The following is a 72089-nucleotide window of genomic DNA, read 5'->3' as shown; positions in this document are numbered from 1 at the left end:
TAAGCTTAGAGATCTTAGGCTATTTAAAGGGGAAAATGACTCAAAGAGTGAAAAAGAGTACTCCTAAGTAAAGTAGATCTTTACTTGGGCAAGTGAAATGGAAAAATGATGAATTTAAGAGATATCAAGCAGATCTTGACCTCTTTGGGGAAGTTAGTGAATGATTTGGGGAATAGGAATAAGGGGGAGTTAGACATGCCTCGCTTGAGCTGCTCCAAATGGATTTTTGCCTTGCAATTGTGATTTGAATAGATTTAACTCTTGAAAACACAGAAATGATCACAATCATTGATTCTTCAACCTCAAAACTACCTACCCAGCCTACTTACCTAGCATTTTCTTATCTTTTTGGTTTGGGTGCACTTGAACTAGCAAACCCAGCTTTCAACTTTTCTTTTGGCTATCCTCCTATCTAAATCTGCCCTTATAGCTTCCAGGGGCTTAGATTAAGCTGTTGAGCACCCTTGTTTCTCTACCTAACTAAAATATGCCAAGATTAAACAGCTTGGATAGATATTCATTCTCTATCTTCTAAAACAAGCAATTTAAACCTAGGGAAGTCAATATTGAGCTGTTTGGCTTTCCCTTAACTATAAAACTCTTCAAAAAATGGTATGGTTCTTCAAAAATGGAACTTCTTTGAAATATGGAACCTTTCAGCATGAAAAGATGACATATTTGGCATGTAAAAAAGTCAATCATGAAATATGAAACCTATTGCAATAGGAGGTTAACAGCTCCAATCTCAAAGGTTGACTCTCTTGCAACAACCTATGTATGTACTACCCTATTTTCCTCTTGTAAATTTATTTCCCCTACCTCAAATGTATGCTTTTCTTCCTTATCATGCAATGTTTCTCATCGGGTTCTGTCGAAGCCTTGAGCATCCCTATACCCTTCCCTATTTTCCTTAGGTCACCTCCTCCTAACACCTTCCCCTGCTTCACCTTTACATTCAAGCTATCATTTTCATGCTGATAGTAGTCTTGGAATCCCTGGCAAGGCTATATTCCCTCCCTCCTCTCTCCCCCTTTCTAGGCTACCCTCTCATTCTTAGGCCATGTGCCCTTGCTCATATGTGATGAGTAATCACTCCTCCCCAGCATCCACTACCTCACTAGATTGATTTAAGGTGTCAACACCTAAAGTTGTGGTGTATAATCTTTGCTCGAGCATGATTTTTCCCCATAACTAGAGCACTGGATGGAGTCTTCAGAGGTTATCCATTTCTATTTATAAGGGTAAAGGTAGAGGTAGGAAAACCCACCTAATTAAGGAAAAAGAAAAAGTGTGTGGGAAACAACTTTCTATACAAGGGGCCCTTAAAGTGCTTTATACCCCTCAAGGGGTTTCCTAATAAATCTCCTCTCCTTTAACTATCGGGATCTAGCATGTCCCCATAGAAAATGTGCTCTTTGTAGAGTGTTCGAAGCTAATTTTTTGGATATGATATTCCTTTAAGAAACATTTGGTGAAGATGATTTCATAGATAATTGTTTAGAAACTCTCCTAAAGGGTTGGAGGTTCATGGCTTTGGATGCTAGTGGAAGATCTGGGGGTATTGCAGTGGGTTGGGAAGTTAGGAATATTCAAGTCTCTAGTTTCTAAGAATGGGTTCTAGTTTGTGCATTGAGGAATTTTCATAGGATCTTGATTCCTCGTTCACTTTGTTAAATTTATATGGGCCTTCCCTCAACCACAACGAGTTTTGGGATAGACTTTTCAAAAAATATTTAATTAAATATTAGAGCCTTATTTTTAGTGGTGACTTCAAATTTTACCTGGGAACATTCAAATTCCAGGGTCCTAGGGCTAGGCCAGACCCTCTTGCCGATTCCTTTTACAATAAAATTGAAGGAAGAAATCTGGTGGATATGAAAACTGTGGAATTGGCCCCTATTTGGTAGAATCATCATATAGGGATAGAAAACGTGGCCAAGAGAATTGATAATTTCTTATTATCATAGGCTCTAATGGAAATATTCTCTTTGATTAAATAAAGGATACGGGCATGGCGTGATTTCGACCACTCCCCCATTTTTTTGGAAATCAGAGGGGCCTCCCTAAAAGTGGCTAGTCCTTTCAATATGAACTCCTCCTAGTTAAAAGATGAGGAATTTTGATCCCTTTTTAAATCTCATTAGAAATATTTTGATCCTCATCTAGGATCTTCCGTGACCAACCAATTTGAGTATAATCTAAAGCTCATTAAATTGAAAACTAAATAAATGGCTAAAAACAAGAAGTTAGTTGAGGTCTATCAATTATGGGATATTGAAAAATAGCTTTGGGAATTTACTGATAATGAAGGGGACGTATTCATCTCTTCTGAATCAACGAAGGCTCTTATGACTATATAAAAATAGGATAAAGTGCTCTTAGAAGAATGAGAGGAGTGATGATTAAAAAAGAAGAGCAATTTGGTTGGCTGGTGGAGATGAGAACACATAATTTTTCTAGGCCTACACCAAGGGAAGGAAAATGCACAATACCATATGGATTCTTCAAGGCCTTGATGCCATGGAAATTTCAAATTTTGAAGGCATAAAACCCTATTCAAGCAAAAACATCTTCTATTCCCCAGCTAGAGCCACGATCACAGATGTGATTAGAATACATTAGCTTTTCCCTAGGTTGGTTGAGGAAGATGAGAATAGGGAAATCATGGATGAATTTTATAAAGATGAACTAAAAATTGTTTTGCATAATTTTTCAGAAAGAAAAAAACCCCAATATGTCTTTCATCACTCTTATACCCAAGGTGGATGACCCATATTCTATGGAAAATTTTCAACATATCTCCCCATCTAATGCAATATTTAAGGTCATAGCAAAAATCATTTCCTTAAGAATCAAACCCAGCCTCCCTATATCTATTTCTAAAGAGAAATTTGCATTTTTGGAGGGGAGACAAACTCCATGAAGCAATTGGATTGGCTCAAGAGGGCTTACACAGTTTGAAAATCATGAATTTAAAAGGGGATAATACCTAGATTGACTTCTCTGAATCTTATGACATAGTCAACTAGATCTACCTAAGGCTTCTTATGATACATGTGGGCTTCAACCCGTATTTCATTTCCTAAGTGATGAGTTTTATTTAGACTGTTTCAATCATAGTGTTAATCAATGGATGAAACTTCCCTTTCTTTTAGGCACAAATATGTTTGCATTAGGGACCTCTCTCCACGCTACCATTTTTGTTGGTAGAAGAAGGGCTTAATTTCCTACTGATAGAGGCAAAAATATGGGGTGAATTCTAACTCTTATTGTTAAGAACCCAGTCACAACACATCTTATCTTCGTCAATAAAATCCTCATCTTTTTCAATGGTTCTCCTAGAGAATTGAGCTTGTTGTGAGACATTCTCTCTTTGTATGGGAAATCCACCGGAATGACAATAAGCAACAAGAAATCTATGATCTCCATGCAAAATTTGTATGATGGGGAGACACACCATCTAATTTAGGGACTTCATTTCACATCTAACGCATTGGAAGATGGAATAAAGTACCTGGGAGTATGATCTAGGTGGATATTAGTGGCCACCTGCCAAGTCCACTTGGACACCCGCCATTGTTTCTTTTAGCTTTTCAGTTTCCTTAATTGTAGCACAATTTACTATTTCTAGTAGTTTTTCGGGTCTTGAACTTCCAGAGCCATTTTGAGGCCCCAAAGTTGTAGCTCTAGGATAGATTGTTCTAACGAGATATTGTGTGCGTCAAATGGAGATCATGTGCCAAAGTTACAAACCCAAGAAGTTGATGTACCAATTTACCCAAATGGGTCCCACAGTTTGGCGTTTCATCTTCTAGGGTTAGGTTTTTCAGTGTTTATGGTTTTCCATTATTTATCAACAACAAATAGGCCTTCAAGCCTCATTGTAACACAATTCAATGGCATGTAGCTGCCACATCTCTTCTCAGAGATAATCTACCTTCGCCCTAGCTGGTTTATTTCGATTGATGTTTGTAAGCATATTTCAGTGTTTTACATTAATGAAATGAAGTATTATTTCTATTGCATCTCTGTGTTTATGGTTATCTCTGTAATTTGTTGCATTCTTGTTTAAATCCAGATCAGTGGTATCAGAGCAGTCTGTTTTTTCTCTATTTTTCTTTTCATGTCCCTAATGAGGTCGGAATATAAGAGTTGGGGCTTGAACTAGTCGAACCTTTGCAAGACCAACCTCACAAATCCTTACGGCCTCCCATGGTGGATGAAAATGAAGACGAGGGGCCAGGAGATCCTATCAAAATCCTGCTTGAAGAAGCCCTCGAGTGACAAAGGAACGCGATGATGGACAACATTGCCCAAATCCTTCAGTGGCTACCTAGGGGCGATGCATCGACTTTCAATAGCTACTTTGGAAACACCACATTGTTTAAGGTACAAGTTAACTTTGAAATCCCCATATTCAAGGGTCAAATAGATGCAGATGCCGTTGGTAAATGGTTAAATCTACTATAGGGTTATTTTTTAGTTCATGATTTTTCCAGTCGAGAAAATATTGTTTTCGCTCTTCTCAAAGTAGCCCCCCACATCAAGGAGTAGTGGGAAACCTACTGTGAGCAAAAGGATGAAAGTGTACAGGCTCACTATTTTCAGCCACACCCACTTGGGATTCATTTTGGGATGCCATAAGGAGCAGTACTACCTTGTCGGAAGCTATGAGGATCAATACATAAAGTGGACCACGTTGCAACAGGGGAGGGACCAAGACGTTTCGGAGTTTACCAATATTTTCCATACCCTTCGTGGAAAGTTGGGTATCAAGGGTTTAGAGTAGCATTTGGTACTCAAATACCGTGGCTACCTACACAAGTACATCCAGGAAGAAATATAATTCTTGAACATCCCCTCACTCGGCACAGCATACCGATATGCTGTCAAGGTTGAGCAAAAGTTTAAACATAAGAAGCAAGACATTGGATCTGCAAATTTGAAGCAAGGGAAAGGTGCCCCCAAACTGTAGAATAAAGGACAAAGCCAAGGTGGGGTGGCACAAGACAACCCACCAAAGTTGCAAGCAAAGAATAGTGCCATGAAGCCGAAAAATGACATGGGAAAGTGGTGTGAGTTCCCTAAGAGCTCCACTCACAACACAAGTGAGTGTTGGACCAAGAAGTCACTGGTGGCCGAGCTAAAGGTTTCAGAATCAGATGCATGTTTTGACTCTGAGATATAACCTGATAAGGGGAATGAAAAAGGGAAGCAGATTATCGATGTGGAGCCCAATGCCACCGCTGCCACCACGAAGATATATAAGTAGGAACCCGAATATCCAGAGGAGGAGGAGCGTCTCTTCCAATCCCAGATGTGTGTAAAGGGATCCCTACTACAGTTCATTGTTGATGGCACGAGCCAAAAGAACCTCATTTCGGCAGAGGTCGTGAAGCGGTTGGGCTTACCAACCATAGCACATCCACAACCGTACACCATTGGGTGGCTTCACCAAGGACGGGATCTTCGCGTGAGCCAGCAGTGTCGCCTTCCATACAACATCAAGCCCTTCACAAATGAGGTATTGTGTGACATTGCTCCCCTTGAAGTTTGTGATGTATTATTAGGACAACCATACTTGTGGAAGCAACATGCTATGTATGAATCAAGGCCCCGTGCTATTATTATTACTTTTTGAAATAAGTTGTATAGGATACTGGAGGTAGCACCAACTACTGCCATCTCTTTGGTTACTACAAAAAAATGCAGTAAGCTCATTTCCAAAACTGGAAAATTTGTTTTCCTGATGATACGCCCTTAGGGAAAGAAGAAAAGGGTGGCCACGACCTCTATAAAGGGCCCCTCTGCACGACAGCTATAGATGGACAAGCTTGTGGAGGAGTACGAGGACATCTTCACCTCCCCCGTAGGGTTTCCTCTACACTGTCAAGTTAAGAACTCCATTGATCTGACCCCAGGTGCACCACTACCCAATGGACCAATCTATCGGCACTCTATTCTGGAGAACATGAAATCAAGAGGTAGATTCAGGAGCTTCTGTAGAAATGTCACATCCATCTAAGTTCATCGCCCTATGGGATCCCGATCGTGTTGGTATAGAAGAAGGATGGGACTTGGAGACGCTTTATTAACTATCAAGCATTGACCCAATACCATGGATTGATGACCTCCTGGACCAACTGAAGGGGGAAAAATATTTCAGCAAGATCGATTTGAAGTTAGCATATCACCAGGTACCGATCGAACCCTCCAATGTGTGGAAGACTGCCTTCAAATCCAAGGAGGGCCTTTTCGAATGGTTGGTTATGCCTTTCGAATTGACGAATGCTCCTGCAACCTTCATGAGGCTGATGGATGACATATTGTGGCCATTCACCAACTCATTTGTAGTGGTATACTTGGATGACATCCTAATCTTTAGCCAGAGTTGGGAAGAGCAACTCCACCGCATCCGACAGGTTCTCTAAACACTGCGGCAACATAAGTTATGTGCCAATTTGGAGGAATGAAATTTTGGCATGACCCCAGTTCAGTATTCGAGATACATTGTTGATGAACAGGGGGTGCATGTGGATCCAACCAAGATCCAAGTCATTCGATATTGGCCATCTCCAACCAATCTGATAGAGCTCTGCAACCTCCTAGGTCTTGCCAACTTCTACCATAGGTTCGTGTTGGGATTTTCTCATATCACATGGCCCTTGAGTCAAGTCACAAAGGGAGGAGCGAAAGCAAAATTCTTTTGGTTTAAATCTCAACACAAGGCATTCACAGAGTTGAAAGATCGACTCTACATGACACCAGTGCTCGCATTACCAAACTTGCAACAACCATTTAAGGTTGAGACAGATATCTTTGACTATACTATTGGGGCAATCCTTACTCAACACGGGCATCCTGTGGCATATCACAGTAAGACACTTTCAAACACAGTCTGGAAGTATCCCACTTATGACAAAGAGATGTATTCCATTGTGCAGGCTTGCCAAAAATGGAAGCATTACATTTTGGGGAAGGAAACAGTCATCCACATAAACCACCAACCCCTGAAGTTCATACAGACCCAAGGGAAATTATAGGATGATCACCATCAGAAGTGGTCCACATACCTGCAACAATTCCATTTGAATATCAAGTATAAGAAAGGCAGCACCAATAACGTTGCAGATTGCCTTAGTCGACCACTTATCATGGCGTTAACCACCGTGTTGAACTCTTGTGGGCACGAGACTTCTGATTGGCCACTTCACTACAAAAGCAGACTAAAATTCGGCCACACATACCAGACACTCTTTGAGGGTTAGCATGTTCCAGATTTTCACCTCCAAGATGCCCTATTATGCCACCGGGGTCACCTTTGTGTTCCTTCAAGCGAACGTACTAAGATGATTTGGGAAGCACACTACAGTCGGGATGCTGGGAATTTTAGGGTTGAGAAAACGGTGGCAGTACTGAAGAAGTATTCCTATTGGCTGAATCTTCTATAGGATGTCGGGAAGTACATCAGATCATGCACTGCCTACGCCATTGCCAAATCGACCATTAAGAAGTAAGGCCTCTATACCACGTTGCCTACCCCTAGTCAACCTTGGGAATCCATCTCCATGGACTACATGTTAGGCCTTCCTTCCACTAAGCATGGAAATGACTGTGTTTTTGTGGTCGTCGATAGGTTCTCGAAGATGGCCATTTTGGTGGCTTGCAAGAAGAATATCACATCAGAAGTTATTTCTAAACTCTTCTTTGAATGAGTGTGGGTACATTTTAAGATCCCACAGTCTATCATCTCAGACCAGGATAATAGTTTCCTCAGTACATTTTGGTCTAGTCTCTAGTAGATGTTGGACACCAAACTCACTAAGTCCACAACCTTCCATCCTCAAACTGATGGCCAGATAGAGGTTGTTAACAGGATGATTGTACACATTCTACACATGTACAACTCAAAGAATCCACGCACATGGGATAAGAGCCTCCCCTATGTTCAACACATCTACAACCGGGCTCTTTAGAGCTCGACTAGTCGTAACCCTTTTCAAGTGAGCTTGGGATTCGGGCCACTATGTCCCATTGATGTGGCCATTCCATTTGCAACTACTCATGCAGATTCAGCTCATGTCCAGTCCGAAATAGACAAGGCAAGTAACTTCATTGAGCACATCCAAAATATTCGCCAGCAAGTCCATGACATTATGGAGAAATCAAATTCCAAGTACAAGTAGTGACATGATTAACATCAGGTGCCACACAAGTTTCAGGTGGGTGACAAAGCTGGTTGCATTTGCAAAAGGAACGCCTTACTAGAGCCTATCAAAAACGCAGACCACTCCGATATGGTCCTTAAACCATTACCAAAGATGTGGGAGATAATGCATTTGAGCTCAACATTCCCCCATTCCTTGGACTGCACCCAGTGTTTAATGTGGACTACCTTTGGCCATACTTTCCACCATTAATAGACACATCCGACATTGCAGAACAGCTCACACCCACAGAGTTAAATCCAGATTGCATGGAACAAGTTGCAACTGATCGGATCATGGACACATAGATCAAGCACACTTGCCAAGAGAATATCCAGCTATATCGAGTTGTCAAAGCAACCCAACTCCTTCACCAGGGCAAGTGGCTCACCAAGGACCAAGTTCAGCAGAAGTTTCCTCATCTCATGGAGGAACTCAATGCAATGGAGACCATTGCTTCCTAAGGGGGGAGGAATGATCCAGGTGGATATTGGTGGTCGCCTGCCGAGTCCACTTAGACCCCCACCATTTTTTCTTTAGGCTTTTCAGTTTCCTTAATTGTAGCACAATTTACTAATTTTAGTAGTTTTTCGGGTCCTGAACTTCCTGAGCCGTTTTGAGGCCCTAAACGACATTTTTTTGGGAAACTGGGAGCAACATGGGTCCATGGTCTAATGTTTCTCTACCCAAAGTTGTAGTTCTCGGATTGATATTTCTAACAAGATATTGTACTTATCAAATGGAGATCATATGCCAAAGTTACGACCCCAGGAAGTTGATGTACCAATTTACCCAAAGGGGGCCACAATTTTGCGTTTCATCTTCTAGGGTTAGGTTTTTGGGTGTTTAGGGTTTTCCATTATTTCTCAACAATAAATAGGCCTCAGAGCCTCACCTAGATCTACCTAAGGCTTCTTATGACACATGTGGGCTTCAACCCGTACTTCATTTCCTAGGTGATGAGTTTTAGTTATACCATTTCAATCACAATGTTAATCAATGGATGAACCTTCCCTTTGTTTTAGGCACAAATAGGTTTGCATCAAGGACCTCTCTCCATGCTACCATTTTTTTTGTTAGAAGAAGGGCTTAGTTTCCTACTGACAGAGGCAAAAAGATGGGGTGAATTCTAAGTAACTCTTATTGTTAAGGTCCTAGCCATAACACATCTTATCTTCATCGATGAAATCCTCATTTTTTGCAATGGTTCTCTTAGAGAACTGAGCTTGTTGTGAGACATTCTCTCTTTGTATGGGAAATCCACTAGAATGAAGATAAGCAACAAGAAATCCAAAATTTCCATGGAAAATTTGTATGATGGGGAGACACACCATCTAATTTACGGACTTCATTTTGCATCTAACTCATTAGGAGATGGAATAAAGTGCATGGGAGTCAACCTCATACCAAATTTTTATAGAAAGGAGGGTTGGTTTTCGCTCATAGCTAGGATTGAGAAAAGACCAAAAAGTTGATCCTTTTGGTGGCTCTCTTGAGTGGGTCGATAGTTCCTATAAAATCAATTTTAGAATCTTTCACTATTTATTGGATGCTCCTCACATGGATTCCAAAAGGTGTCATAGAAAAAGTTCAAGGAATTTGCATCAATTTCCTATGGTTGGGGAAGTACGATCATTGAGTATTTACTTGGCTTAAATGGGACAAATTAGCTATGAAAAATCTCTAAGGAGGATGGGGCTTGAAGAACATTTTCTTGTTATCAAAATATTTGGATACTAAGTGTGGTTGGAGAATATTTTGAACTCAAAACTTATGGACAATGATTGTCACTCAAAAATGCATTTCCCCAACTTCACTGGAATATTGGATCAAGAAGGAGGACAAGTAGTGAACAAACATCTGTGTCATACAGAGGGCTATTATTAACTCCTTTGAACTTATAAGAAGTCGAATGGCTTGGAAAGTAGGAAAAAAAGTGCATGTGAGAATAGGTCTCCATCCATGGACAAAGAGTGGTTAAGGTCCTTCCCCCCACTTTAATTTACCACCTGAGAAACAAAGGTATCTCCAAACTCATGCTCATTTTCAATCCAATAGTAAAAACTACATGGAGTCAAGAATGGGTTTCAACAAATCAATTAGGTCTAGAAGGGGATTTTAGAGAGGCATGGAATGGATATTTGGATGCTCTATCAACTGGACACATTCAGTTGAGAAACATATAAGATGAATTAGATTGAAGCATCTCTCCCTTTGGCTATTATACCCATAAAATTGGACACATATTTCTTATGGATGTTAGAGATGATACCATTATCATGTGGTGGTGGAAACTGTTATGGTAAGATAAGTTCCCAATGAAATCAAAACTTTTCACTTGGTGCTTTTTGGAAAATAAAATCCCCACTTGGGATATCCTTCAATTTTTTTATTTATTGGGCCAGGTTGGTGTTCCTTGTGCAAAAATGATGAAGAAAGAGAAAAGCACATTTTCATGACTTGTCATTTTTATCAGAAGGTATGGCACATTTGCAAACAAGTCACTGACCACTTAGGGGTATGTTCAAGGGAGGATTTGGAGTGGGCAAGGGTGTTTGGCTTTCCAACTCAAATTTTCATTCTTTCAAAGCTCTTCCATTGATCATATGCTAGGGGGTATGCTTGCCCTAGAATAGAGTCATCTTCTAGGATAAACCCTCTATCTTTGAACATTCTGCTGACAAAATTTTAGCTATCCTAGAACATTTTCCTAAGGATAAAGGTCTATCAATTATGGGATATTGAAAATAGCTTTGTGAATTTACCGATAATGAAGGGGGAGTATTTATCTCTTTTGAATAAACAAAGGCTCTTATGACTCTATAAAAATAGGATAAAGTTCTCTTCGAATAATGATAGGAGTGATGATTAAAAAAGAAGGAAATTTGGTTGGCTAGTGGAGATGAGGACACATAATTTTTCAAGGCGTACGCCAAGGGAAGGAAAATGCACAATACCATATGAATTCTTCAAGGCCTTAATGCCATCGCAATTTCAAATTTTGAAGTCATAAAACCCTATTCAAGAAAAAAATTCTTCTATCCCCCAGCTAGAGCCATAATCATACATGTGATTAGAATACATTATCTTTTCCCTAGGTTGGTTGGGGAAGATGATAATAGAGAAATCATGGATAAATTTTATAAAGGTGAACTAAAAATTGTTTTGCACAATTTTTCAGAAAGACAAAAGCCCAAATATTTCTTTTGTCACTCTTATTCCCAAGGTGGAGATTCCATCTTCTATGGAATTTTGTCAACCTATCTCCCCATCCAATGCAATATATAAGGTCATGGCAAAAATCATTTCCTTAAGAATCAAACCCATCCTCCCTATATCTATTTCTAAAGAGAAATTTGCATTTTTGGAGGGGAGACAAACTCCACGAACCAATTGGTGTGGCTCAAGAGGGCTCACACAGTTTGAAAATCATGAATTTAAAAGGGGCTATTATCAATATTGACTTCTCTAAATCTTATGACAGAGTCAACTAGATCTACCTAAGGCTTCTTATGGCACATGTGGGCTTCAACCTGCACTTCATTTCCTAGGTGATGAGTTTTATTTAGACCGTTTCAATCATAATGAATAAATGGATGAACCATTCCTTTCTTTTAGGCACAAATAGGTTTCCGTCAGGGACCTCTCTCCATGCTACCATTTTTGTTGGTTGCAGAAGGGCTTAGTTTCCTACTGACAGAGGCAAAAAGATGGGGTGAATTCTAAGGAAATATTATTGTTCAGGCCCTAGCCATAATACATCTTCTCTTCGTCGAGGAAATCCTCATTTTTTGCAATGGTTCTCCTAGAGAACTGAGCTTGCTATGAGACATTCTCTCTTTGTATGGGAGATCCATCGAAATGACAATAAGAAACAAGAAATCGATAATTTCCATGCAAAATTTGTATGATGGGGAGACACACCATCTAATTTAGGGACTTAATTTTGCATCTAACTCATTGGAATATGGAATAAAGTACCTAGGAGTCAACCTCATGCCAAATTTTTATAGAAAGGAGGGTTGGTTTTTGCTCATAGCTAGGATTGAGAAAAGACCGAAATTTTGATCCTTTTGGTGGCTATCTTAAGCGTGTTGATAGTTCTCATAAAATCAGTTTTAGAATCCTTCCCTATTTACTTGATGCTCCTCAGATGGATTCCAAAAGGTGTCCTAGAAAAAGTTCAAGGAATTTGCATCAATTTCCTATGTTCAGGGAAGTAGGATCATGGAGTATTTCCTTGTCTTAAATTGGACAAATTAGCTATGCAAAATCTCTGAGGATGGGGCTTGAAGAACATGTTCTTGTTATGACAATATTTGGATACTAAGTGTGGGTGGATAATAATTTGAACTTAAAACTTATGGACAATGATTGTCACTCAAAAATGCATTTCCCCGAGTTCACTCGAAAATTGGATCAAGAAGGTGGACTAGTGAACAAACATCTATGTCATACGGAGGGATATTATTAAATCCCTTGAAATTATAAGAAGTGGAATGGCTTGGAAAGTAGGAAGAAAAGTGCATGTGAGAATTGGTCTCCATCCATGGCCAAACAATGGTTAAGGTCCTTCCCCCTACTTTAATTTATCACCTGAGAAACAGAGGTATCTCCAAAATCTTGTTCATTTTCAATCCAATAGTAAAAACTACATGGAGCGAAGAATGGGTTTCAATGGATGAATTGGATCTAGAAGGTGACATTAGAGAGGCATGGAATGGATATTTGGATGCCTTATCAATTAGAAACCTTCAACTGACACATATTTCTTATGGATGTTAGAGATGCTACCATTATCAAGTTGTGGTGGAAGGTGTTATGGTAAGCTATGTTCCGAACAAAATCAAAACTTTTCACTTGGTGATTTTTGGAAAATAAAATCCCCGCTTGGGATATCCTTCAATTTTTTTATTTATTTTTATTGGGCCAAGTTGTTGTTCCTCGTGCAAAAATGATGAAGAAAGTGCAAAGCACATTTTTATGACTTGTCTTTTTTATCAGAAGGTATGGAACATCTACAAACAAGTTGTTGACCACTTAGGGGCATGTTCAAGGTAGGATTTGGAGTGGGCATGTGGGGTTTGGCTTTCCAACTCGAATTGTCATTCTTTCAAAGCTCTTCCATTGATCATATGCTAGGGGTTATGGCTGGCCTAGAATAGAGTCATCTTCCAAGATAAACCCTTTATCCGTGAACATTTTGCTGCCAAAACTTTATCTATCCTAGAACATTTTCCTAAGGATAAAGGTTTCGACCTGCCACTCCCCTCCCCCCCCCTCAAAGTAATAAGTGCAAAAATCTTGATAAATTTAAACCATGGGATCTTTTTAATGGAGCATCATACAACTTAGAGAAGAACAATGTAGGGTATTCATTCTCTTCCTCTTAGAATTATACTTTTTTCGTGCAAAAATTGGTTTTGGTACAGGGTCTAGCAAAAGTCTTGGCTTGCAAATTTATTCTCCTATTCACTTTACCTAAGGATGCACTCAGATTCAAGTATATGCAGATTCCATGCTAATAATAAATTGCTTCAATAACACCCAAACTTGCAGAAATATTTTACTCATATGTATTTTGGAAGAAGCAATTTGGCTTAAAATATCTTTTAATTTATTTTCATGTTCACTCATCTATAGAGAATGGAACGAGGAAGCAAATGACCTCTCAAAATAAGGACTATCAATGGACTCATGGACTTGTGAGATTATGGAACAATGTGATGGTATTTCTACTTATGCTCTCTATTATATTCCATAAAACGATTTATCTCCGGGAAAAGCACGGTTTTAATTTTTCTGCATCAGTCTTTTGACAATTTTGAACAATTTTATTATGTGTCACGGTTATTTAGAGAACACTTACAAGTAAGTGAGACATAATATAATTTATAATTGTCAATATATTCTCTTTTGCAATTCTATTCTAACCTAATTTAATAATAATAATAATAATAATAATAATAATAATAATAATAATAAATTCTATCTAATATTACAAAATAAACTAATAAAATAGTAATATATCAAAGTGGCATGAAGCATCTGAAATTATACAAATTGTTTAACTCGGTAGGAATTACTCACATGTGAATCTGGATTATCCTCATCTTAAAAAAAGTTGGTTGTGACAAATTGTAAATTGAGACAAAGCACAAATTTTGGTTCGGTAACTACTCAACAAAGTTAACTATTAATTTTCCTTTAAGTAGTTAATTATAAATTTTGAGTATTTTGGAATTTAATAATTATTTTTTTATAAATATGTAATATATATTATTTAAAATGTTTTTTTGTTTTGTTTTGTTTTGTTTTGTTTTTTTTTTTGTTTTTTTTTGTTTTTTGTTTTTTTTTTTTTTTTTTAAATTAGTAGCTCATTTGGTTAAAATTAAATGTGTTGAATTATGATATATCTTTTCCATTTATTTTTTTAAATGCCTCACATAGGATAGAATTTGATGGGAAAATTGCTTGTCACCATGTCATTTTCTTTGTCAAATATAATAAAAAATCTCCCCAACCCATCAACATTTTGTGTTTAAATCTTCAGTTAAAATGATTAAAACAAGTATTAGAATTGCATAAATGTTTCAGATTTGAAATTCCCGCCCAGTTGGTGGAACTGTTCTTAGAGCTCCAGTCATTTGGTCATCATAAAAGATTTTTAATACAACATAATTTTGGGTCTGGAACCAAATCAAGGTTGTTTAAAAAATACTAAGGATGATTAAAAATGGTTGTCATATATGGTAAAGTGTAGGACTATATTAATTGACTTGGCTTGGTTTCTTAGAGAAAAATTTATAGGATGCTTAATCTCGTCCAACATTTTGGGTGTGCACTCCATCCATTGTTAAGAACTTTAAAAATTGAATAGGTTTGGTCTAGAATGGGCCTCCAATGGTTGAATTCAGTGAATCAATAAATACAAGGGGGTTGTAGAAGAGACACCTATCGATTACGGTAGGTTCATTCCTTATAAATGTGAAACATGTCATAAAAATATTGATGTTGAGTCTCTAAACCCATATAGGTTGATCAACATTTCTCTCCTCTCCATTTAAGCTGTTAAAATCACTCGACAATCACACTCAGCCTAGGACACACCAACTATTAGCATGGTTGGATTTTTTCCCACGAAGTTCCCAATCAATGACCTTTACACCATGAAGTGCTTTAACAAAACACCCTATCACCACCTTCTCTATGCTCCATATGCTACTATGATATATTGTTAAAAGGGAAATTTTATATGAAAACACTTGAATTGATTAAGCCCCTCAAGATTATGAATCGGTATTATGGCTAGTTGTTTATTTCTATGTTTCTTTCTGATAATATATGATGGGGAAGATAAAGAGATCTTGTAGAGTTTCATTAGGATGAATACATAGCTTTCATTGGAAATGAATATATATAGATATAGATATAATCCGAAGTGTTAGCCAAAAAGATTAAATCAAGTGGTTTTGGCTTATATTTGAAGTTGTGTGTGTGTATGGATATCTAGTCTTGGGATTAGCTCAAAAATTTGAACTAAGCATGCAGAGTATGTTGTTTATGGATTGGCCATAGGTCACAAGTTCAAATTTAGTTGAGTCTCTCAAGGCTATGAAATAATATTGTAAGTGGCTTGTATCACTTTGAGGCTTATGCACCCAATCTAACAAAATTTGGTTTGAAGAAGTAGTAATAGAGGAAACAAATTAATATGTATCCTATCTTTGGATGTTTTGGTGATCCGGATTTAAACAGGAACGCAATAGATTACAGAGATAACCATAAATACAGAGATGCAATAACCATAAACACATAGATGCAGCGGAAATAATGATTCATTTCATTAATGGAAAATACTGAAATATGCTTACAACCAGAAATGGAAATAAACCAGCTAGGGCGATGGTAGCTATCTCTGAGAAGAGATGTGCGGCTACATGCCTCTGAACTGTTCCGAACTGTGTTACAATGAGGCTCGAAGGCCTATTTATTGTTGAGAAACAATGGAAAACCCTTCACATCCCGAAACCTAACCCTAGAAGATGAAACGCCAAATTGTGGGCCCCGTTTGGGTAAATTGGTACATCAATTTCCCGGGGTCGTAACTTTGGCATACGATCTCCGTTTGACGCGTACGATAGCTCGTTAGAAAGATCTATCCGAGTAATACCACTTTGGGAGGCAACATAGGGCTCGGTCGCCCCAGAATTCCAAAAAAACGTCGTTTAGGGCCTCAAAACGGCTCCGGAAGTTCAGGACCCGAAAAACTGCTAAAAATAGTAAACTGTGCTACAATTAAGGAAACTGAAAATGCTGAGAAAGACAATGGTGGGGGTCCAGGTGGACCTGGCAGGTGGCCACCAATATCCACCTGGATCATTCCTCCCCCCTTAGGAAGCAATGGTCCCCATTGCGTTGAGCTCCTCCATCTGCTGAACTTGTCCTGCAATCTCTGATGTGTCCAGTGATGGTGGGAAGCATGGTCGACGATGGTCCACATTGAACATTTGGTGCAGGCGAAGGAATAGAGGAATGATGGGCTCCAAAGCATTGTTCCCCATAGCCTTGGTACTGCTGTAAGGACCATGTCGAAGTGGTCTGAGCTTCTGATGGGTTCTGGTACGACGTTCTTTCTGTCGATGCAACCAGACTTTGTTGCCCACTTGAAGCTTGTGTGGTACCCCTGTGGGTGAGGAGAAGTTGTCCCTATGTTTTGTCATGACCGTATTCCTTTGTTGCTGCTGCTGTGTAGAGGAACCCTTTGCAGGGGTCATGGATGTAGCAACGATCTTCCCCTTACTTTGGGAGTGAACCAGACAGATGAATTTCCTGGTCTGTGATATGAGCTTGCTGCCTTTCTTGGTAGTGATCAAAGATGTGGCGGTAGGTGGGGCTACCTCCGGTATCCTGTATAATGAATTATTCAAAGAAATAATGACAGCACGAGGCCTGGACTCATACACAGCATGTCGCCTCCACAAGTATGGTTGGCCTAACAATACATCACAAACATCCAGAGGTGTAACATCACACAATACCTCGTCTGTGAAGGGCTTGATGCTGTAGGGAAGGCGGCACTGCTAGCGAACTTTGAGATCTCGTCCTTCATGAAGCCACCCGATACTGTATGGCTGCGGGTGTGGTGTAGTCGGTAGGCCCAGCCGCTTCACGACCTCTGCTGAAACCAGGTTCTTTTGGCTACCACTGTCGACAATGAATTGCAGCGGTGAACCCTTCACCCACATCTGTGAGTGGAAAAGACGCTCCCCCTCTTCGGGATCTGCAGGGTCATTCTTCTGGATCTTGGCAGTGGCAACAGTGGCGCTAGGATCTGCATCAATGATCTGCTTCCCTTTGCCATTCCCCTTGTCGGGTTCTGGCTCAGGATCAGAACATGCATCTGATTCGGAAGCCTTCAACTCGGCCACCAGCGACTGCTTGGTCCGACACTCACTTGTGTTATGAGTGGGACTCTTGTGGAACTCACACCACTTTCCTGTGTCCTTCCTCGGCTTCGTGGTGTTGTTCTTTTCTTGCGGCTTCGACGGGTTGTCTTGGGTCACCCCGCCTTGGCTTTGTCCTTTGGGCTTCGGATTTGCAGATCCAATGTCTCTCTTCTTCTGTTTGAACTTTTGCTCGATTTTGACAGCGTGTCGGTATGCTGTGCCGAGTGAGGAGATGTTCAAGAACACCATCTCTTCCTGGATGTATTTGTGCAGGCAGCCACGGTATTTGAGTACCAGATGCAACTCAGAATCTTTGATACCCAACTGTGTGCGAAGGGTATGAAAAATGTTTGTGAACTCCGGCACATCTTGGTCTCATCCCTGCCGCAGTGTGGTCCATTTGATGTATTTGTCCTCATAGGTTCCGACAGGGTAGTATTGCTCCTTGATGGCATCCCGAAAGTCATTCCAAGTGGGTGCAGCTGAAAATAGTGAGCCTGTACTTTCATCCTTCTGCTCGCAGTAGGTTTCCCACCAGTCCTTGACGTGGGGGGCTGTTTTGAGAAGAGCGAAAACAATATTTTCCCGACTTGAAAATTCATGAACAGAAAAATACCCATCTAGCAGATTTAACCATTTATCTACGGCATCTGCGTCTATTTGACCCTCGAAGATGGGGATTTCAAAATTTACTTGTACCTTAAACGGCGTGGCGTTTCCAGAGTCGCTGTTGGAAGTCGATGTGTCGCCTCTGGGTAGCCGTTGAAGGATCTGCGCAAAGCTATCCATCATCGCGTTCCTTTGCCGCTCGAGCGCTTCTTCGGGCAAGATTTTGATAGGATCTCCTGCCCCCTCGTCTTTCTTCTCATCCGCCATGGGAGGCCGTCGGGATTTGCGAGGCTGGTCTTGCAAAGGTTCGACCAGTTCAAGCCCTAACTCCTTATATCCCGACCTCGTTGGGGACATGCAAAGAAAAACAGAGAAAAAGCAGACCGCTCTGATACCACTGATCCAGATTTAAACAGGAACGCAATAGATTACAGAGATAACCATAAATACAGAGATGCAATAACCATAAACACATAGATGCAACGGAAATAATGATTCATTTCATTAATGGAAAATACTGAAATATGCTTACAACCAGAAATGGAAATAAACCAGCTAGGGCGATGGTAGCTATCTCTGAGAAGAGATGTGCGACTACATGCCTCTGAACTGTTCCGAACTGTGTTACAATGAGGCTCGAAGGCCTATTTATTGTTGAGAAACAATGGAAAACCCTTCACATCCCGAAACCTAACCCTAGAAGATGAAACGCCAAATTGTGGGCCCCGTTTGGGTAAATTGGTACATCAATTTCCCGGGGTCATAACTTTGGCATACGATCTCCGTTTGACGCGTACGATAGCTCGTTAGAAAGATCTATCCGAGTACTACCACTTTGGGAGGCAACATAGGGCTTGGTCGCCCCAGAATTCCAAAAAAACGTCGTTTAGGGCCTCAAAACGGCTCCGGAAGTTCAGGACCCGAAAAACTGCTAAAAATAGTAAACTGTGCTACAATTAAGGAAACTGAAAATGCTGAGAAAGACAATGGTGGGGGTCCAGGTGGACCTGGCAGGTGGCCACCAATATCCACCTGGATCATTTGGTCATCAGGATGGATATTGTCAATAATCACAACATTGAAAACCTCTCTACATAACACTTCAATTTTTTGGTCCTAATGTTTACTCTTTGGAAGATTTACTACTATTGATTACCACTCTCTCCCTCCATGTGAGCTATGAAAACCTTATTCATCCACTGTAGCTCAATTATTTTAAATGTTCCAGTGTCTTGTGTTCTTGGGTTGAAGTATAATTCCCAATTAATCTTTGAACTCAACCTCTAATTAGTCCTTGGAGAGCTTCCATTTCTTCCTTTTGATGACCCATTTCACAATGTACACCTAAGTGTTAATATCTACTAGGAATCTACACTAGAAGTCCATGGCCACTGTCATGGAATTTATTTAGACTCAAGATATATGTTGTGAAGCTTGTAGGGAAGGGAGAAGTTTGATATTAAATATAAGTCCTCCATTAGAATCCCATTGTTTGCGCTCAAGTTTGGTCTTGTTACCTATAGGTCCCATTATGGGAGGTTGAATCTTTATAAGAGCATTAGAATGCCATCTAGGCAGAGAAGGGACTAAGAGACATAGATTTGAAACTAGGATGAACATGTTAGTCTATGTGGTGGCTTTATCAAGTTCAATTTTAAACAAATGACCTTCATAACGTTTTTGAGTTGTTCCAAAGGACAAGGGCGTGGGTCAACTTCATGGTTAGAAAGAAACATTACCAACACACCTATAAGCATAAAACATGAAAGCTATTTGATCCTGACAAACCAACCTGAGAATTCACATAAGCAATAGTCCCAAATTTTTACTTTGTTAAGAGAATAGAATTTCTATGGATCAATATTGGTAGTGCAAGCACATGAAAGGTTATAGTATGACTTGGTCGAGTAGCTCTACTAGAAATCACCAAGAAAAAAGTGAAAAACAACTAGATAACCCACATGCACATCCTTCCTAGTTTCCTTAGAATTACCATAATTCCTCAACTATAAACCAAATTTCAAAATAATGGATAAAAAATACTCAAGAATAAAGACCTTGAGCCAAAACACTCTATACTAACCAATACAATTAAAATCCATGTGGAGTTGCTAAGGCCTCGTCCATGCCCTATATCCTTGGAGATACTTAAGCCTCCCTCTTCCACCACATAGTCTACCTACCTACATGGGGGATTGGTTTTAAGAAACCCACAACCTACTCCTTCCATACTAACACCTATTCCCATTATTCATCCACTACAATTCCTAAGATAGTGTTCTAAATAGGATAAACTTATCGTGAAACCCTTCATGTTTAGTCTCATCACCATCAATCCATAATACCTTTTCATGCTATTACCACATGCATGAATCTCAACTGAGTACCTTCAAACATGTAAGAGGTTTCTTCATGCCATTACATACCACTCGATCTAAGAAATTGTTATCACTATCATTGAGTTGACACTAGTTTTCTCAAAATTGTTTAGGAATCATAATGTTGCAGAATGTAACACACCCAACCCCCTAGGTCAGCTAAGGACTAAAGAATCCAAGGTCATATTTTTTTTTTCTTCTTTAACTCCACTCAATCCCTAATCCTAAGAAAACCATCTTATGCTCATCAAGAGGTTTAATTGCCTTTATAAATGTAGGCACAATGTTAGGGTCCCTTGAGATTTCCACACCTTCTAAAATGTTAACATACTCGCACCGCTAACACTTTGATATGAGATGTAACAACCTAAATCAACATAATATTCCAAATTAAACACTCACTTCTTATGAAGGCCCTTGGCCAACCACAATATTCCGAATTAAGCACTCACTTCATGTGAGGGCCCCTTGGCCCAACCACAATACTCCAAATTAAACACTCACTTCACGTGAGGGCCCCTTGGCCCAACCACAATGTCATCCAATGATATATATATATATATATATATATATTTTAAAAGGCTTTGTCTATAAAAGTGACAATTGACAATTTTGTGTGGATGACCACATTTCTTCAAAATTAGAAGTGACAATGTGTTGACTAATGTATTTTTTTTTCTCACGTGACTTGTTAGAAGAAAGCATCCTCTTATGTAACACCCTTTGTATTTATAACATACTATTTTTTTTTAGTTTTTGGTTGAAAAAAAATATATATATTTTGAATTGCTTTTTGGGAAGGAAGAAATAAATCCCTATCATAATAAAAAAAACCAAACAAAAAAAATACTAAACTTTCTAGGACCACCAAAATCCAGAAATAGAAATTTCTGGAAATTTTAACTAAATTTTATCAAAAAACATATCAAAATTTCCATCACCTCCTTAATCGTTTTTGAAACTTGGAACGTGCAACAAAATATGTGGGAAACAGTGAATGGGCTGAATTATGCTCTATCCTCCCTACAATTTTAGAAATTGACGCAGAATCTTTCCCAAAGCTCCAATCAGTTGGCCATCGTAGAAGATTTATACTAGGGCTTAACTTTGCAGTTGGAACCAAATCAAGGATGCCCCATTAAAAATAGTTGTTAAACTCGTTTAACGCGTCACCGACAGTAAGGTGTAGGTTTAGTCGAGAATGGGCCTCCAGTGTCTGAATTGAGCGAGGAAATAAATAAAAGGTGGGTTCAGAAAAGACGCACATTGAGTACGGTGGCTTTATTCCTTATAAGTGGGAAACGCGTTATAAAAATATCGACGTTGTCTCCAAACTAGTACAGGCGAATCAGTCTCGCTCTCCTCTCCGACGACCTCAGGCAGGCTATAATGAAAGCGTTGCAATGAATCCCAGAAATATGTTATTGGCGCTTTAAACTTGAAAGTGAAATTGAAATATTTTTGGGTGTTTTAATTTGTTGGAAGTTTTTTTTAATGGGTTTTTGGGTCTAATTTTTTTAAAATACAGCAAAAATTTATAAAAATTATAAATTTTATAGGTAATCCCATCAAAGTGTCCTAAAATTTTTCAAAATGTTAAATTCATATATAATAAAAAAACCAATCTAAATAGCACAAATTATAATTTCACTTCAAATTTTTAAAGAATCATACTAAAAACAACTCCATTTCTACTCGACTACCATTGGTCAAAGGTGGTTTCTCCTTTCTGATGACGATATCGGCAGTCACATGACTTAGGTCGTTGTTAACTTCTATGTAGCTTCGTCTGCTACTCATTTGCAACGTGAAATCCACCATATGAGTCACTTGTTTCTGTAAGTTCATGCACGTAATTAATCTACAAAATCAGATATAAATGAGATCATGCATCTTGAATTAAATATTCTCGAAATATTTTGAAATTAAATGTATAAGAATTGATTTCACTCTCATTCATCATATTTTGAAATATGTATCCAAATAAAGATAGTTCATCATATGTGTAGTAAAAAGAATGAATTAATCATGCTAGCTAAAAAAGAGGAATTTAGTTTCAATCTCTCGCTAAAACAGCTTTCCTCACACATATCACTTCCACATTCAACCTTTTTCGATAAAATTATAAAACTAGCATTTGCACCTTATGTTGCACAAGAAACGCCGTAAGGCATAGAGTGGTAAGGCATAGAGTGGGGAAGAATAGCGACATGTGAATGGGCATTGTTGAAAGCAAGGGTGGACGATAATGTGTATTCTGAAAATGGATATTTTGTTATGGTCAACCTAATGCATTGATTAATTAGATGACAACGAAAAAGTTTCGAGCCCAGGCTGAACCAACACAAATCTTTTCTACAAGACTGAAATTGCCTAAATGATTCCTCAATCAATGGAAATAACCGTTTCCATCCTCTGATACCTAAAATACATTGTAGGAGACCAATTTTTCAAGTAACTTAATATAACTAGCAATTGCCCCAAAAAGTGCAAAGAGAGGCCGATTACATACAAGTTTTTTTATGTATAAAGTGTTGAGAATGGAGGATCTCGGATTAGACTTTAGTTGGACTCCATTGGTTTGGGAGATGTATCATGTGTTACCATTTGTGCATATTATGGGCATAAAGTTTATTATGATGATGGAGATTATTTTCAACCAGTTGTGGGTTGGCAACAACTTTTGTGAATGCCTTGGGTAAGATTCCATCTTCTGGATAATGGAAATTCCAGTGTCCATTTAGTCTATACTAGAGTACAATGATTGTTGGCAAAGCTAAAGAAACTGTCATCAATATATAGAGCCAATGTAACTCGTAGTCCTCAGTTTTTATCCACAGGGCTATGATTATAGGCCCCAGCCATTTGAGCAGGCAGCCAGTGTATTTGCTAAATAGGGATCATGTTATCCTCGTGGAGTTATTGGTTGTCCTTAGAAAATATAAAGTAAGATTGAGCATCGACTATCTGGCTGGATGGAATTTTTGATAAGTGCTGGCCAATTTTATCTATTGTGTAATCATTTCCCTGATTTAAAGGCTGCTCTGAGTTACTAATAGAGACAGTTCTAAAAGATAAGGCTTCGAGAACCTTGCTGTAGTTGGTGGAGGCTTCGTACATTTTCTTCTGAAGCTTTGGCCTCAAACTCGAAAGCTACTTGTAAAGAATTCTCCAAAGCATTTATACTAAGCAGGTCCATTTTTCTTTGGATATTTTGGTTGAGAGTCCTCTAAGAAGTGAGTCGAGGAACTTCCAAGTTGATCACCATGGACTTGAAGCCATCAAAAATATTGTTTGATGCCTTTGACCACGTACTTGCCTTACGTGAATCCATTGCTTCATGATTTCCTCTGCTTTCCCCTTCAGGTATAACCTATCTTGCATTTCTTGCTTGAACCATATCAAAGTTTGTGTAGGAGGTGAATTTGAGTCGACTAAGTCTCGTGCAAGAGCCCACCGCCATGTTAAGGGTTGGTCGCTCCATACTAACTTCTTTTAGCATCAACTTCTGTGCATCATTCAGTTATTAAATTTGAAAGAAGGCTTCTCGTACAAGAGCCCACCACCATGTTAAGGGTTGGTCGCTCCATACGGACTTCTATTAGCATCAACTTTTGTGCATCATCCAGTTGTTACATTTGAAAGAAGGTTTCTAGGCTTTGCAGTGAAGCATCCAACACTTATATTTTGGGATTGAAAGCTTGATATATAGTTCATATATCAGTGATGTTATTGTCCCATAATACCATAATACTGAAAGATTCATATCTGGTTGGAATTTCGATGATAGTGTTGGCCTCACATTCTGCTAGACTCCACATTTTCTGAAAGGCCGGGAACATATTTTTCATTTTAGATGCAATTGTTTGGTTGTCAAATATGTCTTATACATTATTTTTATTGGACTTCATGCCTGCAGAGATATTTACTCTTGGCTAGTTCCCCAGCCATGATAGAGAAAAGGAGCCCAAACACTTGTGAGGCTTCTTCCTTTGCATAGGTGGTGTGTCAGAATGGGTGCTCTTTTTGGCAGACATTTGAGTAACGGTCTTCCGCCAATATAAGATTCCGGTATGCAAGTATAATTTCAACATAGAATTGCCTACATGAACTTAGCCCTGAACATTGCCAATATAAGATTCTGGTATGCAAGTATAATTTCAACATAGAATTGCCTACATGAACTTAGCCCTGAACATTGCCGGAGAATAGAGACTTCAAAGCTAGTCCTTCAAGCGCATGTAATATAGATTTATTTAGAAAAAGGATGCGTGAAGACAATTGTAATGTTGAAGACAGACTTTGATCACCGTATTGAGGAACTAACATTGTGCCCGAGCCCTACTGGCTTGAGAGTTTTGACAATGTGAAGTTTGTGTCCAACTAATATAGTCAATGAAGGTGAGTATTGAATAGGTTCTGATTGGACCACAAAACCATGACGAGTCTCAATGATTCCTCAGCAAGGCATCAACCAAAACAATGCAGGAATTACACAAGCCTTTCGGGATGCTCTCTAAAGAAACATGAAACTTATCATTGTGTTTAGCAACGTTTCTATTGAAGGTCAAGTTGGCTCATGTAAAGCAAGGGAATTTTTGCATCTTCAACAACTTCACATTGTCAAAGACAGTCGTATTCTCTTGTCCAATGTAAGAAGAGAAAGAACACTTACAATGCAATATATTCATAAAAACATACTAAGAAATGATAGTTATCAAGATAGAATCTAAATTCAAATGTGGATACCATACAATACAGAAAACAATTGGCCCACAGAACTACAATTCAGAAGATTCAGGACTATACATATTATTAAAGCAAAAACATGAACTTCTTCAAATTTATTGAAAAAAAATAGGTATGTGGATAGTCCAGACTAATTTTATCAAAAATTTTAATGATTGGATAACATAAACCCCTACAAAAATGCTCAAAGGTTCGTTGAGCCTTCTGATGCAATCCCTTCAAGAAAATGTATTTCCTTATCATACACAATAAACTGTACGAAACCCAGCAAAAAGTAGCAGGTCTTCTCTAAAGAACATTAGATTTATTATTGAGATTATTACAAGTTTGATTTTTAAAAGTTGATAGCCATCACACTATTTTCTTGTGCTTGGTGGGCGTATGTATTTGTTTGCGTGTGTTGTGATTCTACTTTTGATAATGCAGGTCATGTAACCTGTTCTAGGTGCTTTGGAAGTAAGAAGGATATGCACAGACATTAGGTACACCCTTTCAAGTTGAAAAATAAAAATTAAATAAGCACATAGCAAACAGAGAATATATGACTAAATACCTAGTGGAATCTACTTATTTAGTATGTTGGCTCGGTTGGCATGCTTCATTTGAGTGTAACTTTGTTTATGAAGGTCTAAGCAGGCCTTTAAGGTGCAGGTAACAGTTTCCCAACTACAAATGCAGTCTCCTCGAGACTTCACACATGAACAGAATAGACAAACCTCTCTAGGCATCAACAGCAACATAGTCTCCTGAAATCTCCCATGGCTATTTCCTAAATGAGGGAGTAGTGACAGGCATTGATAGGACAGGGAGAAGAAATGGGCAAATATCATATTCATTGGTGGCTTGAAAGTTAAAATGCATTTTCTTAAGAATTCTTTAGGGTTTCTGTTGTGCCCTACAACACCCCCCCATTTCATAACATTTTTATTACAAACAATTAACATATGAAATGGGTCCCTTTTAAAAAAATTTAATTGGCATTAATGAATTTGTTCGAAAAAGGTATGATAATCAAATGAATTTGTTAACAAAAGCCTTTTTGAACAAATAATAAGCAATTTTTGGTTAAGTCCGAAAAAGCAATCGCAAGACCGTTTGCTACCTTGGTTCTTTCCGATGCGATATCGCTATCGGCCATCGGCGATAGCCAATGCACACACAGAAAAAGCACACATCTTTTCCCCGATGCGATATCGCTATCGGTAGTCGGAAGAATCCCATACATCTTCATAAGACGTTCAGATCTTTTTCCCGATGCGATGTGATATCGCTATCGGTAGTCGGTAAATCAATTGATATGCATTTAGGGATTATGTTCGCACGCTAATATGATACAATGTCGCAATCGGCATTCGCCAAGATCTCTCCCAAATGATAATGTCTCTCACACTCCCAATGCGATGCGATGACGCTTAATGATGACCAGAACTCCTAAAACAAAAAAGGGTGATTATTTCAAAGCATTAAAGTTATATTTAAATCCGATTTGACAAAAGCACAAATTTCAAAATGCCGTTAAGTAAAGGGATAAGGTAATGCATGCGTATTTAAAGCTTTGCCCCTTCGAATTAACGAGCAATTACGATTAGACCTTTGAAGAAATCTATTGCACGCTTTAAGGGGTCATTCGGTTTAATAACTTAAGTAATGGTCATTTATGGAGCTGTAGGCCGTAAAATCACCATCATTGCATCTGCGGTGCCCTCTCAAATCATTAGATCCGTAGCCACTTTTAGAATTAATCTCACCACGCTTCAAGTTATATATCTATCCCGTTATGGATCGTCATTGTTATTTCTTTGTTACGATTTCTCTTGCATTTGTGTAGAATTCAACCGAGAGAAGTCTGAATATGATGGGAAAGAAGTTCAAAAAGGTGGCAGGTTCTACTCCAACACCTGTCTCAGGCCAAGCTGCTATGGTTTCAAAGAAAGGCTTAATCTCAGATACTACATGCACTGGTCTTCCTGGTACTACATGGCAAGGTACATACAATTTTCTAGAAGCAGAACAACCAGAAAAGACGGTAACGGAGGCTAGTGTGGACGAACTAAGAAAGTCTGAGGCAACTCTTAAAGATTTGGCTGACTCCTTTTTGCACAGAATAGCAGCCAGAGAACAAGTCTTGCCTTATACTGATGTGGTACGTTGGGCAATTGAAGAAATTACTCTCACTGATAGAACCTTCCATACTAAGGATGGAAGGATTTTCGGTTCCTTCAAGCCTGATGACTTGAGACTGATGTATCATTTGCCTCAACCTGAGCTAGTATATAATAGAGCCTTTTTGGAGAAATTCGCGAAGGAGAATGAATCGCCATCCGAACCTCTCCGAGAGTGGAGACAGAATCCAGCTAAACACAAGCATGATATGTCGGGTAAGTACTCCAATGCTTCTTTGGCTTCACCTTATTGCTACGCCGGGATTATGATGTGTAGATTGTGGGGATTTCATGACTCTGCAAATATTCATATTGATATGGTTCCTTTAATGGAAGCGGCCGTCAATAGTATAATCATGGATTGGGCCACTATTTTGTCTGATAAATTGGTCATAGCTATTCGTGAGTTTAGGGCCAAAACCAGAGTCACTGAGAGAAAAATCCCACCCTTCTATTACTCTGCTTACATTATGGATACCCTTTGTTTTAATTCTGAGTTTCCTGTCCTTGGTTGGAGATGGACAACCCATGACCCAACACCCATTCACTTGTACCATCGGAAATTGTGGAAACCCTCCCACAAAGACCATCTGTATCAAATTTGCAATGGTTTTATGGTTCTCGTTCACTATTCTATTTTTGACAGACCTATCCCTAGAATTTCCTATGAAGCTTCTTTTGATCTCCCAGCCGTAGCCCATTGGTTCGGCGAAGAGCATTTTACCTATATTAGAGTTTTTGGAAGCAAGGCTAGGCCACATGTCCTCCCCCTGTACGTCCCAGATAAACTGTTAGCCCGGGAAATCTCCTACCAGATTATGTCTGAGAGTGTCACACAAACTCTCAAGGAGGAGAAGAAGAGAGGATGGCCCTCTTTTCCTTTAAGAATTGGAGTTTATACGCTGCTGAATTATAAACATGCAGAAAAGGAAGCAGCAAAACTCCAATTGATATCCCTGGCTTCTATTCCAAACAGACTTTATGATCCAAAAAAGACTGCTTTCATTGCCTTGGAACAGGCCAAGCTGTCAAAGGTTGTTCATCAAGAAGACCAGTTTGACGACCTGTTCATGAGTGCCGATTCAATAAGCCAAGTCAGACAACTCGCTTCACTGAGATATGAAGATGTAGAGTTAACTGAATTTAATAAACTTAGAAAGCAAAGGTTGCAAACTTTGCCTCTAGATTTATTATCTACAACCCCAACATCTTCCTCAAGCGAGTCTGGTCAGCAGAAAATACACCTATCTCCTGTTACAACTAAAGAATATGATAGACAACAAGAGGAAAGGCAAAACAAGCTGCAAGCAGAGAAGCAAAGAAGAGAGCAGATAGAAAGGCAGCAAAAAGCACAAATTGAACAAGAGCAAAGAAAGAAAAATGAGTTAGAAGAACAGAGGAAAAGAGAAGAAGAAGAGAAAGCAAAGAAGGAACTGGAAGATAGGCAGAAAAGGGAATTGGAGGAACAACAGCAAAGAGCACAGGAGGAGCAACAGCGGAAGGCATTGGAGGAACAGCAGAGGATTGAACAGCAGAAAGAACAAAGTAAAGCTCAGACAGAACAAAGTGAGCAAGTCTCTACTGATCCTGAATTAATTAAAGAATGGAACCAATTCGATTCCATCATAAGTGGTAAGGAAGCCTCCAAAGACTCAGACGCCTCTAAGACTCCCAATACTACTTCTTCTCCGGTTCTAGAGGGAACCAGCGGCTCACCCATGGTACAGAATGTAGAGGTAATCACTCAAGACCCATCCGATCAAATTGATCTTCAGGTGGAGGAAATTCCTCCTCTAGACATTTTCTACAGCCCAAAGCATAGAGCCGTTGTAAGGCGCTCGAGGAAAAGGCGAAGGCTTGATCAACCTTCTATTTTTCCTGAGCAAACAATCACGGGCAATGTGGTCTGGAAGGGAGAATTGGATCCCTCTGAAGATCTGACAAAGCTATCGCAATTTGCGGGAGCTTATTCAGCGGCAACTATTGACAAAGCATCCGAAGTCAGTCTTCTTTTGAAGACTAAAGAGCATGAGATATACGCATTACAAGCAGAAGTGATAGAGGCAAGGAATAAGGCAGCACAGGCAGAGGAACAATTGCTGGCCCAACAACAAGAGAATCATTTGTTAACCCAGCAAATTGAACAACTAAGGATAGACCAAAGTGACATTCAGAAAGCAAAAGAATTGTCAGAGGCATTATCCCAGTTGAAGGCATCGAATGAGCTGATGATACAAGCTAAAGACGAGCAAATAATTCAGCTATCAGCTCAGCTTGAAGGTATTAAGAGCGCCAAGAGTATCAATGATTTCAGAGCAGAGGCAACTCGAATAAACAACGCACTGATATCTCAAATCAGGATCTTATGCCAACAACTTGTTGAAGCTGAATCACTGTGTGAAACATCTACAGCAGTGTGTGAACAAATCGAGAAAGCCAGAAGTAAGTTGGATCAGGCTGAAGACGATATAACAGAGTATATTGAATGGCAAGACACTCCAGAAGGGCAAGCCGCAAATTTCTCCCGAATATGTGTAACATACAAGGACATACTCTTCATGGAATGGAACACACAGATGATGAAAGCAGAAAGAGCAGCCTCCAGATGCAAAATGATTGCCAGTAACATGATCAATCTAGTCAATGATACATTGTATCTGGCAAACATGATTTCACAATGCACACCTGGAAACATAACAACGACAAATATGCTGGAGCTCAGGAATTACCCTGATCTGGAGAAACAAGGGCGGTTAATTACTGGAGTAAATACCTTGACCGCCGATTCATACTGGCTTTTCCTGATTAAACCACATTCTCAAAGGTCGGCTCTTAATTGTCTAACAGATGCTCTCCGATACCTGATTGCCAATATTCGAGATGCCACATATGATGCACAGCTGACTTCACGCCTCAATACTCCACCAGAAGTAGAGCCAATGCTGGCGATATGTCAGCAAAGGAGTAAAGGCAAAGAGACCTCTGACTGAAACATCGTCGCCGACTGCCGAATCACCAAAATACAAAATGATATTTGTTAATGCCGATTTAGTTGTTTTTTCAGTTTTAGATATTTTAGATCAGCATAGTATTTATAGACCCTTTCATTGTTTTGGAGAGGGTCGTAAAATTTTGTAAAAGACTTAAAGGCTGAAGTTTGCACTATTGTGCTTCAGTCTATATTCTTTTTGAAACTCGACCACTGGTTCTTAATTTTACTTGGAAGGCTGTTTTAAGTAAATTGTGCACTATTGTCGTTTGCTTGGAATGCTTTCTGGTCTGAAGGAAGAACCGCGACATAGCGATTAATATATTGGATTGATCAAACAGCTTGCATGGTACTATTATCTGTATCTGTTCTCTTTTCTATTATATGAATTGCTGTGTTATTTCTTTTGCTATTGTTGATTACATGTATGCAATATAACAGCAAGTCTGCATTTCATATCACTATTGAATGTTTTGTGATTTGTTATCTCTTTTAATCATGCGCGTAACAATGATATAAATGACTGAGTACAGTAATTCGCTATTATCGCTCTGCATAACTACTTATGCAGAGCAATCTTAAATGATTTAAACATTTATGCTTATTGTTAGTGTCATCTATATGCCTGCCAGTAAGCCTAAACTATCAAACGCTGTATTCAAATGAATCGATAAGTCCCGGGATTAGCTTATAGTTATTATATTTCTTTTGTAGTTTAGTTATTTATTTATTATCACCTTACATCGTAAATCATTCATCCATCCCGTTTACTTATAATCTTTGGGAAACTGGTCCCATTATCCCCAGTCGGAGCCACTATTCCAAACGGAAAAGGAGCTGCACTAAGTTCCGGACCGGGTGGTTTCCCCGATGTTGTTGCAACGAATTTCGGGGCATCAACATTTTTGGCGCTAGAAGGAGGGCCATCGACTGTGAATGGAAAGTAGGTCCAAATCTGCAAACCATTCTAAGAGTAATTCTCCCTCCAAATCCTCTTCCCCTTCTCAATCACATGCTGGTTCTCCGACACACAATCGAGAAAAAGAGGAATCAACCACCACTGCTCATACCCATCATATTTCAGAACATTTATGTCTTGAATCCCCTGAAGTTCAGTCTCTTATCCATAAACTTCAGAGCTTCTCGATTTCACCTCAGAAATCTGAAGTATCACAAAGAAGTGTGACCTCGCAGTTAAACTTATCCCATCCACTTACCAGACTTCAGAGCGAAAAACTCGGTATCGAACCTACTGAGTTCCCTTTACCGAAAAGGAAAAAGGCTAAGAAGATTACTGAAGTATCTGATAGTGAAGATCTTTCTTCCATATCTTCCATCTCAATTCCTCCTCTGCGAAGTCAACCATCCACCCCTCCGTTACACATTGTTGTTCATCAGGGAATAAGTACTACAGCATCTCAAGCTACTCTCTCTCCAACAACTTCTTCTCCTCAGTCATCTGGAATACCAATAGTAGTAACAACTATTATCGCCAGCATAATGGCAGATCCATGGACTACGCCAGGTGCAGTCAATATGCCCGGACCATTACATGATCTACCTGATGCTCCCGAAAAATGGTTGCCTAAATTTAATCCAGATAACGGAACACAAGCTGAAGAACATATTAACAATTTCATGTTAGCAGTTAACTTAAAAGGAGTGACAGAACAAGATGTTGTTGTCAGACTTTTCCCTTATACCCTGCAAGGATCGGCAGGATCCTGGTACTTCTCATTACCTTCTGGTTCTATTACCAGCTGGACCACATGCCAAGAGCAGTTCCTTACCAAATATGGAGATGACAGGTCTCTGGCGACTTTAATAAACGACCTCTCCAATTTGAGAATAGAGCATAGGGAACCAATAAAGGAGTTTAATGCTCGATTCAACAAACTCCTAAATAAAATCCCCACTGCTTCGAAACCAAGTGAACAAATTAGGAGCGAATGGTACATTACTGCCCTCCCTTCCAATATAGCTATTTTTGTTGACAGGGCTGGCAAACCTACCTTAGCTGAAAACATGAAGGAAGCACTTGCAGTTGAAAAGCGTATTAATGCTCTAGAGAAGAAAGCTGCCTTGGAGGATAGAAAATCCAAAAAAGTTTCATTTAAAGAAGATTCTAAGAAAAAGACCCCAAAGGACCCATACGACATGGAAGGTTTACAAAAGGTCCTTAAAACATTGTCTAATGAAATGGTTGAAATTAAAAAACAGGTGGCCGAAACTTCGAACAAAAGACCATTTAGAACTTTCAAGAAAACTGAAACAAAGCCACCCAATGTTATATCTAATGCAGACTCTGAGCAGGAAGAAGAAGAAGAGGAATCAACCTCTCAAATGGATGATGAAGAAGAAGTAGTTGAGTGTCACGGCATGTGGGATTTCATACTCCCAAATTCTGACACCGAGAATCAAGAAGAAGCTTTTCCTGTTACTACAAGAAGTAAAATCGCTTCTGAACCTACTCAAACAACTACAAAAAAGAGGAGTGCAGGTGCTGCCACACCAAAAGAAAAAGTTCTTCCAAAGAAGTCTCCGGTAGCAGCCCCTCAAAACCAGCCTCCAATTTCTAACTCTCCTTCAACATCCAAGACACTAATGGTATCTGACTCCATGGAGTATAATATTGTTGATGATATGAAAAAGACTAAGGCAAACATAACCATGTTTGAACTAAGTAAGTTAAAACATCAGCAGAAATAGCTCCTAAGAGAATTTAACGCTGTCCCCTCTTCTCCTCTTCCTAGTTCAAAAGCTGCTAATGATTCAGGACAACCCCCTCCAGATATGGTCGAAGCTACCGATTCAGTTCTGATCGGAGATAGATCCAATTCTCATACCCCACCTTTCTTGCTCACCTATGAAATCTATAATCGAAATCTGCATAACTGTTTAATTGATTCAGGGGCTTCATCTAATATTATGCCAGCTTCAGTTTGTTCTAAACTGAACATAGAACCCCAGAAGTCCGCAATTCATATTGTACAGTTAGACAGAACCAAAGTGCAGGTTATAGGAGAAATTAATTCCGTGACTATCAGGTTGTCTGCTGATCCCAGAATAGTACAGAGAATAGATATTTTGATTGCTGACATACCTGAATTCTATGGTTTAATTTTGAGCAGAGATTGGTCTGAGAAACTGCATGGATACATTTCCACGGATTGGTCACATATGTGGCTCCCCTATAAGGGTAAGCCAAATCAAATAAGGATCGACCGTGAGAAACACATGACTCACACAGTAACCGATTTCGAACAAGAAAACCAGCCTGTGGCCTTCAACAACAACATTTTGGGAAATTATTCCTCAGAATCATTCTTTGGCAACTTTGTTGCCCAACCTTCCCCTTTTTTAGTTAACCATTGTACATCTCAAGTAGAAAATTTTTCACAAACCAATTTATCCAAATGCTTCAACGAAAATCAAAAAGATGTAAATATTTTTGTTGATTCTCCTTTATTTTGGTCTTTGTATTTTGATGGCTCTAAGTCCAGTGAGGGATCCGGAGCAGGTTGCATCTTGGTTAGTCCGCAAGGCGAAAAAACAATGCTATCCTGTCGATTAGAATTTGAATGCACCAATAACACGGCCGAATACGAAGCTCTAGTGCAGGGACTATATAAGGCAATTGACCTTAAAGTCCAATATATAAAAGTATTCGGTGATAGTGAGATCATTGTTAAACAGGTAAGAAATACAATTCATTGCCTTTCAAGCCACCTTAAGCATTATCAATCGCTAGTGCAAGATCTTACTTTGCATTTCTCAGCATTCAACATTTCTTCAATTCCAAGATCACAAAATTCGGCAGCTGATTTACTAGCCAACGTAGCTTCCAAACTCGTCCGAAGACTATAGCCTTGATAGATTTTCTATAGAATTAATTTTTAGACCTTCAGTTCCCGATAACATCACTAACTGGAGGGTTTTCAACCATGACGAGGACATCTTCCAATTCTTAACCTCTGAAAAGTCTTATGACAATCAAATCATTGAAGAGCATGACCATGATTCTCAAATGAAAGAAACATCTCAAGATAACGCGATTCCTAAGCCTGTAGTAAAGCTCGAAGACCTTTATGACATTAAAGATAGGTTCAAACCTGTAATTAATGCAAAACTCCAAAGCTCTACTCTTAGGTTTGAATCAATCAATTTGGGAACAGATCAAGCTCCTCAAAATATCAACTTAGGACTAGGACTTTCTATAGAAGAAAAGGAAGCATTCATCAAACTCTTAAGGAAAAACAAGCAAGTTTTTGCTTGGAAGTATGACGACCTCAAGACATATGATACATCTATCATACAACATACTATTCCTATGCTTCCCGATCAAAAACCTATCCAGCAGAAGTTAAGAAAAATACACCCGAATTTGGAGGGCCAATTAAAGTCGGAACTTAATAAGCTCCTAAAAGCTAAGATTATCTTCCCTGTCCGACACTCAAACTGGGTCTCCAATATGGTCCCAGTCAAGAAGAAAAACGGCGACATTCGAATCTGTATTGATTTTAGAAACTTGAATAAGGCAAGCTTGAAAGATAATTTCCCACTGCCTACCATGGAACAAATCCTCCAATCGGTAGCAGGATCTGAATTAATGTCCTTTCTCGACGGTTTCTCAGGATATAATCAAGTGTTGGTCCATCCTGATGACCAACTAAAGACTACATTCAGGACAAAATGGGGAACTTATGCATATCAAAAGATGCCTTTTGGACTCATAAATGCAGGAGCGACATTCCAAAGAGCCATGGATACAGCCTTTAGAGGGTTAATTAATCGGACAGTAGTCGTCTACCTCGATGATATTACTGTGTATTCTAAAAAGAGATATAACCACTTGCATGATTTAAAACAGATTTTTCAACGATGCAAAACATATGGTATCTCTCTCAACCCGAAAAAGTCTTTCTTTGCTCTCAACCAAGGTAAGCTTCTAGGGTTTATTGTATCTAAAGATGGCATTTATGTAGATCCTGATCGAATTAAGGAAATTTCTGAAATTCCTTTTCCGCACAACAAAAAATCGATGCAGTCGTTTCTAGGGCAGATTAATTTCGTTAAACGATTCGTTCCAGATTTTTCACAGATTGTACTACCACTACAAACGATGATTAAAAAGAATTCAACCTTCAGATGGGGAATAGAGGAAAAGCAAGCTTTTAATGGTATTAAGCAATCAATAATCAATGTCCCAGCTCTGAATACTCCAAATCTTTCTAATCATTTTATATTATATACCATTGCATCCGACTTATCTTACGCAGCAGTGCTCACCCAGTTGAATGATGACAATTTGGAAGCGGCCATCTCGTTCTTCAGTTCAAACTTTCAAGGCGCCGAATTAAACTATTCCGATATTGAGAAACAAGCTTTTACTGTCTTTAAAGCAGTCAAACATTATCGACCCTTTCTTTTAAAAACCCATACTAAAGTGATAGTTCCTTTCTCAGCAGTTAGGCAACTATTAATCCAAAAGGAATTGGGAGAAAAGAGGGCAAATTGGGTCGCAGCTCTCCAAGAATATGATCTAGAAATAAAGCCAGCAAAGTTTGTTAAAGGTCAAGGTTTTTGCAGGATATTAGCAGGAGCATCAAACATTCCGGAATCAAGTGATACAGAGCAAACCCAAGAAGTTAATCAGCTAAGTATTCCTGATTCCGAATCTCAATATGCAGATCTGATCTTCTATTTAAAGAATGGTTATGCACCTACCAATTTGTCCTACAAAAACAAAAGAGCCATTAGATTGAAAGCTAAGAGTTTTTCAATTATTGGCGATGTGCTCTTCAGAAGAAACTATGATTCTGTCCTATTAAGATTCCTTGAGAAACCTGAAGCTCAAAAGGTTTTGCAGGAGCTACACGACGGACCAGCAGGAGGACATTTTGGAGTTGATACAATAGCTCATAAAATCATTCATGTTGGATACTATTGGCCTACTTTGTTTAAGGACGCTCACGAATATGTAAGGAAATGCATCAAATGCCAAACTGCCAGTGGAAGACAACAAAAACCAGCTTTCCCTTTGCAACCAATCAACATTGAACAGCCTTTTGAACAATGGGGATTGGACATCATTGGAGAAATTCATCCTTCTTCTTCCAAGCAGCACAAATATATTCTTACAGCAACTGATTACTTTACAAAGTGGGTAGAAGCAGTTCCGTTAAAAACAACAAACTCTGAGGCGATCATTGAATTTATAGATCAGTTCATCATTACCAGGTTTGGTGTTCCAAACGCTCTCGTCTTTGATAATGCTTCTTACTTCTCAGGTAATGCAATGATTGATTTCGCTATCAAAAGGGGATTTAAATTAAAGTATTCTGCTAATTACTATCCTCAGGGTAATGGCCTAGCAGAATCAACTAATAAAAACCTAATCAAAATCATTAAGCGAACAATCGAAGAGAATCATAAGAATTGGCATAAATCCTTGGTATTTGCATTATGGGCTGATAGGATAACACAGAAAGATTCCATAGGGACCTCTCCGTTTAATCTTGTCTATGGAAAAGAAGCAATCGTACCAACCAATCTTCTTTTTCCATCTCTAGCCCTAGTGCAATTTATTGACGAAACTCCTTCTTCCTCTATCCAGTTTAGATATGATCAAATTCTTAAACTTGAAGAAGAAAGGGTAAAAGCCAAGGTTACACACGCTAAACATCAGCAAGTCATTAAAGAAGCTTTTGATCTGGCCTCATCTAGTCCTAAACAATTCCAAGTCGGAGATCTAGTCCTGAAATGGGACAAAGCCCATGAAGACAAAGGTAAACATTCCAAATTTCAAAAAATGTGGCTCAGACCATTTCAGATCTGTGAAAAAGTAGGCCATTCCACTTTTATACTGCAAAATCTATCAGGGGTGAGGGATTCTCTCTCCCTGTCAATGGTCTGATCTTGAAGAAATTCTTTAATTGAGGAGGTAACCCCTTCTCTATGTAGTTTGATAGTTTTTATATAGTTTGTAGGATTTGTAGAAATAAGGACGTGGGACATCTTCCATTGACCTTTCGCTGTAATTAAAAGTTGTCTCGCCACTACACTATTAATATTTACTTTTGGATAATAGCGTCTTAAACCAAGAAAGATCATTTCTAGGAAATTAGACATCTTTTTATTCTGAACATCACAGTCTAACTTTTGTAAACTTCACTCTGAACGAAGTTCTATGAGTCATCTTGAGTTTTCAAAATAAGTCTCCAAAGGTTATCTCTATTAAAAGAGGGGCTAATCCATCTTCAGCATCTTTAACTCTTAAACCTGTCATCCGTTTACTCTTAAGAAGATAGTTGTTCATCCCATTCACTAAAAGTTTATGATTTCTCAGAGTGTAATTCTAAAATATAAAAGATCAAAGATAAGAGGTCTTATTACAAGCCTGCTTACCATGTTCATAGGAAAATAATTTAACTGACATTACCAAAACTGCATACCAAACAGGGTAATGGCTTGAAATTTCAAGACAAGGGGTCTCATCACGAGCCAGCTTGTTCAGTTTGATTACTACCCGTGAATGGCATTGTCATTATCTGGCCACCAAACCAGGACAATGGATTTTATCTTAAGCAAAGAAGAAAGTGAAATTCAAAAAATACAAAAATATCTTTTGAATTCATTCTGTTTAGTCACACTCTTAAGTGAATGGAACAATGGACAATGACATGGTTAAAAGGTAACCCTGCCGAGACTATGAACGTTTGCTGGCAGCAGAGGCTCTACCTGTGACAGAGGAGTTTATTTTAAAAAAGTTTATATGGAGAAGTTTTCTATTTTACTTTTATGAACCAATAAGGACTTGTTTCAAAACTCAAAGTGTGTTTATAAAAAGAGGAAGTCAAATGAAGAAACCTGTTTTATTCAGAATCAATAGACATCTAGTTATATTAGAAGTTTCCTTTCTTTATAAAGATTCTATTTGAAAAGGTGTAAGTATATTTATTAGTCCAGAGATAACTGGTTCTACCAGCGAATCGCCAATTGTTGTGCCCTACAACACCCCCCATTTCATAACATTTTTATTACAAACAATTAACATATGAAATGGGTCCCTTTTAAAAAAATTTAATTGGCATTAATGAATTTGTTCGAAAAAGGTATGATAATCAAATGAATTTGTTAACAAAAGACTTTTTGAACAAATAATAAGCAATTTTTGGTTAAGTCCGAAAAAGCAATCGCAAGACCGTTTGCTACCTTGGTTCTTTCCGATGCGATATCGCTATCGGCCATCGGCGATAGCCAATGCACACACAGAAAAAGCACACATCTTTTCCCCGATGCGATATCGCTATCGGTAGTCGGCAGAATCCCATACATCTTCATAAGACGTTCAGATCTTTTTCCCGATGCGATGTGATATCGCTATCGGTAGTCGGTAAATCAATTGATATGCATTTAGGGATTATGTTCGCACGCTAATATGATACAATGTCGCAATCGGCATTCGCCAAGATCTCTCCCAAATGATAATGTCTCTCACACTCCCAATGCGATGCGATGACGCTTAATGATGACCAGAACTCCTAAAACAAAAAAGGGTGATTATTTCAAAGCATTAAAGTTATATTTAAATCCGATTTGACAAAAGCACAAATTTCAAAATGCCGTTAAGTAAAGGGATAAGGTAATGCATGCGTATTTAAAGCTTTGCCCCTTCGAATTAACGAGCAATTACGATTAGACCTTTGAAGAAATCTATTGCACGCTTTAAGGGGTCATTCGGTTTAATAACTTAAGTAATGGTCATTTATGGAGCTGCAGGCCGTAAAATCACCATCATTGCATCTGCGGTGCCCTCTCAAATCATTAGATCCGTAGCCACTTTTAGAATTAATCTCACCGCGCTTCAAGTTATATATCTATCCCGTTATGGATCGTCATTGTTATTTCTTTGTTACGATTTCTCTTGCATTTGTGTAGAACTCAACCGAGAGAAGTCTGAATATGATGGGAAAGAAGTTCAAAAAGGTGGCAGGTTCTACTCCAACACCTGTCTCAGGCCAAGCTGCTATGGTTTCAAAGAAAGGCTTAATCTCAGATACTACATGCACTGGTCTTCCTGGTACTACATGGCAAGGTACATACAATTTTCTAGAAGCAGAACAACCAGAAAAGACGGTAACGGAGGCTAGTGTGGACGAACTAAGAAAGTCTGAGGCAACTCTTAAAGATTTGGCTGACTCCTTTCTGCACAGAATAGCAGCCAGAGAACAAGTCTTGCCTTATACTGATGTGGTACGTTGGGCAATTGAAGAAATTACTCTCACTGATAGAACCTTCCATACTAAGGATGGAAGGATTTTCGGTTCCTTCAAGCCTGATGACTTGAGACTGATGTATCATTTGCCTCAACCTGAGCTAGTCTATAATAGAGCCTTTTTGGAGAAATTCGCGAAGGAGAATGAATCGCCATCCGAACCTCTCCGAGAGTGGAGACAGAATCCAGCTAAACACAAGCATGATATGTCGTGTAAGTACTCCAATGCTTCTTTGGCTTCACCTTATTGCTACGCCGGGATTATGATGTGTAGATTGTGGGGATTTCATGACTCTGCAAATATTCATATTGATATGGTTCCTTTAATGGAAGCGGCCGTCAATAGTATAATCATGGATTGGGCCACTATTTTGTCTGATAAATTGGTCATAGCTATTCGTGAGTTTAGGGCCAAAACCAGAGTCACTGAGAGAAAAATCCCACCCTTCTATTACTCTGCTTACATTATGGATACCCTTTGTTTTAATTCTGAGTTTCCTGTCCTTGGTTGGAGATGGACAACCCATGACCCAACACCCATTCACTTGTACCATCGGAAATTGTGGAAACCCTCCCACAAAGACCATCTGTATCAAATTTGCAATGGTTTTATGGTTCCCGTTCACTATTCTATTTTTGACAGACCTATCCCTAGAATTTCCTATGAAGCTTCTTTTGATCTCCCAGCCATAGCCCATTGGTTCGGCGAGGAGCATTTTACCTGTATTAGAGTTTTTGGAAGCAAGGCTAGGCCACATGTCCTCCCCCTGTACGTCCCAGATAAACTGTTAGCCCGGGAAATCTCCTACCAGATTATGTCTGAGAGTGTCACACAAACTCTCAAGGAGGAGAAGAAGAGAGGATGGCCCTCTTTTCCTTTAAGAATTGGAGTTTATACGCTGCTGAATTATAAACATGCAGAAAAGGAAGCAGCAAAACTCCAATTGATATCCCTGGCTTCTATTCCAAACAGACTTTATGATCCAAAAAAGACTGCTTTCATTGCCTTGGAACAGGCCAAGCTGTCAAAGGTTGTTCATCAAGAAGACCAGTTTGACGACCTGTTCATGAGTGCCGATTCAATAAGCCAAGTCAGACAACTCGCTTCACTGAGATATGAAGATGTAGAGTTAACTGAATTTAATAAACTTAGAAAGCAAAGGTTGCAAACTTTGCCTCTAGATTTATTATCTACAACCCCAACATCTTCCTCAAGCGAGTCTGGTCAGCAACAAATACACCTATCTCCTGTTACAACTAAAGAATATGATAGACAACAAGAGGAAAGGCAAAACAAGCTGCAAGCAGAGAAGCAAAGAAGAGAGCAGATAGAAAGGCAGCAAAAAGAACAAATTGAACAAGAGCAAAGAAAGCAAAATGAGTTAGAAGAACAGAGGAAAAGAGAAGAAGAAGAGAAAGCAAAGAAGGAACTGGAAGATAGGCAGAAAAGGGAATTGGAGGAACAGCAGCAAAGAGCACAGGAGGAGCAACAGCGGAAGGCATTGGAGGAACAGCAGAGGATTGAACAGGAGAAAGAACAAAGTAAAGCTCAGATAGAACAAAGTGAGGAAGTCTCTACTGATCCTGAATTAATTAAAGAATGGAACCAATTCGATTCCATCATAAGTGGTAAGGAAGCCTCCAAAGACTCAGACGCCTCTAAGACTCCCAATACTACTTCTTCTCCGGTTCTAGAGGGAACCAGCGGCTCACCCATGGTACAGAATGTAGAGGTAATCACTCAAGACCCATCCGATCAAATTGATCTTCAAGTGGAGGAAATTCCTCCTCTAGACATTTTCTACAGCCCAAAGCATAGAGCCGTTGTAAGGCGCTCGAGGAAAAGGCGAAGGCTTGATCAACCTTCTATTTTTCCTGAGCAAACAATCACGGGCAATGTGGTCTGGAAGGGAGAATTGGATCCCTCTGAAGATCTGACAAAGCTATCACAATTTGCGGGAGCTTATTCAGCGGCAACTATTGACAAAGCATCTGAAGTCAGTCTTCTTTTGAAGACTAAAGAGCATGAGATATACGCATTACAAGCAGAAGTGATAGAGGCAAGGAATAAGGCAGCACAGGCAGAGGAACAATTGCTGGCCCAACAACAAGAGAATCATTTGTTAACCCAGCAAATTGAACAACTGAGGATAGACCAAAGTGACATTCAGAAAGCAAAAGAATTGTCAGAGGCATTATCCCAGTTGAAGGCATCGAATGAGCTGATGATACAAGCTAAAGACGAGCAAATAATTCAGCTATCAGCTCAGCTTGAAGGTATTAAGAGCGCCAAGAGTATCAATGATTTCAGAGCAGAGGCAACTCGAATAAACAGCGCACTGATATCTCAAATCAGGATCTTATGCCAACAACTTGTTGAAGCTGAATCACTGTGTGAAACATCTACAGCAGTGTGTGAACAAATCGAGAAAGCCAGAAGTAAGTTGGATCAGGCTGAAGACGATATAACAGAGTATATTGAATGGCAAGACACTCCAGAAGGGCAAGCCGCAAATTTCTCCCGAATCTGTGTAACATACAAGGACATACTCTTCATGGAATGGAACACAAAGATGATGAAAGCAGAAAGAGCAGCCTCCAGATGCAAAATGATTGCCAGTAACATGATCAATCTAGTCAATGATACATTGTATCTGGCAAACATGATTTCACAATGCACACTTGGAAACATAACAACGGCAAATATGCTGGAGCTCAGGAATTACCCTGATCTAGAGAAACAAGGGCGGTTAATTACTGGAGTAAATACCTTGACCGCCGATTCATACTGGCTTTTCCTGATTAAACCACATTCTCAAAGGTCGGCTCTTAATTGTCTAACAGATGCTCTCCGATACCTGATTGCCGATATTCGAGATGCCACATATGATGCACAGCAGACTTCACGCCTCAATACTCCACCAGAAGTAGAGCCAATGCTGGCGATATGTCAGCAAAGGAGTAAAGGCAAAGAGACCTCTGACTGAAACATCGCCGCCGACTGCCGAATCACCAAAATACAAAATGATATTTGTTAATGCCGATTTAGTTGTTTTTTCAGTTTTAGATATTTAGATATTTTAGATCAGCATAGTATTTATAGACCCTTTCATTGTTTTGGAGAGGGTCGTAAAATTTTGTAAAAGACTTAAAGGCTGAAGTTTGCAATATTGTGCTTCAGTCTATATTCTTTTTGAAACTCGACCACTGGTTCTTAATTTTACTTGGAAGGCTGTTTTAAGTAAATTGTGCACTATTGTCGTTTGCTTGGAATGCTTTCTGGTCTGAAGGAAGAACCGCGACATAGCGATTAATATATTGGATTGATCAAACAGCTTGCATGGTACTATTATCTGTATCTGTTCTCTTTTCTATTATATGAATTGCTGTGTTATTTCTTTTGCTATTGTTGATTACATGTATGCAATATAACAGCAAGTCTGCATTTCATATCACTATTGAATGTTTTGTGATTTGTTATCTCTTTTAATCATGCGCGTAACAATGATATAAATGACTGAGTACAGTAATTCGCTATTATCGCTCTGCATAACTACTTATGCAGAGCAATCTTAAATGATTTAAACATTTATGCTTATTGTTAGTGTCATCTATATGCCTGCCAGTAAGCCTAAACTATCAAACGCTGTATTCAAATGAATCGATAAGTCCCGGGATTAGCTTATAGTTATTATATTTCTTTTGTAGTTTAGTTATTTATTTATTATCACCTTACATCGTAAATCATTCATCCATCCCGTTTACTTATAATCTTTGGGAAACTGGTCCCATTATCCCCAGTCGGAGCCACTATTCCAAACGAAAAAGGAGCTGCACTAAGTTCCGGACCGGGTGGTTTCCCCGATGTTGTTGCAACGAATTTCGGGGCATCAACAGTTTCTTGGGAAGATGAATTTTTTGGGTTAAAATTGGATTTGGTTTGGTTCAGTTTTGGACAAACAACAGATTGACTATACGAATCCCAACTGAACCGAATTATTTGGCTGTACCAAAGTTCTTCCAGATTTTCGAATGTTTTCCTTGATTCAGCCAAACTTTTTTACCATGTAAAAGATAGTTGCTTATTAGATAGAATTGCAATCAATCGAAAGCAAGAATAAATAACTAAGCACAAAAAAACAACCACAACTCTAAAAGCATTTAAGCAAACTATACTACAACAACATAAATTAATAAAACATATCATTTATTACATGAATATGAAAAACAATACATATTTCAACAATAATTTAGAAAAAGGCATCACTCAACATCAATCTCAAACAACATAAAACGCCATGTTTCACCAACTGCATGATAACTTACAGTGGAATAGTGTTACTTAGAGGAAAGGAATCCTTTTGGAACATTATATACCATTTTTTAGCAGAATGGTTGGGAAAAAAAACACCCTTGAACTTTAGATGTCAAGAAAATACAGCCTATATTTCTAACACATTGTTGATTTCATGCCTGCCAACAATCCATGATGTTGCTACTGTTAAAAGACAATCCTTGGTTGACTAGGTTATTGCAGTTGTGTTTTAAAGTGCCTATACTGGCACACTACATATAGAATTTGAAACAATTTACAAAAATGTTCACTTTAAGGCTTTTCTGCATATGTTTCTGGCAATCCCAAAAGGAAATTTCTGAATCTTTCATATAAAAATTAAATGGGGAAACCAACAAGCAGAGAAAATATCATTATTTATTTTAACAGCAGGCCTCTTCTACGCTTGTAATCATTCACAGTTAATGTCAGATGATGCCTCTTTCCATCATTACTAGGAACTTGCACTCCACAAGTTGACTCAATCTTCTGCTTTCTAGCCATAAAAACTAAAGGGGCCCCTTGAGCACCCCCATACTTCTGCAGTCCAGCAAGTGAAATTGGAAGTTCAAAATCATGCAAAGAATACACCCTTGCATCTTCTGATACATGAGCATCAGTGTCGACAAGCTTTCCATCATCCTCAATAGTTTCTATTGCTATGGCTTCCTCTACTTTGGCTGCATCTGCCTCTTTGTTCGCATCAGTGTTGTCTTCAGCAACCTTCGCCTTTGTATCATAATAATTTTGAGATTGAGTCCAACGCCGAGTGAAAGGATCATACCCTGCTTCACCTGCTTTAAGATTAAGGTTTAGAGGCTTGATCTCAAAAGCGTTCTTGAAATTTTCAGCCTTGTTTTTCTTATTCATTTCTATTAGCATCAAGGCTTTTGCACCCTTGCTTTTGCTCTGAAGAGAAAGGACTTCTAGTTCCTTCAATCTCACTTTAATTCTCTCAACTTCTGAATAATCATGCCTGCTCTCCACTAGCTCCATCTCTCTTCTAACCCTGTCCTTTTCAGCAGCCACATTCAATGGCCTTTTGGAAGCCAACTTCTTTTCCTGCAACATTTGTTTTACAGTTTCTGCAGAATACACAAATTGATTTATCTTTTTTAGCGCATTTATTTTTTCCTCAACTTCTGCTCGACTAATCATCCGACCACCACTGCATTCTACTTCCCGTTCCCAATATGAAAACTCTTTCTCAAGTGGAGGTGAATCAGACACCCTGGCCATCTGCCATCTTGTTGCATTGCTCTTGGTTCTCAAACTTGTATTGTTTATTAGGGTCTGTCACATCAACATTTTTTACCGTGCAAAGACGGTAAGTACTCTGTCCTGACCTGGACATTCCTATCCCAATTCTTACAAAGCAGCCCACAATGATATTCTCAAAGAATGGTTCCATAAACCACTTGGAAAGTTTTGATCTCCTTATTGTTATGCTTCTAATATCTTCAAAGCTGCTCCCTATCTTCATCATCTTTGTATAAATCACTTCCTATCGATAATTCGCTATCGGAATCATCACAACAACCCCTGTCATCATCATCCTTGTCACCAGAATCAAATCTATTTTTCAGGGGCATTCTTGACCCAGAAGCCTTCCTATTTGCTGTCCAAGCATCATCTGAATCATCGTCATCAATGTATTTCGAGTCACTGCCATCATCTGAATCAGAATCTTCCAGTCTCCCTTTCGCAGGATTTCGGTTTTTCTTTCCATCATTGGTAGATGTTCGACCAGCTGCTTCTAGCAGCAAATGCTCCAGTTCAGCCATAACTTTTTTTTCCCTCTAAACACCCACGTCAATTGAATAGTCCGTTCCCTGGCTAGAGCAGAGACTGCAAATACCACTCCTCAATAGATCTGCAAAACCTAAAACCTACTGTCCATCAAACAAATTAAAATTGTGAGAGGCAAACCACACCATGGAGCTTAATAAATGTACATCACCGACATTACGTTTTGTAATACATGGTCCTTACAATGAAACGAACATTACTATCTCAATTAGTTCAAAAGAACCCTTAGACCTGTAAAGAAAGCACATTGAACATAGAGATGGCAAATTTCAAAAATATTTGTAAGTAACATAAATGGATGGAAAGGTCTCCAAAATGCAACCTATTCTCTGACATCATCACTGGAAACACTAAGAAGTTGCACAAACTTGGGCACAGCTCCATGATCAATCACAACTCTGGTATGCTCTGAGGTTCCGGACGCAATATTTGTTAATGCCCAGGCTGCCTCAAACTATAATATGACCAAATTAAAACGATATTAGATTACCACAATATAATGTCAATTCAATACTTAGAATCTCAACTGAAAAACAGATCATACCTGAAGCTGAGGGAAATCATCCCTTGCAAGAAACTCTACAAGTCGAGGGACCACACCCACAGCGATAACTTCCTGAATTGGAGGACTGCCTTCTGTCACATATATTTTTTCAGATGGCCATTTCCTAAAGACAAAAGAAAATGGTAATAAAGATACATATACTCAAGACTATTACCAACAGAGAGAAGCTTCCTGAATTGAGTTGGTGCTTCTAACTGCATGGTAGGATCATCAGACCAGACCCCTGCTACCGTTGCAGGAAGACTCTCCAACTGTAACATATCCAACATAATCTTAGTAAGACTTCCTTGTTAGCGCATTTATTTTTTCCTCAACTTCTGCTCGACTAATCATCCGACCACCACTGCATTCTACTTCCCGTTCCCAATCTGAAAACTCTTTCTCAAGTGGAGGTGAATCAGACACCCTGGCCATCTGCCATCTTGTTGCATTGCTCTTGCTACCCCAGAAACAATTCAAATACTTATATGTGGTGCGGTTCTCAAACTTGTATTGTTTATCAGGGTCTATCACATCAACATTTTTTACCATGCAAAGATGGTAAGTACTCTGTCCTGACCTGGACATTCCTATCCCAATTCTTACAAAGCAGCCCACAATGATATTCTCAAAGAATGGTTCCATAAACCACTTGGAAAGTTTTGATCTCCTTATTGTTATGCTTCTAATATCTTCAAAGCTGCTCCCTATCTTCATCATCTTTGTATAAATCACTTCCTATCGATAATTCGCTATCGGAATCATCACAACAACCCCTGTCACCATCATCCTTGTCACCAGAATCAAATCTATTTTTCAGGGGCATTCTTGACCTAGAAGCCTTCCTATTTGCTGTCCAAGCATCATCTGAATCATCGTCATCAATGTATTTCGAGTCACTGCCATCATCTGAATTAGAATCTTCCAGTCTCCCTTTCGTAGGATTTCGGTTTTTCTTTCCATCATTGGTAGATGTTTGACCAGCTGCTTCTAGCAGCAAATGCTCCAGTTCAGCCATAACTTTTTTTTCCCTCTAAACACCCACGTCAATTGAATAGTCCGTTCCCTGGCTAGAGCAGAGACTGCAAATACCACTCCTCAATAGATCTGCAAAACCTAAAACCTACTGTCCATCAAACAAATTAAAATTGTGAGAGGCAAACCACACCATGGAGCTTAATAAATGTACATCACCGACATTACGTTTTGTAATACATGGTCCTTACAATGAAACGAACATTACTATCTCAATTAGTTCAAAAGAACCCTTAGACCTGTAAAGAAAGCACATTGAACATAGAGATGGCAAATTTCAAAAATATTTCTAAGTAACATAAATGGATGGAAAGGTCTCCAAAATGCAACCTGTTCTCTGACATCATCACTGGCAACACTAAGAAGTTGCACAAACTTGGGCACAGCTCCATGATCAATCACAACTCTGGTATGCTCTGAGGTTCCGGACGCAATATTTGTTAATGCCCAGGCTGCCTCAAACTATAATATGACCAAATTAAAACGATATTAGATTACCACAATATAATGTCAATTCAATACTTAGAATCTCAACTGAAAAACAGATCATACCTGAAGCTGAGGGAAATCATCCCTTGCAAGAAACTCTACAAGTCGAGGGACCACACCCACAGCGATAACTTCCTGAATTGGAGGACTGCCTTCTGTCACATATATTTTTTCATATGGCCATTTCCTAAAGACAAAAGAAAATGGTAATAAAGATACATATACTCAAGACTATTACCAACAGAGAGAAGCTTCCTGAATTGAGTTGGTGCTTCTAACTGCATGGTAGGATCATCAGACCAGACCCCTGCTACCGTTGCAGGAAGACTCTCCAACTGTAACATATCCAACATAATCTTAGTAAGACTCCCTTGTTATATTTTGGTTATAACATATTTGGGCTTAAGTTAAGTCATTATTTATATGTAATTGATGCACAATTGTAAATAGAAATTTAAACCCATTGTCCTTGCATGTCCCACAGTTGGACATTACTTGTCATGCAAGTTGCAACATGTTGTGTTGCCTTTAAAAACATGTTATAAAGTAAGCAATTTCAAAAAATAGAAATTTCAGATGAACAACCAATGAGATCATTGTTCAATGGTGAATGCAATGGTGTGTCAGGCGACGCACCAAAGATCTAGTCTTCCACAGCACCAATAAACGGTTGGGACAAAATTTAAGCACTGTCTTATTTTTATGGAAAGAGCAACTCCCTGTTGCCGCAGCTTGGCAAAACAAAAGTGATTGTGATGCATGGTTCATCTTAGAAGACCCCAAAACTGGGCCACTTGCAATGCCTAACATAGTCTAGCCCAAATGTAATCCTTCTGGAATTTAAAGGAATTCGGTCATGTTTCTCTAATCACTTATAAACCAAAATTCAGAGCTATTTCACTCTTGTGAGCCAAAAGGTTGTCATATAATACTGAGAATGTAATCAGATCCCAGGAATTCATACAGCATACAACCGCTTACACTGAAGTCAAATGTGAAGCACATATAAAGATACATATACTCAAGACTATTACCAACAGAGAGAAGCTTCCTGAATTGAGTTGGTGCTTCTAACTGCATGGTAGGATCATCAGACCAGACCCCTGCTACCGTTGCAGGAAGACTCTCCAACTGTAACATATCCAACATAATCTTAGTAAGACTCCCTTGTTATATTTTGGTTATAACATATTTGGGCTTAAGTTAAGTCATTATTTATATGTAATTGATGCACAATTGTAAATAGAAATTTAAACCCATTGTCCTTGCATGTCCCACAGTTGGACATTACTTGTCATGCAAGTCGCAACATGTTGTGTTGCCTTTAAAAACATGTTATAAAGTAAGCAATTTCAAAAAATAGAAATTTCAGATGAACAACCAATGAGATCATTGTTCAATGGTGAATGCAATGGTGTGTCAGGCGACGCACCAAAGATCTAGTCTTCCACAACACCAATAAACGGTTGGGACAAAATTTAAGCACTGTCTTGTTTTTATGGAAAGAGCAACTCCCTGTTGCCGCAGCTTGGCAAAACAAAAGTGATTGTGATGCATGGTTCATCTTAGAAGACCCCAAAACTGGGCCACTTGCAATGCCTAACATAGTCTAGCCCAAATGTAATCCTTCTGGAATTTAAAGGAATTCGGTCATGTTTCTCTAATCACTTATAAACCAAAATTCAGAGCTATTTCACTCTTGTGAGCCAAAAGGTTGTCATATAATACTGAGAATGTAATCAGATCCCAGGAATTCATACAGCATACAACCGCTTACACTGAAGTCAAATGTGAAGCACATAAACCCTGATTTGATCTCTGTTCACAATTTTTAAACTAAAGATTATAAATAGAATAAAAGCTACGGGGCATAAAATCCTGTCTGAAAAAAGAAAGATCGCCAAAAAGGCCACACATGCTGAAGCTTACTATATCCATACCCAGATAAAGCCGCCGTTAGCTAAGGCATCAGTAATAATTCTGATATTGGGATGGAAATCTGTAACAAAGTACCAGCAACACTCTTCCTTGAACATCCCCTTCACAATACCGGTGCCATAGTTTTCGGTATGTTCATTCCAAACCATGAACAAAGTTATGTCCATCAGAAAGCTTGGACTTCAGCATCCGTTCCCAAAGACACGTCCTCAGATATGAGAGCAAAGGAATGTTAGAAGCTAACTCCAATGCCTTGCTGACATACTCATCTTCAGTTTGAACAATTAAATTTGTCAAACCTGCAAAAACACAGGCGAAGCTTGCAATTAAAACTTCCATGCTATTTCACAAATAATCAGCAGATGCGTGCAATTTATTAGTTCTATAAAAAAACACAAACAATCGAAGGGCAAGTAGTAGTTTCTGCATACAAACTTACAAAAATGGAACATGAAAAACATCCACTTATAACAACTAAATTAAACAACAGAATCCAGTAAAACAGATTACACTGGACAACAATTTTGCAGGTTTGTTTCTAATAGTAGAAACCCATGCTCAATGCTAGATTTTGATTGTAAAGCAAGGATTCTCTTATAAGTTTGCTGTAGTATCGGTCTTTACACTACTCTTCTCTTACAAGTGATTGTTCGGTTAAAAGAACAAAATATTTAGTCTCTAGATATTTGGATTTTAATTTTAGAAAGTCTTGAATGGCAAATGAAACTTTGATACTTTATCTAGTATGCACACGCCTTTTGTTATGGCTCATAGAATGTTGTTAAATTAGGTGGAATATCCTAGAAATGCAGGGGTATTGCGTGGGTGTATTCTTTATTTTTAAAAACATAGATGTGAAAGTTGTAGTGTGTTTCAGATTTTTCTAGTAGAATTTGGATTATTTGATGACATTTTCTTGTCGATATGTTAAAAGAAAAACATTTGTTATTTAGATGATTGGAAAGTGCAGATGATTTTCCTAAACCTGGATATGGACAGAAGACTGCTACAAGCTATAGTGATAACGATTTCAATGTTTCTCCATCAAGGATTAGACTTGGAAGGCCTCTCTCTCCCTCGTCAAGGATTTGAGTTGGAAAACATTACTCTCTGGTCTCTAGGTTAAGAGGTGGAAGGGTTTCCTCTCCACCAAGAGTTAAAATTGGAAGAGATTCTTCTCCATCAAGTGTTGGAGGAAGGAGTGCTCCTTTGGCATCATCAAGAGTCGGAGTTGGAAGGAATCCTTCTCCATCAAGGATTGTTGGAAGGCTAAATGACAGGAATGTAGAGAAGGATAGGGGGTGGGAAAGGCCTTGGGGTGGGAAAGGTGATGGAGATCACCTCAGGCAACTTGATGCTGCTACTGAGTGTAGTATATGGTTCAACTAATGGATATGATTTGAGGCATCAATTAATGCATGGTGCTCTAATTGATGCCTATGGAAATTACAGGGTCCAAAGATCCTCATGTGGACTACTTTCACATGTACATCCACCTCAGGAAATCGATATAATAAGCAGTAGAATGGTGTCTAGAAACTAGCGAAATTCAGAGGAAGGAGGATACTTGTGGGAGGATTTGAGACCAATATTGGAGAATCATGGTAGAGGAAGTGATAACTCAAGGAAAGATAATTATTTTTTAGGTGACCAAAAGAAGTCAGGCATAGAGATAGAGAAAATAATGGGTTTGTAACCTACTCTTCCTAATAGTGATTAGGATATGCATGGACCCTTGTCTCATATGGATAGACCTATGATGACTTAGAAGGAGAGATGACCTCCTAGAAGGGTAGCCTTCTTTTCTCCTTGTTGTCTTTTTTTATCTAATTAGTTCGATGACAAATTATTCCCAATTCCTTTTTTCGTTCTTGCTTTTTTAGTGATTTCCTTAGCATGTAAATATGAAGGATGTTTGGCAGAATGATGTTTTTCTTAATGTAGGAATCTGAAGAGCACCAACCATCTTCTCTTCTGCAATCAAGTATTTTGTCTTAAAATATCATAGATACTTCCACTGAAACATCGTCTTTGCTGCAAAGTAGTCAAGTTGCATTAGGACATAAGCGTGTAATGGTTCAGCCTCCTCACCTGAAACATCAAAATCATAACACAAATTCACAATCAAGGTTGAGAAGACTTCAATTTTATGTTCCTGGCCACAACAATTCCAGTTCTGGCTTAGCATATTCATTCAATTTAACTCATTTTGTTGGTCACCCTGTGGCTTCAGCGAATGACTCTAGGTTAATAGGTACACAAATTCCATTAGGAATGTTACCAAAATCTCCGGCAAATTCTAGATCTTCCCTTGGCTTTGATCCATGCCATGGATTTTTTATAGCCATCTACCACATAAGCTTCATTTAGATCCCCTGATGAGGGCAATAGTGTCCACTTGAAATGTTGGGACATTTCTACATTCTAACACAATTCATATGCATAGCGTATAACACAATTATGGATAGCAGCGAAAATCTACATACTAAAATCATGCTACTTTGTCACTGGATTTGATTGGCAAATCCTCATGCAATGTGTATGACAAGTCACATAGGCTTGGAAGGGCCATGTTTGATGATTCCCCTAAGTCCTCATTTGGGATTGAGAAGGATGGTGGGATGCCTACACAACATATAGTATGTTCAGGTTTTTTTTATCTAAATGTTTCGGATGAATCTTTATTTGACACTTAACATTTCAAATGATCTTCATGACCAAATGCCAATGTAAAAGAACTAAGCTGCAACCGCTGCAGAGGCAAGGAGGTGAAGGAGAGAGCTCAAAAGAGGCAAATATCCCTAGTTAAGGTGGGATTATATCTTTTATAAAGGTTGCAACCATGTTGGTTACACGCTCTAGCTATTGGATTTTAAAGAATGAGGATTTTTGTTTTTTTCAGTGCCTGGAAAAGCATTCCAAAGTGTATCAATTTTTGGATCTATGTAAGCTCAATTTGGATCTTAAAGAATGTGGATTTTTTATTTTTTCAGTGCCTGGAAAAGCATTCCGAAGTGTATCAATTTTTGGATCTATGTAAGCTCAATTTTGTATTATTTCTACATTCATTAATCTAAGTTTTGTTAAAGGATTCACTTCAGTTTTTTTAAGTTTCTACCAATAGTCCAAAGATAATTCTACCATAAATACAAGAAACGTGGTTGGTTTGCCCAAATCTCTTGGTTTTAATGCCAAAGACAATGTTGAATCTTGGTTTAAAATTTAAATGCTAAAGGAAATGCAATGTGAAGATATCTAATAAGGAAATTGGGTTGATAATGAAAAGATAAATCTGGAATAAGCATCATACAGAATTAATGCAAATATTTTGGTTTAAATGTTAAAGACAATGTAATGTTAGGGCTTTGTGTCTATATATAATCTAATAAGGAAACTTAGTTGATAATGAAAACAATATATATAGAATGACCAGCATGCATAGACAACAATGGTGCTTTTCATCATAAGGAATCCAATAAAAATTCTAGAATTAGTGCTTTGCATCGTGAGGAACCGGTAGAAATTCTAGGCTACAGTTATATGGACAGAGTCCAGATGGAAAGACTCACCAGCTGTCTTTGACTATGTAATTACCAGCGCTTTATATAGCTGGGGCTATCTAATTACCACTGTTAGTTTGACTTGCCTGAAACTCAACAAAAGTTTGGAAACCCAATTATATTAGATATAATATATTCAAATTCTTTCAAAACAATGAGAGACATTAAATTTGGCAAGGTTTCGAGTTTTTTCAAGTGGTATACTTATTGGCAAGGTTTCTAGTTTTTTTAAGTAGACATTCAAAAGATTTCAAGGGAGTTTTGAACTTTTCTTTGAGTTTCTAAATTGAAGGGGGAAGGACCAGCATCGTAAGTAATCCAATAGAAATTCTAGATCACTGTTATATGGACAGAATCCAGATAGAAAGGCTCACCGTCTTTGACTATGTAATTAGTCGCTCTTTATATAGTTGAGGCTATCTAATTACCACACATGCTGAAGCTTACTATATCCATACCCAGATAAAGCCGCCGTTAGCTAAGGCATCAGTAATAATTCTGATATTGGGATGGTGCAACTGAGAGGTCAAACATAACCTGGTGATTATTAGGAACCCATTGTACCCTGGATTAGGTGGTCTGTATCATCACTTACAAGAATTCCATCGTGAATTTTAACATTTACAAATTCAATCATAGCAATCTCAGTGACCCAAAAAAAGCCTTGAAATCAACGGTCACAAAAGTGTTGGGTATTTTTTTTAAATGGAGAAATACCAAAACCAAATAAAATAACCACTGCAGAGACAATGCTCTGTTTACTCTGTCCAGGATCTTTTGACAGAAAACCTCTTAGAAACAAAATGACTCAGATGACACCATTAAACTAACACAAAGCATTTCTATTCAAAAATATATTGCCTCATACATATTCATCCTCTGTTACTAAGAGGGATTTACCACTGTAAAATCTTTTTAACATTCACTGCCTGTGAAAAACAACTTACTGCTGTAATAAAAGTTTACATAAGTTTACTGCTGTAAACAAAATTCACACAGGCTTACAAAAATCCCTCCACCATTTCCTTTATGCACTGCTGTGCAAAAACCACACATGGTTTTCGCTATTCCTCAGTTTTACAATAGCAAAAACTAAAACATTACAACCTGTTCATATATTTTTTTTTACACACTGCTGTGCGCAGTTACCACAACAACAAAACTACTGCACGTAAACTTCTTTTTACGACATACATAAAACATATATAAAAAAAACTATATTAAATACATGCCCATAACGGTATTAAATGGGCCTCACATAAATCTATATAAAACATATATAAAAGATATATGGGACTTATGCCCATTACCAAAATTAAACATATGCCCATGACTAAAATTAACGCCTCCACCTAATATCTACGAAGACACATTAAAAACATTGAATTCCTCCTACGGCGGTCAACCCATAAACCTTTTACTCCACGTAAAAATCGATTTGACGTGGGCCTGTGCACTTTCCGGAGATCGACGGTGAAGATTTCGTGCCCAGATCACTTGGCTGATCCAACGAGGTTCGCACACCAACCTCGGGCAAAACAAACGAACTTTACCGTCCGGGGAAAGTGGTTTTTGGGTGCTCGTACATGGGACGCGTGGCGGCCAGTGAATGTGTTCGGAGGGCTCCAAGGAAAAACAGCCTTTGCCAAAAGGCGGTGCGAACAAGATGGGTGGTTTTGTTTGGTGGTTTTCGGCTGCGTTGAAATTACACATTTAACACTCCCCTTTAATTTCAACAGCTGGGCATTCGGTCATTCCCAAACACTTCCTCAAAAATTCGAAACTCTTCTGAACTAGTGGCTTTGTCAAGATGTCTGCAACCTGTTCCTGGGTCCTGCAATGTTCTAGGACAATTTCTCCATTGTTCACTAATTCTCTGATGTAGTGAAACCTTGTATCAATGTGTTTCGTTCTCTTATGAAACACTGAATTCTTTGACAAAGCAATAGCTGAGCTATTGTCACAAAAGACCACTATCGCTTTTGCCTGCTCTTGGCCTAAGCTTCTCAACATTCTTCTCATCCATACTGCCTGGCATGCTGCTGCTGTAGCTGCCACATATTCTGCCTCTGCTGTAGACAATGCTACTATGGACTGCTTCTTAGAAGCCCATGAAATGGCTCCTGAACCCATATTAAAAACATAACCGGAAGTGCTCTTCTGATCATCTACACTTCCAGCCCAATCACTATCTGTGTACCCAACCAAATCTGAATGTTCTGAGGCATGATATAAAATTCCAAACATTTTGGTACCTTTGACATACCTCAAAATTCTCTTTGCTGCCTGCCAATGTGCCTCCTTTGGCCTCTCCATAAATCTGGAAATTAAACTAACAGCATACATTAAATCAGGCCTAGTTGCTGTTAAATACATAAGGCTGCCAACAATACTCTTGTACAAACTAGGATCAAAATCCTTGCTGCTGTCCTCTCTGCTGAGCTTTAATCCCATCACTGTGGGAGTGATTGCTGCCTTGCATTCTTCCATCTTAAATCTGCTCAAAATTTGATTTACATATCTTGCTTGAGATATAAAAATTCCTTTTTCATTTTGATCTACTTCTATGCCTAAGAAGTATCTCAAGAAACCCATGTCAGTCATTTCAAATTCATTCTTCATGACTGATTTAAAATTCTCAATAAGATAAATATCATTTCCAGTGAAAATAACATCATCTACATACAAGACAACAATTAAAATTTTACCATCCTTTTCCTTGATGTAGACTGTGGGTTCTCCTTCACATTTGTCAAATTCATTCTCCAATAGATATGAATCTATCCTGCTGTACCATGCTCTTGGCGCTTGCTTCAGCCCATAAAGAGCTTTCTTCAATTTGCACACTTTGTGCTCTTCTCCTTTCTTCTCATATCCGAGAGGCTGTTCCACATAGACCTCTTCCATTAACACTCCATTTAGGAATGCTGATTTCACATCCATTTGGTAGACTTTCCATTTGTTTTGAGCTGCTATGGACAGCACCGCTCTCACGGTTTCCATTCTTGCAACCGGGGCGAAAGTCTCCTCATAATCTCTCCCATACTGCTGCTTGTAGCCTTTGACAACCAGCCTTGCTTTATGCCTTTCAATCTTGCCTTCAGCATTGCTCTTGGTCTTGTAGACCCATTTCACACCAATGACTTCTTTGCCTTTCGGTAGCTCAACCAAATCCCATGTTTTGTTTCTCTCTATGGCATTCATCTCTTCATCCATAGCTTCTATCCATTTCCTATCTTTAATAGCTTCTTCAAAATGAATAGGATCATCAACATGACAATACAAGGCAAATAAGGAATTCATTCCTTCATCATAAATGTCACTTAGATTTCTAAACTTCTTACCTCTTTCACTTGGTGTGCAAGTGCTTGAAGATGCACTTGAATTTCCTCCTTGTGGTGTGCTTGGAGAAGCACTCTCATTGATCCTCAATGGTGTCCCTTGCTGTCCTTGTGTTGGTGCTGCTGTTTGGGGATTCATTTCAACCACCTCCTCTTCATCTTCATCATGAGGCAAACAGCTTTTAATGTTCACTGTTTTCTCTATGCTTCCATCCCAAGCTTCCTCTTCAATGAATTGAACATCCCTGCTTACAAAGAACTTCTTGGTAGATGGAATGTACAGCCTGTAGGCTTTGGATTCATCACTGTATCCAATGAAGATGCATTTCTCCCCTTTGTTGTCCAACTTCCTCCTTAGCTGATCTGGAATGTGTGCATAGGCCACACACCCAAAAACTCTCATGTGGGTGACTACTTGCTTTCTCCCACTCCATGCCTCTTCTGGCACTTTGTTCATGACTGCCTTTGTAGGACACCTGTTCAAAATATAAACTGCACAATGTACAGCTTCAGCCCAATACTCATTTGGCAAATGCTTTGCCTTCAACATGCTCCTTGCCATCTCCATGATGGTTCTGTTCTTCCTTTCAGCAACTCCATTTTGCTGTGGGGTGTACCGAGTTGTGAACTGTTTATGTATTCCATATTCTCTACAAAACTTTAGGAATTCATTTGAGATATACTCACCTCCTCTATCAGTTCTCAATACTTTTATATGCAGCCCGCTTTGGTTCTCCACAAGTGCTTTGAAATTTTGGAATTTCTCAAAGACTTCACTTTTGTTCTTGAGGAAACATATCCAAGTCTTTCTTGTAAAATCATCAATGAATGTCAAGAAATATAGGCTGCCAGCTAAAGATGGAGCTTGCATTGGTCCACACAAATCTGAGTGGATAATCTCTAAGGGTGCCTTTGCCCTTATGCTTTTCCCTGATGGAAAACTCTCTCTATGTTGTTTGCCCAATATACAACCTTCACAAAGGCTGTCCGGCTTCTCTATCAATGGTAATCCTCTTACCATTCCTTTTCTGCTCAATAAGTTTAGGCCTCCAAAATTTAGATGCCCGAATCTCAAGTGCCATATCCAGTTCTCATCCTTTGGCACGCTTTGGAAGGCCTTTTGGGTGACTGCTGCCATTTCCCTTTTGTTTTTCAAGTCTGCCCGGATCCGGAGAGGGAACATCCTGTTCCTTGTCATTTTTACCTCAGCAATGCATCTTTTGCTGGGTGGTATGTCCATGATGGTGCACACATCATTTACAAAGTAAACATTGTAACCCTTTTGGATAAGCTGTCCAACACTCAATAAGTTACATCTCATTCCGGGGACATAGTAGACATCTGCTATGGTTTTCCTTTCTCCTTGTTTTGTAAATATTTTTACCTCCCCTTTTCCCATAACAGACACTTTACTATCAGTTCCTAGTGTGACCTCTGATTTCAAATTCTGATTTAAGGCTGAAAAGAGGGCTATATTTCCTGTCATATGGTTGCTGCAACCTGAGTCTAAAAACCATATGTCCTCACTATGTGTTTCAGCCATGTTACAAGCTAATAGGACATTATTTTGACTGCTGTTTTCTCTTGTAACATTTACATTTTGTCTGCTATTCATATCATGATGTTTCTTTCTACAATCACTAGCATAATGTCCATACTTTTCGCAATAATAGCATTGAACATTAGATTTATCATACCTTTGTCCTTGAGCCTGATACTGATCTCTTTGTTGGTTGCTGCCTTGACCTTGGTTCTGATTTGGATTGCTGCCTCTTCCTTGTGCATTTGATGGGTTGTTCCTTCCACCTCTTTTCTGGCTTCTGCCTCTTCCTCTTCGGTTTCCTCTTCCTTGACCTCTTCCTCTTCCAAAGGACATCTGGGTCTTGAAAGCTTGCTCAAGAGATGAGTTTTCATTCCTACTCAACCTCTGCTCATGAGTTATCAGTGATGCATGTAGCTCATCAACTGAATATTTTGAGAGATCCTTTGTCTCTTCAATGGTGGTGACTATGGCATCAAACCTTGAGGGTAAGACCCTCAATATTTTCTCCACTATTCTTCTATCTTCAATTGTTTCTCCATGAGTTCTCATTTGTGTGATTACACCAATCACATGAGTGAAGAATGAGTCAATGTTATCTGACTCCTTCATGTTCAAGTTTTCAAAATCCTTTCTCAGCATTTGCAATTTTGCTGTCTTTACTCTCTCCATGCCTTGATAGGCTGTCTTAAGGGTTTCCCATGCATTGTGTGATGTTTTAGCTGCTGCTATCCTTGGGAATATACTCTGGTCCACTGCTTGATACAACAAGACAATGGCCTTTGCATCCTTCTTCCTATTGAGCTTCAGCTGATCCTTCTCTCCCTGAGTTAATGCATTGAACTCAGTTTCATCTGCTGGTTCCTCAAACCCATATTCTACTAGTTCCCATATATCTTGAGCGATGAACAAAGCTCTCATGGTTATAGACCAGTAGTCATAGTTCTTCCCATTAAAGTGTGGGAGCTGGGTGTTGAACATACCCATGCTTGTGCTTGCCATTCCTTGCATCTTGAACTATGGTTTTAAATCCTTGACTGTGATTTTTTTTTAAAACTGACTGTCTTCAGCAATAACAAGAGAAATGCTTTTGGGGAATACCTGAATCCTTCGCTGTCTGAGTCTTCTGTCTGCCTGAGAGGTTTTGCTGCAGCAACAACCTTCTCCCTTCAGCTTCTTTGTCTCCTACAAAGAGCCTAAGCCTTGCTCTGATACCACTGTTGGGTATTTTTTTTAAATGGAGAAATACCAAAACCAAATAAAATAACCACTACAGAGACAATGCTCTGTTTACTCTGTCCAGGATCTTTTGACAGAAAACCTCTTAGAAACAAAATGACTCAGATGACACCATTAAACTAACACAAAGCATTTCTATTCAAAAATATATTGCCTCATACATATTCATCCTCTGTTACTAAGAGGGATTTACCACTGTAAAATCTTTTTAACATTCACTGCCTGTGAAAAACAACTTACTGCTGTAATAAAAGTTTACATAAGTTTACTGCTGTAAACAAAATTCACACAGGCTTACAAAAATCGCTCCACCATTTCCTTTATGCACTGCTGTGCAAAACCACACATGGTTTTCGCTATTCCTCAGTTTTACAATAGCAAACACTAAAACATTACAACCTGTTCATATATTTTTTACACACTGCTGTGCGCAGTTACCACAACAACAAAACTACTGCACGTAAACTTCTTTTTACGACATACATAAAACATATATAAAAAAAACTATATTAAATACATGCCCATAACGATATTAAATGGGCCTCACCTAAATCTATATAAAACATATATAAAAGATATATGGGACTTATGCCCATTACCAAAATTAAACATATGCCCATGACTAAAATTAACGCCTCCACCTAATATCTACGAAGACACATTAAAAACATTGAATTCCTCCTACGGCGGTCAACCCATAAACCTTTTACTCCACGTAAAAATCGATTTGACGTGGGCCTGTGCACTTTCCGGAGATCGACGGTGAAGATTTCGTGCCCAGATCACTTGGCTGATCCAACGAGGTTCGCACACCAACCTCAGGCAAAACAAACGAACTTTACCGTCCGGGGAAAGTGGTTTTTGGGTGCTCGTACATGGGACGCGTGGCGGCCAGTGAAAGTAACCAACAAAGGCCCCCGGGTGGTGAGAATAAAAGGACAGCACACCCTTGCCCCGAAGGCTAAGCAAACCCTAACCCTTCCTCAGAGGACTGGTTTGCACATCCTTGATTGCCGAATAACCTAAGGCACCTCTAAACTTAGGGCAACCAATACATATCTTCAGAACCAGCGAATACATCCAGAATTCAGAAAATTTCATTAATCGATGCCTAATTCCAGAAAGAGGAGGCCCATGAACTTACCAAAGGTGGGGATCTGGATGTCCTGATCTGACATGAACGTTCTCTGTTTCGAACTGAAGACCGTTGGGATTCAAAGCAGAAGCACAAATACTCAGGAGCGCTTCAATCGCAAAATAAAACTTTGATGGGTTCGAAATACAGGGGAGAGGGAAATATGTAGGAAGTAAGCGAGATTCTTCGTAATCCGATTGCACAATTTAATATGTTAAAATATTGAACGGCTCAAAGAGACCCTTGGATTGGAATTGTCGTGTTAAACGGCAGGGAAGGATTTACAGTTACCATCACCACCACCAGCGGAGCGATTATGACGCCGATTTGTCCCGCTTCGCTCGCCAGCCCGAGCGCTGCGTTCCTCACTACTGTTGGAAACAGCTCGCATGTGTATATATATATCAAATTATAAGTCCCCGCCATGCCGGATATTGCTACCACGCCACATGCTAACTGCACGCCGCTCAGAAATCCCCGCATGCGCCCGGCAACCCAGCTTGGCAAGCCCATTGTGGAGTTGGGATTCGAACTGTGAACATGGAGTAGGGCCGACATCAGGCCTCCCAACACAGAAGCCACAGGCCTCCCACAGAAGCCACTCCGCTCAGCAGCATCGTGGAGACCAGCATCGCTCGCCGTCCGAATTTTTCTAACATGACCGTCGTCAGGGCAAAGGCGGGCATTTCTGCGATTCCGTTGAGGAAAATGCTCAGGTATAAACTGGTACTTAGATTTACAATGTTTAGGCTCAAACCATAGTAGACCACTCGACAGGCCCGCTTCAGCTGCCTGGATGAAACTATTCGATTCGATGCCAAATGAAACGCCCAAACCCTTTGGGCAACCCTTTTGAATCAAAAAATCAACGGCTCAAATTGTTGCAATCGTCTAACATATAATCGTGTGGCTTACAAGATGACAGATAAGCAAAGAAGGGAATTGATTTCAGAGGGAAACGCCTTACGGCGTAATTTCAGACGCCCTTTTCAAACAACTTAATGTCACTTTCCCTTCAATCTCTTTATATTAGAACCTCAACTCTCAAGAATGTGATGTTACCATTGACAAGATATCCAGCAATGAAATGAAATGTGGGAGCATGTATCACCCATTTCCGCAGACAGCAGTTTGGAATTGTTTCCTTCCGGCCGGGCCATCATTCGCAGCGGCGTGGCATGTCACCACCACAATGACTCATCAAAGTCTGACAGCTCTGGATCCGGAGAATGCAGGTTAACGAACGGCCACGTTGATTTCTTCTGAATACGAGCCGTTGGTGGGGTGAACATTATTTAGTAGAGACACAACTTGAAGTGTGTTATCATACATCTCACAATGACGCAATGACAGGCGTCTACAATGGTCCTCATTGGCACATGTCCATAGTCTTTTGTCGAACCATTCCCCACAAACACAAATATTTAATTTTATAGGTTTACAACGCATCAGTTTTTTATTCAATCAAGAAAAAACAACTTGGCGAAGAAACTACAATTCTCATACATCATCAAGTAGATTCTAGAGACCAACTATTCCTTACGTGAATAACAGAGTAGAAACCAACCATTCCACAACTGAATAACAGTTTTCATGTGACCTTCCTCTTGGGAGAATACCGTTTCTGTAAAAAACAGAGGACTTCAAACCAAAAATACGTGTCAGATTTATTATTTAATATGATTTCCTTGACCATGTAAGTTGAATGGCTGAATGTAGATGAACTAAGGATAAGGATGTAAGTAAGAAACATTTAAATATGGTAACAATGTTGGTAAAATTTTAAATCTTGACCGTGTAATTTATTTATATAATTTTCTGTTAAATTTAAAAATATTATTTTTACTCAATTTTAAATATACTTATTATATTATTAATTTTCTTATAATATTATTTTCATGAATTTAAAGACAATGCTTGATTTTAGACTTTTGTTTTGATGATGAATCACATTAAATGGTTCCAAATGTAGACCAAAAATTCATGATGTGATTAATTCGAATTTTTTTAATCAAAATTTAAAGACAAATCAATTTACATAATACTACAATAACCACATTAATCAATGTAGTTGATATATCAATCACATACACAATCACAATATTAAATATGGTTTATATAAGTCCACACTTTTAATATTAATATTATGATTGATATTAATAAATATATAAATATAATAATAATACAATGATAATAATTATAACCATTATAATGAAAATTGAAAATAATTATTATTATATTATAATAATTTGATAATATTATTCATATTATATAATATTATTTATATTATCAATAATATAATAAATATTAATATTATTAACAAAAAAGATTATTAATATTAGAAACTCAAGGTATCATAAATTCTAGGAAGTTTTATTAAACACAAAGGATTAATATTAAAAACTTAAGGGACTATTATTATAAACCTGCAAGATTAATAAACCCAATGGATTAATATTAAAACCCCAAGGGTTAATAATGAGAACCCCATGGGATTAATATTATAAACCCTTAGGATTAATATTATAAACAGAAGATTCAAGTCCCACTAACATAACCAATTGAGGATGTGTCTTGTTAACAAGGCGACTCAGGATCAAACCACACAGAGATTGTTGCGCCCATGCTAGGGGGAGGAAACATGCTAAAATTCTAGTCAACTGAGGGCTCGTGTGGCCTAGGCTGGGTGCGATCCTCAGGCGACTTTGACGGATTAGATGTCGCTGGGTCATGGTTTCTCAAACCACAAGTAAAGCCCAGAAGAAGATAAAAAACTTGACAAACAAACAAAAAATATTATAAAGGTAAGCAATTATTAATATTATAAGCCAAAGAGATTAATAAACCCAAGGAATTTATATTCTAAACCCAATATATTTATATTAAACCCTAGGATTAATATTAGAAACCCTATCAATAATATTATAACCTAGGAATATGGACACTTAGAATAATGAACCCAACGGATTGATATTATAAACCCAAGACACTAATAAATCCTAATGATTAATACTAAAATCACAAGGGAATAATATTAAACCAAATGGATTAATATTATAAAGCCAAGGTATATATACCCTAAGATAAATATTCTACCATTATAATATAGCCATTGAAATGAGCTCCCTTTTACACAATTCTCATTATTTATTCTCTGGCCATGATGAGACTTCTCATCTTAGTCTTGATGATAAACCACACTAGATGGTTCGAAACACATTAACTCAAAAGTTTCAAGTGATTTTTACAAAAAAATTCCAAGATACACAATATGGATCGCAAAAGCCTCAATTCAAAGAAGATAAATATTATATATCTTGAAACAAACATGGTTGACCATGGTTGATTTTCATATTCAGACAATCTTTATCATAATCCGATGTTGGACCATGATTAACCATGATTGATTTTCATATTGAAATGAGGTCCTTATACCTCATTCTCATTATTTATTCCATGGCCATGCTCAAACTCCTCATCTTACTCGTGACGATAAACCACACTAGATGGTTCGAAACGCGGTGACTCAAAAGTTTCATGTTATTTTTACCAAAAAGTTTCCAAGATACACAATAAGGATCACAAAAGCCTCAATTCACAGAAGATAAACATTATAAACCCCAGAAAAAATGTGGTTGACCATGGTTGATTTTCATACTGAGGCATTCTTTGTCACAATCCGACATTAGACCATGATTGACCATGATTGATTTTCATATTGAGAGAATATTTGTCACAATTCAATTTTGGACCATGGTTGATTTTCATATTGAGACAATCTTTGTCACAATGCAACGTTGGACCATAGTTGACCATGACTGTCATAATGTGACGTTGGACCATGAGACAATCTTTGTCACGTTATGACCATAGTTATTTACCATGGTTGATTTTCATATTGATCATGATTTATTGTGATTGACAATGGTTGACCATAATTAACCATGACTGATTTTCATATTGACACAACCTTTTTCACAATGTGGCGTTGGACTATGCTCATCCATGGTTGAACCCTTATATCAATAAACCCAAGAGATTTATATTATAAAGCCAAGAGAATAATAAACCCAAGGGATTAAGAACCGAAGGGAATAATATTAAACTCAAGGGAGTAATATTATAAAAACAAGGTATATAAATCCTAAGATAAATATTATAAACCTTAAAATAAAAATAATCATAGTTTACCATGGTTGATTTTCAGATTGAGACAATCCTTGTCACAATGCGTCGTTGGACCATGGTTGACCATACTTGTCCATGATTGATTTTTATATTGAGACAATATTTTTCACAATGTGACATTGGACCATGACCGAAGAGAATAATATTATAAACCCAAGGTATATAAACCCTAAGATAAATATTATAAACCCTAAAATAAACATGGTTGACCATGGTTGATTTTCATATTGAGACAATCCTTGTCACAATGCGACATTGGACCATGGTTGACCATCCTTGGCCATGATTAATTTTCATATCGAGACAATCTTGATCATAATAAGATGTTGGACCGGTTGACCAAGGTCGATTTTCATATTGAGACAATATTTGTCACAGTGAGACGTTAGAGCATTAAGAAGAGTCTTTTCGGTAGAAATGACATAGGAGAAAATTTTGTCGACACATTTCGAACCAGCTAGTGTGGTTCATCATCGGGACTAGGCGAAGATGCATATCATGGCACATACTTAAATAGAGGGCGATGTAGACACCAAAAGATCATATAACCACTGGTTTATGAAAATTAATATTTTAATAATGATTATTAAGATCAAATAATATTTCTATAACGACTAATCTAATGACTAGTTTAAGAATTATATATATATATATATATATATATATATATATATATATATATATATATATATATATATATATATATATATATATATATAAAAGATCGAAAAAAACTTAAACATTAAAAAGAAACAAACAATCTAAGTCAACCAAAGATAGGGAACAAAGTATATATATATATATATATATATATATATATATATAAAGAGGAGTCAAGACCCAATTAATGAGTCAAGATCCTATAACAAAAATAATAATTAAATGAGACTAAAATTAAAACAAAGCAATCAAAAGGGAGGGGAATTTTTTTAAAGGTGAGAAAACAGATCAAAAGAATATTAACTTTAAATGCAAATACCTATATAGAAAAAAAAATCATAAATAGAAACGCCAAACCTTAAAAAACAAAAACAAACTAGGAGGACAGTACATGGACCCAACTTCTGTTAATATTCCAACCATCGTCTCTATTTAAATTATAGGCCTTTTTTCGATTTCCAAGGCCTCCCTGAATTTACAATGATGGAAATGACTAACCTTGGAAATGACATGGGCTTCCTCAATGCAAATGTGATGCCTATATTTTCTCAGCATGTTTTTGCAAAGTAGAGGAGTGGGTCCTGCCATGCTTGATGTCAGCTGCATTCTCACAAATCCTTTGATTAATCAAGCTACCAGTCTCACCAATGTAGGGATTCCCGCAAGAGGAAGGAATAACATAAACACCTTTGATATTTTTTGGGTCCACGAGGTCTTTAATGGATCTTATGGAGCTTCAGATGGTATTTAGAGGCCTAAAGTTTGAAGGAACCTTATGCTTCTTTAGGATCCTCAAAATATTGCCTGTAGTTCCTTGGATAATAGGGAGATGAACACCATAAAAATGATCCTTGGTTTTTTTCTTAGCCTTAGGACCTTTTTCAGCTTTGATGAAAGCCCTAATACATTGGTGTCGACTATACCCATTATTAAAGAAAACACTTAAGAGGTGGGCTTTCTCGTCATTGAGATGGTTATCATCAGAAACCCTTAAAGCTCTAATCACTAAGCTATTGAGAACACCAAGCTTTTGAGCCGTGAGATGATGAGAATTAGCATGAAGGCATTGCTCTGTGTGAGTTTTCTTCTAAAAGATTCGATCAGAAAAAGATCCATGATTGATTTTATAAACCATGGTTGACCATAATTGACCATGGTTGACCATGACTGATCATTGTTGACCATGCTTGATACTATAAAGCTAAGGGAATAATAAACATAAGGGATTAATAATAAAACCCAAGGGAATAACATTAAACCTAAAGGGGTAATATAAACCCAAGGTATATAAACCCCAAGATAAATATTATAAACCCTTAAATAAACATGCTTGAACATGGTTGATTTTCATATTGAGACAACCTTTGTCATAATGCGACATTGGACCATGCAGGGCCATGATTGAACCCTTAGATTAATAAACCCAAGGGACTCATATTATAAACCCAAGGGATTAATACTAAAACCCCAAGAGATTATGAAACCAAGTGAATAATATCAGACCCAACGGATTAATATTATAAACCCAAGGTATATAAACCCTAAGATAAATATTATAAACCCTAAAATAAACATGGTTGACCATGATTGACCATGGTTGATTTTCATATTGAGAAAATCCTTATCACAATGTGATGTTGGACCATGGTTGGCGAGATTTGACCATGATTGATTTTCGTATCGAGACAATATTTATCATAATGCAAGGTTGGACCATGGTTGATTTTCATATTGAGACAATCTTTGTCACAATGCAATATTGGACCATGGTTGACCATGGTTGACCATGATTGATATTATAAACCTAAGAGAATAATAAACCCAAGGGATTAATACTAAAAAACTAAGGGATTATAAACCCAATGTAATAATATTAAACCAAAGAGAATAATATAAATCCAAAGGTATATAAAGCCCAAGATAAATATTATAAACCCATAAATAAACATGTTTGACCATAGTTGACCATGGTTGATTTTCATATTGAGACAATATTTGTCATAATGTGACATTGGACCATGCTCGACCATGGTTGAATCCTTAGATTAATAAATAAAAGACAATAATAAGACAATATTTGTCACAATGAGATGTTGGACCATGTTCAATCATGGTTGAACCCTTATATTAATAAACCCAAGTGAATAATAAACCTAAGGGATTAATACTAAAAACCCAAGGGATTATGAATCGAAGGGAATAATATTAAAACCAAGGGATTAATATTATAATCCCAAGGTATATAAACCCTAAGATAAATATTATAAACCCTAAAATAAAGATTGTTTACCATGGTTTATTTTCCTATTAAGACATTCTTTGTTACAATGTGATGTTGGACCATGGTTGACCATGATTTAGTTTCATATCGAGACAATCTTTATCAAAATACGATGTTGGGCCATGGTTGATTTTCATATTGAGACAATATTTGTCACAATGCAACACTAGAGATTGGTTGACCATGATTGACCATGGTTGACCATGATTGCCCATGGTTGACCATGGTTGACCATAGTAGACCATGGTTGACCATGATTAACCATGGTTCACAATGATTAACCATGATTGACCATGGTTGAACATGATTAATTATGGTTGACCATGATTTATATTATAAACCCAAGGGATCGTAAACCCAAGGGAATATAATATTAAAGCCTAGGAATATGAACATTTAGATTAATAAACCCAAGGGGTTGATTTTATAACTAAATGGAATAATAAACCCAAGAGAATAATATTAAACCCTAAGAATGTGAACCCTTAGATTAATACACTTAGGGAGTTGATATAATAAACCCAAGGGAATAATAAACCTAAGGGATTAGTAATAAAACACCAAGGGATTATGAACGCAAGAGAATATTATTATAAACCCAAGGGAGTAATATTATAAACCCAAGGTACATAAACCCTAAGATAAATATTATAAACCCTAAAAAAACATGGTTGACCATGGTTGATTCCCATATTGAGACAATCCTTGTCATAATGTGACGTTGGAGTTGGTTGACCATGCTTGACCATGATTAAACCCTTAGATTACTATCATACCTAGTGTTTATCTATTTATTAATAATTTAAACCCTTGGATCAATATTAAAAACCCTAGGATTATGAACCCCAAGAAAAAATTATAAAACTTAAGATTAATATTATAAACCCTAAGATTAATACAATAAACCCTAACTTTATAATGTCACTATGCGAGATTAGATAAATTATACTGTAATGTAACATTGTGATAAGGATTGTCAAATTGATTCTCACATTGCAACAATGCTTCTAAAAATGCGAAGTTGCATAGATTTATATAGCATTCCAATGTGATAATATTGTTAAATATTTTTAAGGCTGGGTATTGGTAAATATGGTAAATCCTAACATGAAAATTAAACACTAGGATTAATATATTAAACCCCACGAATATAATCCCTAATATTAATATTATAAACCATAGGACTATGAACCCTATGATTATTATATAAACCCTAATATTAATATTCTAAAACATAAGACTAATATATTAAATCCTAATTTTGTAATCTCGTAATGTGATGTTGAATAAATTGCATTGCAATGTAACATTGCGAAAATGATTATCAAACTGATTGACAAAAATTATAAACTCTTAGATTAATATTATAAACCTTATTATTAATATAATAAACACTAACTTTATAATGTTTCTATGTGACATTAAATAAATTGCATTGTAATGTAACATTGCGACAATGATTGTCAAGTTGATTGTCACAATGCAATAATGCTTCTAACAATGCGACGTTGCATAGATTTCCATAAAATTCCAATGTGATAATATTGTTAAATAGGCTGAGTATTGATAAATATTGTTAACCCTAACATGAATATTAAAACCTAGGATTAATATATTAGATTCTAGGAATATAAACCCTAAAATTAATATTATAAAGCCTATGATTATGGACCCTCAAATTATTATTATAAACACTAGGACTAATATATTAAATGATAATTTTGTAATTTCGCAACATGACATTGAATAAATTGCATTGTAATGTAACATTGTGACAATGATTGTTAAATTGAGTGTGAGATTGTGGCAATGCTTGTCGCAATGTGACGTTAGATAGATTTCGAAATATATTAAACCTTAAGTTTGAAATGTTACAATATTAAACATGAATATAAAACCCTAACATTATAAAACCCAATATAATAAACCCTAAGATTAATATTATAAACCGTTTAATTTTGTAAATCTAATTTATAAAAGTTTATAAATCTATTAAAAAAATTATTTAGAGTAATTTTTTTTGTTTCTTAATAATGAACATACTAAAATAAAAATTATATGTGTGTGTTTTGTAATTTATATTTCTGTATTATATAAGTGAAAGAATTTAAGCATATATGGTATGTTGTTTATTAAAAGGATTGCATCAATTTAATGGCTTAATACTAATTTTATGGTAAGAAGGTGTGGAAAAACATGTGAAAAGTTTTTTCTTGAAACCCAACATTTCAAAATTAAAAGTGAGTTCATCTTCACAGATTTCACCTTAAATTCTAAAACGTTGAGTTTCAAGAAAAAACTTCTCACAAGTTTTTCCACATCTTACTAAAAATTCGTATATATAAAATTATTATTTCACTTAATTTTATATTTTAGTAATCATTTTTCTATTTTTTGAATTAAAATTTAGTAGATAGGTTTTCCTAAACAAATAACTATAATAAAAACTATGTAGAGATAAAAATGCAATGCTTGTCTTATTATTTTTCTTTTTATACATATTTTTTTTTAGTGATTTTGCAATTGTCTTGTTTTTATGAATCCACATTTCATACTTATTTATAATTATGAAACATTATAAAATTTACAATAATAGTTTGTAAGTTTCAAATTACAATAATGATTCAAATATATTTAGATAAATAATTTTTCCATATAACAATGTCATTTTCCTTACTTTAAATTTAACTAAGTAATAAAACATTTTAAATTTAACTAGGTAATAAAACATTTTATATTTATCATGGATCTGTTATTTTTCATGGACTCAATAAGACGACAAGATAGTAAATTAAAAATGGACTAACTCCATGTGAATGATTAACCTAACTTATTACATCGTGCTGAATATTTCTATATTTAAAACACCACTTTTATTTAGATAAATATCAATACTATGGATTAAATTAACGATTAAGCTATTATTTATTATTTTGTTTATTAAATAAAAATAATACAATATTAAATTTTAAAAATAAAAAAATAGTAAAACCAATACTTTACTTTCTCCATATTACATAATACACGTTAACACTATTACCATTACATAAAGGAGAATGCAATACAAGGCATTTCGAAAAATATAGAAGAAAGATTGAAGGTCGAATTTTGAGTTGTAAAATAAAATAAGAAGTGCTGCACTGCAGCAAGTCTCTGCGTTGAGGGGGAGGTTCAAGAAAATATGTAGCATTAGAAAATATGAATCTTTCTAATCCGCTTGGGGGAGTGCTGTTAGACCACATAAGTATCAGCCAGATCCACTCATAGTGGCAATCATAGACAGAAGGTAATTGCCTGTTGTCATTGCTGATAGTGGCTGCTACTCATTGCTTGAAGATCATCGCTAGAAGCTCCGTCCATAGCTAGTCATAGCCAGTCTCATAGCTACTACCTGTTGTGTCTAACGTGCCCATTGTGGTGTTGCAATAAGAGGATCTGCAACTTCTATTGAATTTGTAGCAACATCCTGAACAAGGGGATCTGCAACTTCTATTGGATTTGTAGCATGCACAGGAATAGAAGGTAATTGCCTGTTGTCATTGCTGATAGTGGCTGCTACTCATTGCTTGAAGATCATCGCTAGAAGCTCTGTCCATAGCTAGTCATAGCCAGTCTCATAGCTACTACCTGTTGTGTCTAACGTGCCCATTGTGGTGTTGCAACAAGAGGATCTGCAACTTCTATTGAATTTGTAGCAACATCCTCAACAAGGGGATCTGCAACTTCTATTGGATTTGTAGCATGCACAGGAATAGGAATATGAAGCTTAAGTGATTTGATTACTGTAATGTCTATGAAACTCATGTAGGTTGATTACAACTGTTCCTATGATTGCTTGATTAGGTAAACACGATTCACACTGCTTTACCTGGTACTTATCTCATAAACTAATGGGAATAGATGGGGTTGGGTACTAAGAACATTATGTAATTGGAATAGCTCTTGTTAGCTTGATACATGTCAAAAGAGCTGAATACTTTGATTTCTCTTTGAATTATGCATATTATCAATATCCTTTATTCCCATAGGTCAAAAGTATACATCTATCGGCAACTTCATCAAATTGGGCAGTAGAATTAGTAGTATTAAGACCATTGCTCAGATTATATATGCATAGGATACTCCATATTCAAGGTCTTATGCGATTACTACTACCATACAATGAAACTCAATTGGG

At 37.8% G+C, this 72089-nt stretch overlaps 1 protein-coding gene, 1 long non-coding RNA gene and 1 pseudogene across 6 annotated transcripts; all 3 read right to left on the bottom strand.

Annotated features, from left to right (window-relative positions):
• Positions 1-44227: 44227 nt before the first annotated feature.
• On the bottom strand, positions 44228-46233 carry LOC149162136 (protein RTF1 homolog pseudogene; annotated as a pseudogene).
• Positions 46234-46313: 80 nt separating this feature from the next.
• On the bottom strand, positions 46314-46773 carry LOC149162135 (uncharacterized). Its single transcript, XR_016261903.1, has 2 exons — positions 46507-46773; positions 46314-46416 (listed from the first exon to the last, which is right to left on the bottom strand). It is a non-coding gene; the product is annotated as an uncharacterized LOC149162135 (long non-coding RNA).
• Positions 46774-47556: 783 nt separating this feature from the next.
• On the bottom strand, positions 47557-61580 carry LOC149162134 (importin subunit alpha-2-like). Of its 5 annotated transcripts, none has more exons than XM_089437154.1 (6): positions 60793-61580; positions 49971-50267; positions 48269-49161; positions 48094-48185; positions 47872-48003; positions 47557-47632 (listed from the first exon to the last, which is right to left on the bottom strand). In XM_089437154.1, exons 3-6 carry the CDS (start codon positions 48381-48383, stop codon positions 47630-47632), a joined length of 342 nt encoding a protein of 113 aa, XP_089293280.1. In that variant the 5' UTR covers positions 48384-49161; positions 49971-50267; positions 60793-61580; the 3' UTR covers positions 47557-47629. The 5 variants fall into 5 exon arrangements, with proteins under 5 accessions (XP_089293280.1, XP_089293279.1, XP_089293276.1 ...); XM_089437153.1 differs by having other exon boundaries at positions 47557-47613; XM_089437150.1 differs by having other exon boundaries at positions 47557-48003.
• Positions 61581-72089: the final 10509 nt, after the last annotated feature.

This window comes from Pinus tabuliformis, chromosome 5_2 (assembly GCF_031772625.1).
Source record: "Pinus tabuliformis cultivar Carrire ecotype Pingquan chromosome 5_2, CPIR1, whole genome shotgun sequence".
In the NCBI taxonomy this organism is placed as follows: domain Eukaryota; kingdom Viridiplantae; phylum Streptophyta; class Pinopsida; order Pinales; family Pinaceae; genus Pinus; species Pinus tabuliformis.
Note: the sequence above shows the minus strand (reverse complement) of the source record. Positions and strands in the feature narration are given on the sequence as shown.

Excerpts from the sequence above, each read along its gene's own strand:
- LOC149162134 (XM_089437150.1), bottom strand. The coding sequence starts at position 48,383 with ATGTTGGATATGTTACAGTTGGAGAGTCTTCCTGCAACGGTAGCAGGG. Across the intron at positions 48,186-48,268 it reads CAGGAAGCTTCTCTCTGTTG|AAGGCAGTCCTCCAATTCAG; the intron begins GTAATAGTCTTG and ends TATATGTGACAG. Across the intron at positions 48,004-48,093 it reads ATGATTTCCCTCAGCTTCAG|TTTGAGGCAGCCTGGGCATT; the intron begins GTATGATCTGTT and ends GTCATATTATAG.